The sequence below is a fragment of the Boleophthalmus pectinirostris genome, unplaced genomic scaffold (assembly GCF_026225935.1).
Source record: "Boleophthalmus pectinirostris isolate CB_2022bp ecotype Guang Dong unplaced genomic scaffold, ASM2622593v1 HiC_scaffold_4, whole genome shotgun sequence".
NCBI lineage: Eukaryota > Metazoa > Chordata > Actinopteri > Gobiiformes > Gobiidae > Boleophthalmus > Boleophthalmus pectinirostris.
This window is the reverse complement of record NW_026571353.1, coordinates 35,202,493-35,274,581: the sequence shown is the minus strand read 5'-3', so window position 1 is coordinate 35,274,581 and position 72,089 is coordinate 35,202,493. Positions and strand designations below refer to the sequence as shown.

At 41.6% G+C, this 72,089-nt stretch overlaps 2 protein-coding genes across 2 annotated transcripts in view; both read right to left on the bottom strand.

Annotated features, from left to right (window-relative positions):
- pdlim5a (PDZ and LIM domain 5a) overlaps positions 1-6,279 on the bottom strand; it is a 209,212-nt gene extending 202,933 nt beyond the window's left edge. The window contains 2 exon segments of the mRNA XM_055161738.1: positions 1,797-1,983; positions 6,187-6,279. Coding sequence (XP_055017713.1) covers positions 1,797-1,892 — 96 coding nt within the window. The 5' untranslated portion in view covers positions 1,893-1,983; positions 6,187-6,279.
- A 32,562-nt stretch (positions 6,280-38,841) lies between these two features.
- On the bottom strand, positions 38,842-65,666 carry opn4xb (opsin 4xb). Its single transcript, XM_055161615.1, is given in 11 exon segments — positions 38,842-38,874; positions 38,876-39,061; positions 42,069-42,281; positions 44,119-44,253; positions 44,255-44,291; positions 46,933-47,040; positions 47,302-47,463; positions 48,886-49,057; positions 49,400-49,603; positions 50,432-50,565; positions 65,500-65,666. Coding segments are annotated over 11 exon segments (1,551 nt in total).
- Positions 65,667-72,089: the final 6,423 nt, after the last annotated feature.

Sequence of the window (72,089 nt, the reverse complement as noted above, 5' to 3'; positions counted from 1 at the left end):
CAGCTTTATATTTGACAGTGATTATATCTGTTTTAAGGCTGTAAAACCCCTCACCACACACTTTATACACTTTTCTCAGACAGGATGCAAGCGCAGGAGCCTTTGTGGGTGCAGAACGTTTCGTCGACATTGTGGGTTTTGTCGGGGAGAAAATTTGTAAACACACAGCACTTCAGAATCACACTGTTAGAGGTCGAACATTTATGTAAATTTGGCAACTGAACACATTCTGTACTGTACAGGAAACACGGCACAGAGGAGATTGATTGACAATGGTCTACAGTCCCAGGACGCAGAGAGAGGAACACAATGCATGTTCATACACTGTAAAAAAAAAAAAAAAAAAGGCATGCAAAATTGAACTAAAAAACATCCGCAAAACAGTGAGACAGCGAAAGGTGAACTGCGACATATTGACTGTATATAAAGCCCCGTCCACACTAGTTCATATTCGAGTCGTTTTCGTTGTGGATGCAGTGTTCGTCCACACTAATCCGATGGAAAACAGCTCCAGAGACGGAACGATCTGGTGCCTCCAGGTCCCACGAAGTTCAACTGAGTCGGCACTGTGTGGACGCCTGAAAACGCTGATACACTGACGTACGTCTATGCGCCGCGAAGTAAGGCTAGAATATATGTCCATTCATATATACGATCTGTGTGTTCGACCTGCAGACGTGTAATCTCTGAAAAGTTTAACATGAACCATCTCCAACGCCACAGGTGTCAAACATAAGGCCCGGGGTCCAGATCCGGCCCTCCAAAACCTTTAATGTGGCCCTTGGGTGATTTTCTACTAAAATATTTTTATTATTTTTTCTATTAAAATATTGGTAATTTTCTGTGGTGCTTAGCATAGCAGCATCTCCAGCACCTCTGTACGTGGCCCCTCCCACCAGAGCAGCACAAATGAAGACTTGTCTCTTTCCAAACGCTCTTAAAGGACGATCGTTTTGACTGTTGACCGTGACACCCTCATCAACAAAATGTCCAAAATGAGAAAAGTGGAGCCGAGTGCAGGATTTTCCAAGAAAAATTGACTTATTCCTGTTTGCATTCAAGTTATTGTTAAAACATTGTGTTGAAATTGAATTTTTCTTAAAGTTTCAGGTTGTTCATAATATTATAATATTATAATAAGAAAGAGTTCATCAATTAAAAAAGATTTCTGTAATAGATTTGCGTTTCTCTGCACAAATATTTGAACTTATTGTTATTTTTGGGGTTTATATGACATGAGTTTTCTGATCCGGCCCCTTTGGGATCAAAGTAGGTTGGATACGGCCCCCGGACCAAAATGAGTTTGACACCCCTGTCCAACGCGATAGAAGCAAAGAACAGACTCACCATCAGCAGAACACCCCTCTGTCACAGAAAGAACACTCATATTCCACTGAATCATGTCCTTTAGTCCGACAGAAGCTGAACCACATCAGCGCACAAGGAGCGAGCTGTTTTTTGAGGGCTCAGTTTATGCAAGTAAACAAATATGCTCAAAGCTGTGTGGATAGAGAAGGCTAACGGACACAGAAACGACATATCTGGATGCAAATAGTTTCTGATACGGTGATTCGTTTCAGTGTAGTCTAAGTCTGATGAATTATTATTATTATTATTTCAAATCCATGAGAATCCCCAGTGCAAACAGCGCACCCGTGTGTGTGTGTGTGTGTGTGTGTGTGTGTGTGTGTGTGTGTGTGTGTGTGTGTGTGTGTGTGTGTGTGTGTGTGTGTGCATGTGTGTGTGTGTGTGTGTGTGCATGTGTGTGTGTGTGTGTGTGTGTGTCTGCGTCTTACCCTGGAGATGGAGAGGGGCAGGTTGAAGTCCTTTCCCCCCGCCAGTCTAAAGCCCCAGGGGGCAGGGCCGTTCAGGGTCACGCTGTACTGGCTCATGGTGCTTCTCGCTGGGGCACGATGGAGCTTCTGGAGGAGGTGGAGAAGCGAGGAGATTCAGAGAAGGTCAAGAGTCACAAAACACTGCGGTCTGAGGAGAGAAAGCAGAGAATAAAGGCTTTAAAGGTGCACTGTGTAACTTTTCGATTCGACATTAAACAGCTCTGACCATATATTTATCTTAGCATTTTTGGCTGTAATTGAATGAATGTGAGAAAAAAGTGCGTTCTGACTGTGGGTGGAATTCGTGTATCATTCGTTCATTCGTTTTTCATATTAAAACCAAAAATAAGAAAATGAAAAAACATCAATTTTCTTCATTATTTGTCTCCAAACCCAAAATGAAAAAATGGATAATGATTCGTTTTTTTTCAGTTTTCGATTTTGTGTTTAAATGAAGAATGGAAAAAATGACGAAAAACCGGGACTAAACCAGAACTAAACCGGTCTCATTCCTAGTCTTAGTCCCGGTCCCTTTCTCAGTCCCTGTCTCAGTCCTGGTCTGGTCCTGGTCTCAGTCCTGATCACCCGACAGTCTATGTGGGCGCAACTCCGGGCCGTCCCGACAGTCCTGGTTCAGTCCTGGTTTAGTCTTGTTTTAGTCCTGGTTTAGTCCTGGTTTAGTCCTGGTTTAGTCCTGGTTTAGTCCTGGTTTAGTCCTGGTTTAGTCCTGGTTTAGTCCTGTTTAGTTTTAGTCCTGGTTCAGTCCTGTTTTAGTCCTGGTTTTCAGTCCTGGTTTTCAGTCCTGTTTAGTCCTGGTTCAGTCCTGTTTTAGTCTAGTCCTGGTTCAGTCCTTTAGTCCTAGTCCTGTTTTAGTCCTGGTTCAGTCCTGTTTTAGTCCTGGTTTCAGTCCTAGTTTTATGGTTCAGTCCTGTTTTAGTCCTGGTTTAGTCCTGTTTTAGTCCCTGTTTTAGTCCTGTTTCAGTCCTGTTTCAGTCCTGTTTTAGTCCTGGTTCAGTCCTGTTTTAGTTCTGGTTTAGTTCTGGTTTAGTTCTGGTTTAGTCCTGGTTCAGTCCTGTTTTAGTCCTGGTTCAGTCCGGCATCGCAGTTTAAGTCACGAAAACAGGAAATGGCCATTATCAGTTTTTTCCATTGAGTGGGGTCGCCTCTCCACAGATCCGTCCAGTAACTTGGTCTCGTTTTGGTCTCCATGAAGATAAAAAGGTTTAATGTCATACTGTGAAACATTCCAGACAAAACAATAACATCTCCATGGAGAAAAGTTACACAATGCGCCTTTAAACCTGATTTCCCATGTATTTTGTTTATGTATTTGATAATCAGGAAGTGCACGTTAGCATGTTAGTTAGTAAAACAGTAGAAATCAAGTATAGTGCATGTAAGAAGTCAGCTCTAAAAGAATTGGACTGCTCAAAAATCAGTTTGTTTTTGTTTTGTTTGTTTCATCATGGCTTAATTTAGTTTTTTATCATTTTATTTTATTTTATTTTTATTTTTTTATTTTGTTATTTTTGTTGTCTAAATAAATTTTGTAAATCCACTGACAGAACACGACAACACTTCAAGCTGAATTGTTGTGTGGGATCAGTGTCGACCAGGACTAAACCAGGACTAAACCAGGACTAAACCAGGACAAAACCAGGACTAAACCAGGACAAACCAGGACTAACCAGGACTAAACAGGTCTGAAACAGGACTGAACTAGGACTAAACCAGGATTAAACCAGGAGTAACCAGGACTAAACCAGGACTAAACCAGGACAAAACCAGGACAAAACCAGGACTAAACCAGGACTAAACCAGGAGGACTAAACCAGGACTAAACAAGGTCTGAAACAGGACTGAACAGGACTAAACCAGGATAAACCAGGAAACCAGGACTAAACCAGGACTAAACCAGGACAAAACCAGGACAAAACCAGGACTAAACCAGGACAAAACCAGGAGGACTAAACCAGGACTAAACAAGGTCTGAAACAGGACTGAACCAGGACTAAACCAGGACTGAACCAGGACTAAACCAGGATTAAACCAGGAGTAACCAGGACCAAACCAGGACAAAACCAGGAGGACTAAACCAGGACTAAACAAGGTCTGAACCAGGACTGAACTAGGACTAAACCAGGATTAAACTAAGAGTAACCAGGACTAAACCAGGACTAAACCAGGAGTAACCAGGACTAAACCAGGACAAAATCAGGAGGACTAAACCAGGACTAAACCAGGCCTAAACAAGGCCTGAACCAGGACTGAACCAGGACTAAACCAGAACTAAACCAGGAGTAAACCAGGACTAAACCAGGAGGATTAAACCAGGACTGAACTAGGACTAAATCAGGACTAAAACAGGACTGAACCAGGACTGAGTGTCAGGATCGGCCCAGAGGTGAGATTAGTCCTGATTAGTCCTGGTTCAGTTCTGGTTTAGTCATGGTTTAGACCTCGTTCACTTTGGTTCCAATATTCTTTCTTTTTTTAATGTTTTTTTTTTTTTTTTTTTTTTATTAATTTATTATTTTTTTCATCAGGTCCAGTCTTAAACCGTTTCAGCGGTGAACTGATCCCACGACAATTCAAGCTGAATTTATCACCATGTGCTCAGGTGGGAATTGAACTGGCAACTCTCCTTTCTGTCCCTCGACAAATGATCTCACTTAATTAACGCGACTTTTTTTGTGTTCGTTAATTAAAAGGGCCCTGCGTGTTTAGGCTGAGTTCTTTTCTCAAACTGAAAAAACACTCGCATGAAATCCACCTTGTGATGTCACGCGGTGATACGGGAAGTGCTCCAGTGTGTTTTTAAACTCCACACACCTTCACTAGAATCATTTGGACGCTTTTAGCCCTTAAATTGCCGATCTCTACTGAACTAAAGGTAAATGTCAATGTGAAAACTACCACTTCATGACATCACAAGGTGGAGCAGAGCATTTTGAGCCTTGGAGATGTAGACAAACTAATAATAAAATAAACAAAACACAACTCCAGGTCTGTTTTTGAGGAGGTAACAAAATTAAACACGTCTTAAAGCTCAAAAGGGACAATTTTGTGTGATATAAGGCCTTTAAATAAATATAATTTTTTCAACATACCACAGGAAAAAGGTTCTAACACAATAATTACACAATAAATATTACAATTCCAGTCTACAGAGTCATGATCTGTCTGTGGGAAGACTTCTTATCTAACTTAAGTTAATCAAGAAAACAACTGTTTTGAGAATCAGATAAAATTACAAATAAAGTGAAATTCAAACTCGCAAAGTATTTCAAATTGATGGAGTAAGATTACAGCTCTAACGTCACATTACACACAAGAAGGTCTCACAGACGCAGCGTGCAAATTGTAATTAAAAAAAACAAACAAATGGAAATGTATTTTTATTTTTTATTATTATTATTATTTTCTTTTCTGCTTTTGGTTATACCTCATTTCTGAAGATTCTGAAAATAAATAGCTTAAAAAAAGATTAAAAAATAAATAAATAAATAAGTTTCTAAATGCAGAAATATAACAGGACCTTTACATATCGCACTTTCAATTTCAACGTTGCAACAGCAAAGTAGGAACAGCAAACAGAAAAAAAAAAAAAAAAGCAAGATAAAATTGAAATATATATATATATATATATTTTTCTTTTCTTCTTTCGGTTATACCTTGTTTTTGAAAATTATGAAAATCAAGAGTTTAAAAAAGTTAATAAAAAAAAAAAAAAAAAAAACTCTTTAAATGTAAAAATATAACACATATTGCACTTTCAATTTCAGTGTTGCAACAGCAAAGTATGAACCGCATCCAGATGAAAAAATAATGCCAAAAAAAAGAAAAAAAAAAAAAAGATATCAAAATTGAAATTGTTATTTTCATTTTATTTTTATTTATTTATTTATTTATTTTATTTTCTTCTTTCAGATATACCTTGTTTCTGAAGATTCTGAAAATTAAAAAACAAAAAAAAAAAACATTTCTAAATGGAAAAATATAACTTGACCTTTACATATCACACTTCCAATTTCAATTTTAATGTTGCAACAGCAAAGTGTGAATGAACAGCATCCAAATGAAAAAATAATGCAACAAAAGCGAGAGATTAAACACAAAGATAAAAAAAAAAAAAAAAAAAAGAGGATATTTAAAGTGAAAATACAAGATAATGTGAAATAATAAGTTTTAACTAAAAGCTGAGTACAGTATGACAGTACATGAACAATAATAAACAGCAGATTTAACCAAAAAAGTCAAATATTTTAACACTTTATACTTATTCTAGATGAAAGAGTGTCTAAAAGTCTCTATCTACTGCACAGGCCAAGTATTTCAGAATGAACCGTACCTCTGCGAGGCCAAATCCAGATTATTTACACTGATTCTTAGACAATGTAATCCCCCGATTCCCCAGTCCGGTCCGGCTCCTGTCCCGAAAGCACAACGCGTGTGAGCGAGGTGCGGAACGAGGGAGGGCTCTTATACAGCGACGGAGGAGAGAGGAGAGAGAGGTGGAGGAGGGGAAACCGAAGAGAGAGGAGGAAGAGGAGGAGGAGAGAGAGGCCAGCGAAATGATATGTGCTGGGAGGGGAGGGGCGACGGAGGCAGGGGGCAGCAGAGGAGGAGGAGGAGGAGGAGGAGGAGGGTCAGGGGGGTAATAAAGGCAGTGTGGGAGCAGGCTAAGGGCTAGGCTAATCTTTCATCGAGATTATTTTTGGAACATGGGCTCAGAAGTATTTCAGGGGAGACCAACTCAGATTATAACTAACTCTATCTTATTTTAACCGGCTTAAAAACAAACCCAGACCTTGTTCGTTTTGAAAGGTTTGCAATGGTTCTTCCTCACGTACTTGTGTTTTCAGAGCATCCTAAGTGTTTTCAGAACTTTCAGGGGTCATTGTGGGGTTTTGGCATCACTGTAAATCAACAACAACCAACATGCTTATACAATACATCCATCTATCCATTTTCTTATCCATAGCCGGGTCGCAGGGGAAGCAGTCTAAGCAGGGACTCCCAGACTTCCTTCACCCCGAACACTTCCTCCAGCTCCTGAAGCATTTTCAGGTCAGCCGAGAGACATAGGGCCTGTTTACATGAGAATGCTTGCAGGTGAAAATGATAAAATATTAATATAATAATTAAATATAAATATAAATATACGGCTGTAGTGTAAACACTGTAGTGTTTCCATCTACACTGCCCAAGACACAAAACTCTGGTCAGATCTGCTCACACTGCATACGTGTTTACGTCACATATGTCACCACCGAGCGTCACCACCGAGCCGCCTGCCTGCATCCCCAATCAAATTCCACACACTTTTGCGTCACCGTGTGCACGCAGATTTCCTCCTGAAAACGCTCGTCTAAACGCAAAATAAAAAATGAAGACGCGACGCCACTTTTGCGTCTTCTGTTGAGACCCTCATCATATAAACATAATCATCATCCCTCCAGTGTGTCCTGGGTCTACATCCGTGAGACATCCGAGCCCCCTCAGCTGGCTCCTCTAGACGTGGAGGAGCAGCAGCTCTACTCTGAGCTCCTCCTGTTTGACTGAGCTCCATTTATTTTATTTGTACAATAGCTACAGTACTGTCCTATACTGACCTGTGGGGACCAGGACTGAACCAGCACTGAACCAGGACTAAAACAGGACTAAACCAGAAATGAACCTGGACTGAGTGTCGGGACAGGCCCAGAGGTGAGATTAGTCCTGATTAGTCCTGGTTTAGTACTGGTTCAGTCCTGGTTAAGATAATTTTAGTCCTGGTTCAGTCCTGGTTCAATCCTGGTTTAGTCCTGGTTTAGTCCTGGTTTAGACCTGGTTCAGTCCTGCTTCAGTCCTGCTTCAGTCCTGGTTTAGTCCTGGTTTAGTACTTCATTCTCCAATTTTCTTTCTTTTTTTAATTTTACATTTTTATTTTTGTTTTACTATTATTATTTTTAATCAGGTCCAGTTATTAAGTCCAAGCAATGTACAGAAAAAGGAAGAAAAAAATAAATAAAAATACAAAAGCACCGCATGAAAATCCACCAAGGTAAACGTATTAAAGTCCTGTTTAAGAAAGTACCTTCACCCATGTACAGTACTTCACTACTACCACTTTGTCACCCATCCCCCCACTCCCCGATTAAAGTACCCATTAAAATCCCCTGTATATAAAACACAGAAACAGTTCCTGGTCATTAAACAGATGGACCTGAGCTGTAGTTATGGCCATATTTCTCATGTTTCTCCAATATTCCCAGACGGATCAATCCCACGATGCATTGCTGTGTGTAATCTAATCTCCAGGAGCGAGAGTGCCCCTTGTGGTCGACTGTTTGTTTATGAGGGCTCCATATTTCATGTAGTGACAGCGCTGCATTGGTTTTAACCCAGCGCCGCGGCTCTGGCTTCTCTCCTCTCACACATCAAAACTGACAGAGATCTGGAAGGGCATCAGGGGCAAAGTTAAAGGTCCTATATGAAGCAAAATTGACTCTTGTGAGCTTTAAGTCACGTTAGAATGTTGTCACCGCCTCAAAAACAGACCTGGAGTTGTGTTTTGTTTCATTCACAAGTGTTTGAGTAATTACCGTAATTTCTGGACTATTGAGCGCACCTTAACTTAAATTTTAAAAGTGTACATAAAGATATTCTGCACCTCAATATAAGCCGCAGGTGTCCGCATCTTCAAGAACGTTTTCGAGTTCGGGCCACCCGCTTTTATCATCTCCAAAGCTCAAAATGCTCTGCTCCACCTTGTGATGTCATGAAGCATAAACCTTTTCCCTTTAGTTCAGTAGAGATCGGCGATTCCAGGACTAAAATCATTCAAATGATTCTTCGAGCTGGGTATCATTTAGAAGTTGCTGATATGATACATACCTCGATGCACAGGCCACGATGCGATACATATCTCTATACAGTGCACTTTTGATTCGATACGATATATTTCAAAACAATTCGATACGGTTCAATAAAAAAATAAAGGCTAAATCATGGCTGTGCTACTAAAAGTCTTTGTTAAACCACTTCTTGTGCAAAGTTCATATGAAACACAAACAGTTTAATCATCAAAACAGTGAAAATGTCAAACGTGTCTCTTAAATTAGTTTTCTTCCTCTGAACAAGCGACAAAACTGTAGAGCTGTAACAAAATAATTAAGTAAAACACACCAAAAAATACTCTTTTACAGCAGCCCTCGATATCGATACTGTATCATCACATTAAGCGATATGACATGTAGATATTTCATTATTTTTGCACACTGCTAATGATTTTAGTGAAATTGTGTGGAATTCCCGTATTGCCACATGACATCACAAGGTGGAACAGAGTGTTATCTGTTTGAGAGGAGAATACAGCCTAAACATGCAGGGTTTGTGTGTTAAACATGTGTGAATGAAACAAAACACAACTCCAGTTCCATTTCTTTGGCGATCATTTCAGAAGCCACCTTCAATTTGTCCTGAATACAGAAATCTTATACTTTTACCTGTTTCTGTTGTATTCATTTTATTATATTTATTTATTTTAGGCATATTTTTTAGGATTTCCAGTGTTTCCTCTGTAGGAGCCTCTGCGTCAGGAGCGGAGGTCGGCTGTGGCTGCTGGGTCTGTCCTGCTCCTGGTGGAGGGTTGGTGCTTTGGGCTTCGTCTCTCCCCTGGCTCCTGTGGTGGTTCCTGGTGGAGGTGGACGTCTCTCTGCTCCTGGTGCAGACGGCTCCTCTGATGGTGTTTCTCAACTGGTTTGACTGTATTCAGCCTCACATTTTACTATGTGCGGTTTTATGTATTTTAGCATGTTAGTGTGTGTGTGTGTGTGTGTGTCTGGGTTGTTTGGTTGTGTGGAGTCGGGCAGCTGTGGGGGTTGGGTAAGTGGGTGGATGGATGGAAATGTGGGACTGTTTTTAATCACTGTGAAGCACTTTGTGTTACATTTTTGTATGAAAAGCGCTTTACTAATAAAGTTTGATTGATTGATTGAATCCCCCCAAATATTAATAAACATCACCTCACTTTCGCTCCATTGACGAGACTCTGAGCCTGACGTGTAGGTGGGATGAATGTGACCTGACCGTTCAGACTACACTGTAAACCCGAATAAGTTACCAGAACTCCAAAAAAAAAAACAAAAAAAAACTGGGGCAAGGGACTGCCTCAAATATTTTAAGTTGATGAACTTAAAAGTCACAGTCTTCCAGAACTTAAAAGGTTGGATGGTTTGCTACTTGTACTTTTTGATAACAGCTGAATTCAAAGTGCTCATTCAGATCAACTCAAATATTTGTAGTTACAGTTTTCAAACCACTGGAATAATTTAATAAAATTTCAGTTTTATATGTAATCCATGATTTTTGTACACACATTGTACATACAATCAAGTATATCTACACACATTATAGTCAGAGTCGGCGTCTGAGCACATCTACTGGAGGGGCATGGGTCACCAGCGGGGGGCACTGCCATTTGAGAAATATTTTAACGCGGTGGAGTCATACAAAGCAGACATGCTTCAAACATGTTTTTCTTCAACAGTATTAGGCTAATTATGTGTTGTTGTTATTATTATCATTATTATTATGAATATTATTATTATTATTAGCTGCAATAGTTGTTGTGTGGTAGACGATACAACACAAGACAATATTAATAAAAGGTTGAGGTTTATTAAAAAACAATAAGGCCTGACACTGGTTGTAAACATTAAACAACAGCCTCTCGTCAAAAACACCTCTGAACTAGAAATAACCACGCGTCGGACAGCACCAGGGCTGCAGTGAGTCCTGTCCTATAGAGACCTGAGACTTGAGGGACCACGACTAAACCAGGACTAAACCAGGACTAAACCAGGACTAAACCAGGACTAAACCAGGACTAAACCAGGACTAAACCAGGACCAGTGGCGGCTGATGGTGTAATTTTTGGGAGGGGCACCAAGGGCAAAATTATAAATATATATTTATGAATAATATATGTATTATATATATAGGCTGTAGTATTATAACAAATACCAGAAACAGACATTTTGGTTACTATTGGCTGAACAGTATGGGTCAGAGCACAATGAACAGCCAAGCGCAAACTTTACGCAACAACACAACGTAACACGCCGCTCACACCCAGACCAACAACGTCAGTAAAACTACAATAAGAGACATGAACACAGATGCCGCTCCTACAGCACACGACAGAACAACCAGAGCAGCTCCAACATATACACCAGCTCATTTACACACTTAACTATTAACATATATAACACTAACTTAACACTATAACACACTAACACACTATTTATAACACTATACTATAAACACTATAACACTATTTAACTATAACACTATAACACTATTTAACTACTTAACACACTTATAACACTATTAACTATTTTAACTATTAACACTATAACACTATTTAACTATTAACATTATAACACTCTTTACCTGTGAGGCTCCAAGTTCAGATTTGCCGTAAACTAATGAAAACCAGCCTCTTACCTTCTCCAGAGACTGAAGCAGAGTGTTTCCTCTGTCCACTGTCCCACTGGTTCTGTCTCCAAAAGTCTATTGTCCAATATGAAGAGATGAAACTGGTCCAAATCCTGGTCCAGTCTGGTCCGTGACGCGAGGTCCGGGAGCCGAGTGCACGAGCGGTTGTAAAATTAGTTTTAATCCCACTTCCATCTGAAAGTTACGGTCCATATCAGCACCAGGTAGAATTATGCCTCTGCGCGCTACGCTCAGGTCAAACTTTTACACCCAGAAACGAGCGGGCAAAGGCGGATAGACTCTCCTCTGCCTGGCCCCGGCGGCGGCAGCGAGAGCCCCGACCCGGTGGCGACTGCCCCAGTCCCGGCAGCGACAGTCCCGGGTCCCGGCGGCGGGTCTGTCCGTGTGTCTTTGACTCTGTTCTCGCCATTTCCTGTGTGGAGCTTTAGGCTGAAGTAGCAGCTGCCGCTAATCGTGGAGCTGCTACGAGTTGACGCAGCAGGTTGACGTGACGTGACGTGAGTGACAGGACAGTTGTCCAATCACACGACACTAAATAAACAGAGACTGTGATGTCATTGATGTCACAGTAAAGTTTGTGCCTTCAGCCCGAAGTGAAATGCGCCAATCAAAATAATTTTAAAATAGTAATAATAACGGCCTGTGCTGGGGGGTGGGGCACCAGTGGCCGCTAGGGGGGGCACGGCCCTCAAATGCCCCCCCTTGCCGCCGACACCGTATACATATAGACTAGAGATGCGCGGATGGGCCACTTTTTCATCAACCGCATCGCAAAACTCATCATTCCGCCCGCTGTCCATTTGCAGCCACAGTTTTTAACCAGTTTTCAAAACTGCACCCGCCCGCCGTCCGCTCGGTCTCCTCCCATTTGCTCTGAGTTCAGAGTTTTTTATTTGAGTAGTGAAACTGCCACCCGCCCGAATTTAATTAAAATATTATTTTTCGTCACGTCATCCGCCCGACCTGCGGTTTAGCCGCACATCTCTAATATAGACACATCATATTAAACACACATTATACACACCATAAGAGGGGGATTTGAACCCAGAGTCCTCACGTGAAAGTCAAAGGATTTACTGGTCTAATCAATATTATATAATAGATTAATTATACATACATACTTACATACATGACACATTGTAGTATACACCTAGTACATTATACACACATTAGATATTATTTTTAACTACTTAATTCTACTAAGTTGTACCTCATCTGTGTTTTTATGTTGCTCTCACTTATACCCACAATAGTTCCCTTTAATAAAAAATAAATAAATAAATTTGAGTGTACACGACTTAATCTATTTAATTATTTTGAATGTTCAGGTTTACAGTGTAAAGTCGCATGTCAAAAGATCAGATATGTATCGGTTTTAGGAGCACATATGCAAGTGTCCTGGGTCGCATTTGAAAAAAATCTGATCTGTGTTGTCATTAAAAGATTAGACACAGGTTGCACAGGGGCGAAAACAATCAGATTTGGGTCACTTCAGGCTGCAGTCTGAACGCAGCCTTAAACGTGGCGCTGTAGTCGGGGGCTGATGTTGATTTCGACGGGGGACAAAAAGAGGGAAAAGTGACATTGTTGTTGTATACGCGTCCTTAAAAGCTTTTGTAAGTGTTGATCTGTGGAGAAATGAGGCCCGGGTGTTTTTGACCGTGTGTGTTCAAACTGAAGGAGATGGATGGCTGTGGTTTGGACTCTCCACAGCGCCAGCGTCTGTTTCATGTTTAACTCTGTCAGTGTAAAAAATATGTCAGTTTCAATACTTCCAACCATCTGATGCCCCGCTTAAAGAAACATGTTAAAGGTGCATTGTGTAACTTTTGTGGCGGAGGGTCCGTCAAATGCTTTTCTCCGTGGAGACGTTATTGCTCTGTCTGGAATGTTTCAAAGTACTTTCTATCTTCATGGAGACCAAACTAGACCAAGTTACAGGTCGGGTCTGTGAAGTGCCTGTTTTTCGTGGTATTTTTGAGCTGTAAAACCACATGTAATTCAATAAATGTAAAGTAGAGCTGTTTAATGTCACACTGTGGAACATTCCAGGCTGAGCAATGACGTATTCATACAAACAAGCAGGTGATGGACCCAAAAACCAAAAAAAATATGCACTTATACAACTAAGTTCATAAGTTTAGTTTTTTAAGCTTCATTTTTCTCACATAAACTTTTAAATACATAATACACAAGATATTAGGATTTTATTTATCCAGGAGGAGACCCAGGACACTCTGGAGGGACTAAGGCTACGTTCAGACTGCAGGGCTTAACGCTCAATTCAGATTTTTTTTGTGAAATCTGATGTTTTTACGAGGTCGTTCACATTTCCAATTAAATGTGACTTGTATGTGACTCCAGTGTGAACATTAAACGGCCCAAAAGTGTCCCGCATGTGCACTGGAGACATGATGACGTCAACCGCAGCGAGCGTCTCTGTGTTTACTGGAAGTTGTCCAAACATGGACGCGAGCATCGAGCACCTGGAGATTTTAAAGTTCCTCTCGTACCGGAGCCAGAACATGAACAACTTACTTGTTTTAAGGAGGAGATTGAGAAGGAGAAGGACGAGGTTTTTGGCCGTGGAGTTTTGTGGGGCAGCGGCAGCGACGTCCGTTGAAATGAACGTGTGGATGTGGAGACGGAGCCAAGAGTGGTGAGTGGTGATGTGCTTCGCTTCAGTGACACGGAGTTCATTAACAATTTCCGCCTACTTCAGCGCAGAATAGTGACGTTTGTGGCTTGTTGATAACGTGTAGGTGGATGAATGCGCTTTGGCCGTTCAGACTGAAGTCGCATGTCAAAAGATCAGATGTATCGGTTTCATTAGCACATATCCAAGTGTCCTGGGTCACATTTGAAAAAATTGGATCTGTGTCGTTCAGACTGTCATTAAAAGATCAGATACAGGTCACATAGGGGCCAAAAAATCGGATTTGGGTCACTTCAGGCTGCAGTAGTCTATGTCTCTGGGCTGGCCTGGGAACGCCTCAGGGTCCCCCCGGACAAGATGGAGGACGTATCTGGGGTGAAGGAAGTCTGGGAGTCCCTGCTTAGACTGCTGCCCCTGCAATCCAGCCCCGGATAAGTGGAAGAAAGTGGATGGATTTTTATTTATTTATTTTAAAAGTCCATGTTTCGCTATTTTCTGATCTCTGTTATAATGTTGTTTCCTCATCACAAACAGACCTGGAGTTTTGTTTTGTTTCATTCACACATGTTTAACACACAAACCCTGCATATTTTGAGAGTTCTTCTCTAAAACAGAAAATCCACATTGTGATGTCATGTGGTAACAGGGAGTGTTCCACTGTGTTTTTAAACTCCATACATCTTCACTAGAATCATTTGGATGATTTCAGCCCTGGAATTACCGATCTCTACTAAACTGAAGGTAAAATAAAAAAGAAAATCACTGTTAAATTGTAAACTTGTAAATGCTTCATGACATCACAAGGTGGATCAGAGCATTTTGAGCTTTGGAGCTTTAGACAGACTAATAATAAAGTGTTACTCAAACATGTGTGAATGAAACAAAACACAACTCCAGGTCTGTTTTTGATGAGGTTACGGCATTCGAGCGCGGTTTAAAGCTCACAAGAGTCAATTTTGTGCAATATAAGACTTTTAAATTGTAATCACCATGGTGTCATAAACATTCAAAATTTGACCTTCACCCAATGGATTTTCTTTTTTCTGTAATAACGCTCAATGAAAGAAATAATCTGACATTTTTACTGTAACATGTATTTTTAGTTGTTGACTCAGACGTCCCAGTATCAAACACAGAGAGTGGGGGCTGACTGCAGACCCCCCCCACCCCCCGGCCTTTGTTAGGACAAATCGTCTCTGTCCCTGGCCCCATATGTCCACCTCTCCCCGGGCTTAATGATCCCAGCTTAACCACCCCCCCAACCAGAGACCCTCCTGCCCCCGACAACCAGCCCTCCCGCCCCCACGTGTACGCACCAGCTCCAGGCACGGCCGTAATGAGTTTAACGCCTCGTGGGAGTCAAATAGGACGTCTTTATAGAGCAGCTGCTCACCTCACGCTCTGCCTCCGTCTGTGGCATCGACTGTGAAGAAGTGGACACATCAGCGTGGACTTGCAGTTTCAGATGTAAACAGGAAACTTCCCCAATTTATGAGCTTCAAATTAAGCCCCAAATGAGCTGTGTGTCTCCAACAGATCCTCTGCTCTAACAGAAATAATGTCACACAAATCAAACAAACACAGAATTGTTAATCATTTGGCCATTCCGAGAGAAACTGGCAAATTTCAGGGTAAAAATTCAACGCAACTTTCATGGATTTGAATGAATTTTGGCACAACTGACATCAAACTAATAGTAGCGATCATGGGGTTGACAAATTAATAATTACACTATACTAACTAACTAATTACTAACTGAGGGATTCTTCACAAATTACACTTTAGTTACATTTTTCGCCACCTGTCTATGATGACAGAAAAAATAGAAAAGGCAGATACAGGTCCATAGGGCAGATATGACAGACATTAAGTAAATTTAGTCATTCATATATTTAAATAGCATCTTTTCACATTTTCTAGAATAAAAATAGTAGGTAACAGCCAAATGAGGCATTTGACCGGTCATCACCCATGGTTCTCATACACAAAGCTCATCAAAATAAAATATGGTGCGTAATTTGTACCAGAGTTCATATGTTCACAGCTGCGGCCAGTTACATTGTCAACCAACAGCAATCAGTTGGACTTTGCGCATGAACGTGGCTCATGTGAAAGGGGAGGTTTGCACATCACAGGTCCTTTAAGTTGCAGCAATAGGAGGGTTTCAGTCACGTGATCACAATGATGCGCGAATTTCAGGTGGAGGGCAGGAAGTGAAGACAAACACGACAAACGCGGCTCTGGAGAACACAGATATGGAGAAGAGTTCTTATTGTAAGGATTTAGAGCCAGTAACGAGGCAAAAGTACGAGCAGTTAGTCGACAAATATATTGGGCGTGACCCTGATCTTATTGAAAATGAGGGAATTTTCAACCGAAGTAAAAGATTTGCTGACAATCGAGACAGAGGAGATCACGAACTATTTAGCTCTTCAGACATCGTTCTACACCAGACAACAGATGAAGGCAAAGTACAAAAGTTTGGAGGCATGTACCTTTTTTTGGTGAGTGGATGGGTCCTCAACCTTGGTGCAAAACGCCTAAATGATGATTATCGTTTGGTCTTTGAGTGTTTCTCTTATTTTATGTGTATTGACTGTTATGGGAAAAACTGCAGTGTATCGGCAGTAACCTCTATCTGAACTATTTAATGTCAACAAACGTCGTTCACCGTTAGTCATTAATGATTCGTTTATGTTTAGGTAAACCACAAAAAACTATTTAGCTTTGTAACAAACCTTTGTTGAAGTGTTCACTGCAGACACGAGCATTAGCGAATTCTGCTCCTCCCGACCGCAAACAGGTTTGTAATCCACTTTTTACGGCGTTGTTCTGTCAGCTTTTCCCATTTCTGACCTTTGTGGACGACTATATTCGGTTCTCTAAAAAAAATAGTTTTTCCTTCTCTTGGTTAGAACGATTGGCACAGCCGTAAACTACACAACACATCAGCATTTTCCTCCAGTCAGTTCACTTCCTGCCTCCATCTGATTTTGCGTGCTGACAAACGTAGCCCTGTGACGTCACGTGAAACCCACCTATTAAAATACAGTCTCCATTTGCGAAGGTACTATCATAAAATCACAAAGCTGAGTCACCAGGAGTCACGCTGACCATCGCACATACGCCACTGTTCAGCTGCTTTCCGGCCACGCGCCCACAAGGGAGGAGTCCCACATCACTGCCACCAGTTCACTACAAGCACCCACCACCCATTAAAGTCAAATAACACAGTTAAACGGTCCCTAATCGATCATTGAACTCACTCACGCTACCCGCAACACCGCGCTTGACGCTTTGCCACCGCGTTTGACACTTATGGTCTCGCTGAGCCTCAACACGGCGAGTTCCCGGTGATCCGATATCTCGTGGACATGGCCTGGTGCCTTGATGGCGCGTGATGCAAGGGGCGGGGCAGACAGGTAAATAGGGCTCCTGATATAGGTGTGCCCTCGAGAAATAGTGGCAACTACCCCAACCTGCCACATAATGTATTATTAGACCTGCTGCAATCTTGATGAGACCATGACACACACACACACACACACACACACACAAACCCTTTGTGCTGGATTATGATATTTGGTGCAAATTATGCCAGCAGGATGGATTAAATCATTAAACAGCACTCGAGTATAGAGATTTTAAATTTTCAAACATTCCACATTTTATGGGCAAAAAAGATCCAAAACGACAATTCTGGGGACCTTTTCCCATCACATATTGTTCCATCTCTCCTTGATGATTTACATAACTTTGTCCTTTGAGACAAAAACAAAACAAAAACGTCTTTCTATATTTATCTTCAGATTAAGATCAAAATGACAACTATATTTTATAGACAACACCTAATAATTAACAAAAATATTTACAAAGCTCAAATCAATAGTGCAGAATTTCCATAGAGTTCTGTGGGATTTCATATGAATTCTTCAACTCTGATAATAGGAGAGGTTTTCTGATCACGTGTGACATAGATTACTATCAGAATTTCGATATCTGCCCAGAATTAAACATTTAGACTTCTTTTTAAGTGGAAGAGAATGGTAGAAAATGTAATATCTTCTATACAGTTGCTCCAGTGGTCCACCCCTTTAAAAGATACACAAAAGTTCAGAATATTTAGTTCTAATTTCTTGATTTTATAAACATGCCTGTGCCTCTGAGCTCACACTGGCTATTAATTCATATTTTAAACATATTCTGTAAGGATTTTGAGATAGTTTTTGGGTTTAAACATGATTTTCTAAGTGTAATCGTCGACTAAACTGTAAAATTTCAGGATTTGAAGGTTTATAAATTATGCGTTAAGTCTAGTGTTAAGTAGAAGTAGTTGTAGTACTAGTGTGGTTTTTACATTTTAGATTATGTCATACTCCCAGATGTGGAGCAAATTTGGAGTATTTGACTAGACGTTTTATTACTGTGCTGTATTACTGCATTACTCAACCACTCTCTCTTTTATTATTAATATTTATGGAGAAGGCAGAGGAGGAGAGGAGCTGTATTATGCTCTGTTATTCTATTATTACTCTCTCTATTATTAATCATATTTATTTGAGTTGTCTCCCCGTCTGTACCAAATATAAAACAGGCCTGAAGTATGTTGTGATGTCCTCTGACCAAACTCACTGTACGACAGAAACAGAGCGCCCACTGTGAGGTCACACGCTCTTTATAACCCTCCCTCACCGTGGAAAGTATTCACGAGCGGGACGCAGGCACAGATAGAGGAAGAAGAGGCGGAAGAGGAGGAAGACGAGGGGGAGGAGAGGAGGAGGACTCAGTGTAATACATGTTGGCTATGGGTATTATTATTACTATTTTTTTTTTATTAATTATAATACATATATACAAAATAATACACTATAAACACATAGATCAGACATTCAAAATCATACCATAGATGGAAAAGACAATAGATACCGTGTTTTTCAGGACTATAAGTTGCACTTTTTGGGGGAAATTTATTTTATAAAATCAAAGACCAGGCACCAACATTTCATCTTAAAACTCAAGTTCTTGTAAAAACAATAGAAGAGAGAACAACAGACTGTTAACGTCACATATGAACAGTTCTTCAGATAAACTATAACATAAACAACAGAACAGAACAAGTTTAACAAACTCTCCATCTCACTCCAAATCACTAAATCCATTCAATTCTTCATCCTCGGTGTCACTTCTGAACAACTCCTCGACCTCCGGAGGTAAACAGAGCGACGCAAACTCTTCTGTGTCGCTGTCGTCAGACTCAGCATCAGTTCCAGTTAGAATTATTCTGGTCTTTCTGAATCCCGACAGGATGGTTTTAGTGTCAGTGAAGTCCAGGCTTTGTCCATCCATCCAGTGACTTCCAGGAAAGTTGAGTGGTGCATCCTCCCAGTTGCCGTGAAGCTGTTTTCTCCTTTCTCCAGTCCCTCACAAGTTTCTCGCTCAATCCAAACTTTCTTTCTGCTGCTCGATTACCGTTTTCAGCTGAATATTTCACTACTTGTAGCAGGACAGAGGCTCTTTCTGCAGGAGACATGCGCAGTAGAGCCAAGTGACAGTGGTACAGGAGGAACAGGAGCAGCAGATACTGACACACAAGACTAGAGCCTCTCGTAGCTATCAGTATGAACATTTTAATATACAAGTCGCACTAGAGTATAAGTCACAGGACACACCCAAACTATGATAAAAAAGTGTGACTTATAGTCTGAAAAATACGGTACATAAAATAAAATCAAGTAATAGAGAGAACTGAATGATAGCTACATAATCAACATAGTCTTGGGAAGCATCAGTGATTGTATTTATTGGTTATTGATAAGTTTGTTTGTTTTTTTTGTTGCAGGATAGTCGGTGAATAGATTGAAAGTAAAGATTTATTTCGATTAACAGTAACTGATTGAGAATTAAAAAAAAATTGCACTGTGTATATAGTATTTGCCAAGAAGAAGAATATGAATAGATTAATGAGTTTTTCCATTTTTTTCAATTTTGATGTGTATCGTGATGAATGATATTTTCTTCTTTGAGTCTTGTTGGAACTCGTAAATACTGGGAAAGATAAATTACTAAGTGTTTCCAGTAGATGGAGCTAACAGGGCATGAAAAAAATAGATGAGTAACATTTTCGGGGTGTGCCAGACAGAAGCGTTTTCTACAGGTAACAGTTGTGGGCCACCCCAAGGCGATGTCATCATTTCCAACCCGAAAGTAAAATTTTTCACGTTCAGGGTCCTGCTCTGTGAGGTCAGAATCGGCTGCGGCCAAACTCTGTCTAATTTTAGCTCCTCACATCAGCCGGGAGGAGACCTGGACTATAACACGTGTTTTATCAATGCTTCAACAGTGGACGTGCTGCTCCGGTTCTGTGGCTCCCGGTACATTACAAAATATTACACCGTGCTCAGTGAGACTTCTAATCATAGACTGTATAAAGAAGGAGCAGGAGCAGCGCCAGGAGGGGGGCTTCAGGGGACACCAGCCTCCAAAGCTCCTCCAAAGATTTTTGCCCCACATTCACAGCACATTCAATCACACTACGGTGTAATGGTACATGTATTCTTGCCAAAACGTTTTGTACAGGACGTTCAGTTCGGTCCGCAGTTGTGCACGAGTGAGTTCGCACAATTTGTTTGTGTTTACATTCCACCACTACATGTGGAGCTACACGGAGGCTCGGCTCTTTAATATTCATGAGTGAACTTGTCCGTGATTGGGGCAGTGTTTCCCACAGTGCTTTATAGTTAGGGTGGCCGCCTTGAAAACAATTGTCCCCCGACTTGACTACGTTCCTCCAAATCATGTGAATCCTCGTAAAACTGTCATTGGCATGGAATCCCCCCCTGCAGACAATGTGGACAAGTTGTTTTTTCTGACCAGACATATGAAGATTGAGTAAAACTTCATGCTGGAACTGTTAGTGCTGCGCTTTACCATACTACATTTGTTTTCTGTTTAGGAATTTATTTATTTATATATTTTTTATGTTATTTTAATTTAATTTAATTTTTATTTATTTTAATTTTGTATTTATTTATTTAATTTTATTATTTATTTTATTTTTTTTTTTTATATTTCATACATTTGTTGCTTATTTGAGAAAATTTTATTTAACTTATTAGTATTACCAAGCAGCGCTTTCCACTTATTTTATTTCCCTGTTTGTATAATGTTAAAACAAATTGTTGGTTTAATAAAAACAGAAATAAACAACAAGCAAATTATTTAGTTTTTATGTTATGTCATTTTGTTCCCAGACTGTACTGAAAATGAACCAAACCGTGACCTCAGAACTGAGGTTTTTGTGTACTAGCAAACATGTTCAAAATCAGAAAAAAAATATACTGTATTTTCCGGGTTATTGGGCTCTTAAGCCTCTAACCCCATCAAAAAACGATCACACGCCCTGCGAGCCAGAGCGTCCTATACACTCAGGTGTCCCAGCACGACTTCAGTAAACTACAAAGCCGCACCACCCGCAGAACACACAAACACACACGGAGCAGACAGCGACCACACAGCCAAACACACCCACAGACACACTCATCACTCCACACCGACGAGGAACAGAACGGAGGAACGAACTGAAAAAGCGAGTGCAATGTGCCACTCTGAGCCACAACTGAGTCACTGCGAACACGCAGACAATCCGTTGGTCCCAGACAGCACCTCCCTACACGCCACAACTGAACAAAGCCCAGAGTCACCGTGAACGCACCAAACAAACAAAACCACTCACCCATCCAACTGCTGTGTTTCCTTTAAAGTCCAGTGTGGTTTATTTGTGAAGAAAGTTTAAAAATAGACCATTTAATGACTTATAATCCAGAGAGCCTAATAATGCAGAAAATACGGTAGTATTACCAAGCAGCACTTTCCATTTATTTTACTTCCCTGTTTGTATAATGTTAAAATAAATTGTTGGTTTAATAAAAACATGAATAAACAACAAGAAAATGGTTTTGTTCCCAGACTGTACTGAAAATGAACTGAACCTTGACCTCAGAACCGAGGTTTTTGTGTACTATTAGACCCCAACAAACATGTTCAAAATCAGAAAAAAAATATATAAATAAATAAACACACATTTATAGATGCACTGTAATTTTTTTTCTTGGAGGTCCATCGCCTGTCATTGCTCTGCCTGGAACAGTCTAGTCCCCATGCCCTTTGTTGCACAAAATAGAAACACCAGGACCATGTAGAGCAGGTTAATATGATTATTTTAAGGCCGAAATGACGAGGCTCACAGCAGCGGTCGGAAAGAGGTGTTACAATATTCCATTCTAAAGTCGATTGGAGCCAGGGTCAGTGCGACCGGAAGATCCCCAAGTGGTTTTATTGCTCAGAAAAACAGGCGTATTGGCTGTGAGCGGTGTCGCCTCTCCACAGATCTGACCTGTAACTTGGCCTGGTTTCGTCATACTGTGAAACATGTCAGAGAAAGATGGAGAAAAGTTCTATAATCCATCTTAAACATCTTTAATATTGAAACGTATCAATCAGTGATTTATTTGACCCCGGAGCTCCTCACACGTTGGAACAGCCCCATTCCCCTGAACACAGAGTCTGGGTTGACTTGTGTTTCTGGCCTTAGATCCGCACACCACAGAGGGACGGTCCAAGGCTGCCTGCTGAGCTGTGGTGCATATTTCTACAAAAACACACAACTTCTGCATCTGGAAAATGGAAAACAAAGTGCCCAGTGAGAGGACAGCTCCAGAAACCTGCTGAGAAACGCGAAACAAATGGGCCGCGCCGGTCCAAACTGAAGCCGTCACTCTTAAATCTGCCTCCAAGTGAGCAGCCAAACCGGAGAAGAAGACTAGCGCATTTTATTAGCGTTGTGGTTAGAAAATTCAAACACAATGCATTTCTGTGGAGACGAGACACTGCGGCATTTGTCATGTGGACAGGAATGTCAGGATGAATACATTTAATCGTGACCCATGGCAATAACGTGTTTGTCTGCTCTTGTGACGGCCTTTCCTTTTTGAGCTGTTTTTAACGTTTAAAGTTATCGTAATCTTAACTAAGAAGTGCACACGCAGTTCAAAAGACACAAGTAATGGACTGTTTTATTGTGTGAAATGAACTGATTACCGTATTTTTCAAACGACAAGTCACACTTTTTTCATGATTTGGGTGTTTACTGCGACTTGGGCAACTTACATATTAAAATTTTCACACTGAAGCGTCGAGAGGCTTTAGTCTTGTGTGTGAGTATCTGCTGCTCCTGTTCCTCCTGTACCACTGTCACTTGGCTCTACTGCGCATGTCTCCTGCAGAAAGAGCCTCTGTCCTGTCTGTATCATGTCAGTCGATCGCACCGTTACTTCTGCACCAATGAACATTTAAACAAACTTATAAAGGCGACTGAGAAGACTGAACACAAATGCCCCCAAAAAGAAAATCAGATTTTGCAGATTACAAGCTACAAGTCATGAAATATTCAGACAAAAACTGTAATCGAGCAGCAGAAAGAAAGTTTGGAGTGAGCCAGAAACTTGTGACACCGGGAGGATGCACCATGACTCTTTCCTGGAGTCACTGGATGGATGGACAAAGCCTGGACTTCAGTGACACTGAAACCATCCTGTCGTGATTCAGAAAGGCTGGAATAATTCTAACTGGAACTGATGCTGAGTCTGACGACAGCGACACAGCAGAGGAAGCGGCGCTCTGTTTACCTCCGGAGGTCGAGGAGTTGTTAAACTTGTTCTGTTCTGTTGTTTATGTTATAGTTTATCTGAACTGTTCATATGTGATGGTCTGTTGGTCTCTGTTCTATTGTTATTACTAGAACTTCCCGTTCAAGATAAAATGTTGGTTCCTAGTCTCTGATTTTATAAAATACTTTTCTAAATTCAAGTTTTTTCTTTTTCATGACACATTTTTTGGGTGGTGCGACTTATAGTCCAAAAAATATGGTAAATTGAGTTGTTAAAGGCCTTGTTTCTCAAAGACTGTGTAAAAAAAACTCAAGGCACTCACTGGTTAAATTTTTTTTTTTTAAATCTTTATTTTAAATTTTAACCAGTGGGTGTTTTTTTTCTTTTGCATCTTTTAACTGGTTTAAGGATAACTGAGGGATACTGAGGAGCAAGCTATGGACATTTGAGATGCTGGGCTTTTCACATCGTATATGGTAGAAAATCTTCTAGAACAGGGTTGTCCAATACGTCAATCCTCGACGCCAAGGTCGTGTGGGTAGATCGCCGTGTCCAAACGCGAGTCTGAGACACTCGTCTCAGACTCGCGTTTGGACTCGGTCTTGTCTCTCACTCGAGGTTCTGACACTCAACAAGTGTGATCATATTTCATTACGGCCGCTGCTGTTGGTAATAAACTTGTAGCGGGTGCAGGAGCGTGTGGGGCGTCTCAGTGCAGCCTGTGCGCTCATTTGAAACCCGCGGAGACTCTACGGCGCATCACAAACACACACGCTCCCTATGCACGGCTCGTCTGCGACAGCGTGTGCCCTCGTGTACCAGCGTGCATCACAGGGCAGGTTCAACTTCCTAAACATCCTACCTGCCCACCTGCCTCACGTCAGCACGCCGCCCCTCGCCTTTTCACGCTCTCGCTCCTTCCTGCGCACAGCGAACACAAGCCCCTCCCACAGTGCGGCTGATTAGAAGAGCAAGACCAAACGTGAAGCAAAAACCAGTCTAAATTTGTGTTCCAGTGTTGGCACAAAGCAGGTCTACAGCATAGAGCGGATCTACAGAACAGACCTACTGCCACATTTGGCTGAAGTTTGTCTAACAAAAGTGCACAAATGCATCTGTGTTTGTCACGATGTGCGTTTGGTTTGGTAAACGTGCAGAGGCTGGTAAATATCACTGCAAAACCAGAAAAGAATGTAACTCCAGTTTGGAACTTTAAAAAACAGGTTTAAAAATCTTACCTACTTCCTTCACTTTTTTCACAGTTTTGTGTAAAGTGCCTGAGGAAGTTCTCTTAATGAAGAGGTTCTCAAACTGTGGGTGAGGGTCCAAAAAAGGGGCACAGATTGTTTCAGTGCAGTTTGTTTGGCTTTGTATGAGGTAGATCTTTATGACTTGGTCATTTTATAAGTAGCTCACATGCTGAAAAAGTGTGAGCACCTCTGCACTAGAGGAAACACTTCTGACCTTCTTTGGTTTACCAGCTCAACTTGTTATGTAAGGAATACTGATTACTACTGAATAAAAACAATTATCCTTGAATGAAAGTGAACACAGAGTTTCACGTTTTTGTGTCTCCCATAATCTATACTTTTCCAGTCCAAGCCCATAAATCCATTCTGTGATTATAATAAGTACATTTAATCCCTTGTACAAACCTTTCTGCAGGCCGGTCTAAACTTGTCTTCTGTGGCATCTCTGGCTCTTCCTCCAGACGGCAGCTGCTCTCACTGCAATAAAGACTTACACCGAAGCAGGACGGTGAGTCTAATCAGCTCCATTCACCAGAAATCAATACACGAGTGGATACAGATTTGTGTTCATGGGCCCGTCACAGTGATTACTACGTCGACTTATCACTCAATAAATGAAAACTGGAACAATGTGCTGTATTTTCGGGCTCAGTATTTATCGTGTGTACAGTTTCTTTATAAAAATGGGAAGATTTGTGGTATTTTTGGTGTAATTATCGGTACATTCTGTTATTTATTTGTTGCAGCTCAGGACTTTTGAATGATACGGTCTATTTCAAAATGGTTTACTGGGATTTTCTTGCATTACTGTTATTGTGTCAGTGGCATAAAGTAGTTTCAGTGTTATTGTTTATCGATAGGGATGTAATGATTGTAATTTCTCGGTACGATATTATCACAATATGCATCTCATGGTACGATATTTTGAAGAGGCTAATATAATTGTAATGCTTTGACAAAATTTTGGTGTGAATTATTTCCATCATAATCCCAAGAATTCCAGTAAAAAACATATTTCTTCATGTTGTTTGCGCTGAAATGAATCATGGGATATGTAGTTCCCGATGTTTATTAGCTATTGGTACTAGAAAACAATGCATTTAAACAAAGGATTTTGTAATTTGATATATGTGACAGATCACGATATTATTGTGCGGCTTCTGATGATACAATAACCAAACCAATAACTAAAATATCATGATATTTTGGTTATTGTTACATCCCTATTTATCGTGATATGTATCCCAGGGTGGTCCAATTTATTTATTTATTTATTTATTTATTATTATTATATTCTCTAGCTTAGAACCCTGCATTTGGTTCCATATCTGGCCAAAATATTTGGGTGCAAATTAATTAATATTTAGAGGTTGCTCAAGACACTTGAAAACATTTGAAAATTGCCCTACATCAGGGGTGTCAAACTAATTTTGGTCCAGGGGCCGTATCCAACCTACTTTGATCCCAAAAGGGCCGGATCAGAAAACTCATGGCATATAAACCCCAAAAATAACAATAAATTCAAATATTTTTGCAGACAAATGCAAATCTATTACAAAAATCTTTTTTAATTGATGAACTTTATCTTTTACAAAATATTAGAATGTTATGAACAACCTGAAACTTCAAGAAAAATGCAATTTCAACACAATGTTTTAACATGAACTTGTATGTAAATAGGAGTACATTTTTCTTGGTAAATCCTGCACTCAGCGTCCACTTTTCTCATTTTGGACATTTTTCTGATGAGGGTGTCACGGTCAACAGTCAAAACGATCGTCCTTTAAGAGCGTTTGGAAAGAGACAAGTCTTCATTTGTGCTGCTCTGGTGGGAGGGGCCATGCACAGAGGCTCTGGAGACACTGCTCTGTGATAAAGCGCCACAGAAAATTACCAATATTTTAACAGAAAATATAATTAAAATATTTTAGTAGAAAATCAGCCGAGGGCCAGATTAAAGGTCTTGGAGGGCCGGATCTGGCCCCCGGGCCGCATGTTTGACACCTGTGCCCTATAGGGTTTATACTATAACATAGAGAACCAAATAAATAAGGTGTATTCAAATAATTTGTCATTTTATTCTGCAAACACAATCTGAAACTTGCATAAAAAATACATATAAAGTCCATAAAAGTTACTTGGAAAATCCAGCTCCACTGTGACTTTGCTGGCGTCACAAAAGATGTGTCTGTGTCTTTAACAACCTGCAGTAGATCCTGTTTCTGCTACCGATAAAATAAGTTAGAATAAGCTTCACCCCGTTTCAACAGCATCATTGACACTTTCCTAGAATGCACAGATTGATCATAATCTGAAAGTATCTGCATCATCAGCCCAGTCAAGATCAAGAGCTCTGAAGAAATGCATGGTGCTCCCTTCATAATCAGTTCGTCGCTTTGGTGGAACCTCTGAACCTTCCTTTTCCATGATATTCTGAACCATCAGCTTCTTCTGTTCTTCTGTCACACTGGAGTCAAAGAACGTCAGGCCAAACATTTCTTCACTCAAGCACCGAAGATGTCTCCCAAAGCTGTTAAGACTGATTTCTTCACAACTGAATGTTCATATGTTCATACTGTGACAGCTTCTTTAGGAAAACCAAATCATTTTACAAAAGCCTCATGCAGCTTGAGCAACCTCTAAAACATCTCCTTTTACTTCCAAATTTCCTCCTAAATCATCTTTTGATCGCTAAAACCTAATGCAGGGTTCTAATCGAGGTTATCTGAAACTTTTTTTTTTTTTTACCGTGCTTTGATGGACCATGCAAATGTGTCTGCAGCAATGTATCATGCTTCAAAATGCGTTATCGTGACTCATGTGGGCATCTCCGGGGCTGTAGTCCACTGAAGAAATTCTTGGTGGACTAAAAACGTGTCCTGCTGATTGATTAGTCGACTAAAAAGGGGATGTGGAAAACGCTCTCAAAACTAGGTACTGGTATTGAATCAGCACTGATACTGAACATTTTTGCTGGATCGGGTATTGGTTTCACGACATTAGACTTTAACTTGAGCTTTGTTTTCGCACAGTCTGACCAGAAAGATGTGACTTAGATGGAACTACAACAGATGAGCTGATGTGTGCTTTTAAACAAGTCTCTCACAGATAAATCTACAGTCACAAGCTTTCTAATTTCTCAGTTTTTCAGACACTCTCACCTTTTTGCCGAAAATCAAACTCGAAAACAGGACCATGAACGCTCGTGTGGATCACAGGCTCCTGAAAATGCATTGTTAAAATCCATTTTTCTTGAATTTTCAGACAATCTAAACACTTTTTGCTAATGACTGCATTGTGTCACCCGGGTAATTGAACAGAAATACATCCCCAGCACGATGGAACTGCAAAGATGTGATACAAAGCATGAGACGGACAGACGCAGAGACAGTGGGTGAACTGGAGCAAACCAATTGGACACACGGGGGGGCTGAGGTCTAAGAGTGTCTACAGCTCCGGGCCAAACTCCTGCAGAGGCCAGCGAGGTCAAAACATCTGCTCCCCTCACCACAAACCAACACAAAAGGGTGACGGCCGCCAAAAGAATCGAAAATCAGAACTAGATAGTCTTTAGAGCAGGTATCAATACTCAAAAAGTCACATTGACAGGACAAAAATGAGCCTTTCCTGAAGATTTAGAATGATCTTGAGCTGAATCAGAACAAGTATAAGAGCAAATAGACTAGTATACGCCCATGGACCACTGAGGGATTACACAGACCATGATACGATCTCCATACACTGAGCTTTTGGTTCAACACTGTTCAATACGATATGTATTTCAAATCGATGCAATACGGTTCAATAAAAAATAATGGCTAAATCATGGCTGTGATACTAAAAGTCTTCGTTGAACCACTTTTTTTGCAAAGTTCATATGAAAAACGCCCGATTTACTCATCAAAACAGTGACAAATGTGTCGTATAAATGAGTTAAATATATAAAACTGTAGCACTGTAACAAAATCATTTAGTAAAATATACCAAAAAATACTCTTGGCGATATATCGATCAATAGAAAAACCTAAACTGCCCTCTTCAGTTTGTAAAAAATATATATATTAATTTTACTATTTTAACAATTTACCAAGATGCGTTAGAGTTAGAAAACAAACACACAGACCAAACAAAACAAAGGCGACGTTTATATGATGACGGCGGCAAGTAGTGACGCTCGCTGTGATGTATGTGATGTAAACACATACACAGTGTTGGGGAGTAACAGATTACATGTACCAGAGTTACGTAATCAGAGTACAAATTATGAGTAACTGTAATCAGTTACAGTTACTGTTTCAGTGAGTGGTAATTGGATTACAGTTACTTTGTTGAAATAAATGGATTACACAGAGGTATTTTCCTGTTTTTACATTTTGGACTGTATTTTTCCGTAATTCCACTCATTTCCGGACACTAAACCAGGACTAAAACCAGGACTAAAACCAGGTCTAAACCAGGTCTAAACTAGGTCTAAAACCAGGTCGAAACCAGAACTAAACCAGGACTAAACCAGGTCTAAACCAGGCCTAAACCAGGCCTAAACCAGGTCTAAACTAGGTCTAAACCAGGACTAAACCAGGTCTAAACCAGGTCTAAACTAGGTCTAAACCAGGACTAAACCAGGTCTAAAACCAGGTCTAAACCAGGACTAAACCAGGTCTAAACTAGGTCTAAACCAGGACTAAACCAGGATTAAAACAGGACTAAAACCAGGACTAAACCTGGTCTAAACTAGGTCTAAACCAGGTCTAAACCAGGTCTAAACTAGGTCTAAACCAGGTCTAAACCAGGATTTAACTAGGACTAAAACAGGACTAAAACCAGGACTAAACCAGGTCTAAACTAGGTCTAAAACCAGGTCTAAACCAGGTCTAAACTAGGTCTAAACCAGGTCTAAACTAGGTCTAAAACAGGTCTAAACCAGGTCTAAACTAGGTCTAAAACCAGGTCTAAACCAGGTCTAAACCAGGTCTAAACTAGGTCTAAACCAGGACTAAACTAGGTCTAAACCAGGTCTAAACCAGGATTTAACCAGGACTAAAACAGGACTAAAACCAGGACTAAACCAGGTCTAAACCAGGTCTAAACCAGGATTTAACAGGACTAAATCCTGCTGTGTGGATTGTGTCTCCTTCTCTTCTATCAATAATATTTTTAATACGGTTTAGTAAAGACTGGACTTGTCATTATCTTTTATCAGACAAAACATCTTATGTGAAGATTTCCTCGTCTTTGCTTCTCTACAGCAAATCAAGTAATCCAAAGTATTCAGATTACATTACTCACTTTAAGTCATTTAATGGATTACGTTACAAACTACATTTGGGGGAATGTAATCTGTAATCTGTAGGGGAATACATTATAAAAGTAAACTTCCCAACACTGCACATATGCGACGTGAGCAGAGGGGGGGGGGGGGATGGTGGTTTCAGATTGTTGTCTTTTTAAGCCTCAAAAACACTGGCATCGTCTAAACAAATGACACTTCTGATCAAATATTTTCTATTTTCATTTTTACCCGCAAGCGTTATTATTATTTTTAACATGTGGTCATATTTGATTTGTGCAATTGTCAGACTAATAACTACAATGAGACAAATTAACTTTTTTTTCTTTTACACTTGTCTATTTAGTGCAAATAGGTCCAGCATTTCTATATGAAGCAATGGTGACAGATTTACTGTGTTGACTTAGCTCCCCCTGGTGGACATTTGTACACACTGCACTTAAGAATCGGTAATAACAAAATCAGATGCATTATAAAATCTCTTTAATTACCAATTCCATTTATCAGATGTCATATAGCTTTAACATATTTAATGCATTTGATCCATTTTAATAATACATAATGTTACACCTGAAATGTTAAATTCATTTGATCTTTTATTTAAGTTGGCTTTAAAAAGTAGGTTGCACAAAATCTAAAGCTTGATTAAAAAAAAAAAAATTAAAGATTAAAATGGATAAATAATGGATAAATGGAACTTGTCAAACTCAAATTCACAGAGGCCAAAATTTAAAACTGGGACTAAGTCGTGGGTCAAACTAAATATTTATTGCAACATTTCAACAATATCTGGATGTTTTCTCTTCTTTCGAGATATGTAATGTTAATCTTAATAAAATAAATGTTTAATAATAATTTTGCTTAAACATTGCATCCAGAACAAGCATAATATAAAATAATAACACAATTTTAAATAAATAATGTCTCTATAGTCTGTCTGTAGCAGCGGATCAGATATTAGAGTAAAACATCCAGACCCTTTTCTGTTTCCTTTGAAGAATGTGTCGATATAAAAGCAGATGAATGAAACTGTCAGTCAGACGTGGATGTGTTTGACAGCACCGCATTTCCCATCATGCCTTTGGGCTTTGCAGTCCATGAAAGTGTGTGAAGGCAGCTGCAGTTTCCTTTGTTCGCCTTCACCCTCTGTGTGCGTTACCAGAGCCTGTGCAGTGGTGTCGCAGGGTAGTTTGTCTTCAGACGCCTCAAGTAAAATTTGCTCAAATCATGATAAAACTTTCTTAATTCAAGTCATTTTAACTTGGTTAGATTATAGTTTTTGCACTGCAGGTTTTGTCTGTAGTGTCTTGTCTTCAAAACTTACAGAGCCACAAATAAAGAGGAAAGAACTTACCGGACAAAGAGGGACAAAACCAGAAGCAGCTCTCCAGGGACCAGATCTGGACCAGGTCTTGAACCAGGACTAAATCAGGTCTGAAGGTGTTTTTTGTTTGTTTGTTTTGTTTTGTTTTGTTTCGTATTCATTCTCAGCCCCTCCTCATTTGCATCTTTTGTTGTTAAAGGTGCATTGTGTAACTTTTTTCATGTCGCCTACAGTGGTGGAAGAAGTACCCAGTTTGGTTGTTTAGGCAAAAGTACAGATACTGGAACAAAAAAAAAAGTAGTAAAATACTCAAGTAAGTGTTTTTTTTTTCACAGACGCATTTCTTAAAAAATAATAAAAAATACACAAACAAAACAATAACTTGTTCCCTCAAAATAATATTATGAGGGGACGTGATATTATCTCGTGGCCGTTAATAATAGATTTATCAAATGTCCTTTGCCGGGATCCTAAAAAAATGTAACCAATTCTAAAGCAAATAAAATATGAAATGAAAGTAAAAATAACAAATGATATAAAAATATGTACATCTTAAATTTAATTTCATATCATAATAATAACATAAAAAGTATTAACAACATTACAGTGTGATGTCAAAATTAGAAATAGATGCATATGAATTTGTTTGGGACTTAATACAATTCCTCTCTTTTCCTGTAGAGGGCATAACTTAACTTAAACTTTATTACACCATAGTGGAAATTTGTCTTTATGAGATTTATATTTGTTAAAAAAAAGTACACCAACTTCCTTTGGTTACTTTAGTGTCATGTGATCATAGTTAATAATTAAAAGTCCTATATTACCGTATTTTTTGGACTATAAGGCGCACTTAAAATCCTTTAATTTTCTCAAAAATCCACAGCCTTATAATGTGCCTTATGTATTAATTCTAGTTGTGATTACTGACCTCGAACTGATTTTATGTGGTACATGGCACCTCTTGTTGGTTTTTGTTTCATTCACACATGTTTGAGTAATCCTTTATTCTTATTATTAATCTGTCTGTATTTCCAAAACTCAGAATGCTCTGTTCCAGCTTATGGTGCCATGAAGAGTTATCGTATTTTTCGGACCATAAGTTGCACTTTTTTTCATGGTTTGGGTGTTTCCTGCGACTTACACTCTGGTGCGACTTATATATTAAAATTTTCAGACTGACAGCTGCAAGAGGGCGCTCTAGGCTTGTGTGTCAGTTTTCTGCATGTGTCTCCTGCAGAAAAAGCTGCTGCAAGTAGTGAAATATTCAGCTGAAAACATATTTGAGCAGCAGAAAGAAAATTTGGAGTGAGCAAGAAACTTGTGAGGGACTGGAGGAAAGCGGGGATGAAGAACACAGCTTCACAGCAAACAGGAGGATGCACCATGAAACTTTCCTGAAGTCACTGGATGGATGGACAAAGCCTGAACTTCAGTGACACTGAAACCATCCTGTCAGGATTCAGAAAGGCCGGAATAATTCTAACTGGAACTGATGTTGAGTCTGACGACAGCGACACAGAAGAGGAAGCGGCGCTCTGTTTACCTCCGGAGGTCGTGGAGTTGCTCAGAAGTGACACCGAGGATGAAGAATTGAATGGATTTAGTGATCTGGAGTGAGATGGAGAGTTTGTTAAACTTGTTCTGTTCTGTTGTTTATGTTATAGTTTATCTGAAGAACTGTTCATATGTGACGTTAACAGTCTGTTTTTCTCTGTTCAATTGTTTTTACTAGAACTTGACTCTCAAGGTGAAATAGACTGGTGCGACTTATATATGTTTTTTTCTTCGTCATGACACATTTTTTGGCTGGTGCGACTTATACTCCGGAGTGACTTAGGCTGCGTTCAGACTGCAGCCTGAAGTGACCCAAATCCGATTTTTTGGCTTCTATGTGACCTGTATCTGATCTTTTAATGACAGTCTGAACGGCACAGATCCGAATTTTTCAAATGCGACCCAGGACACCAGGATATGTGCTCCTGAATCCTGATACATATCCTGATCTTTTGACATGCGACTTCAGTCTGAACGGCCAAAGCGCATCCATCCGACCTACACGTCATTAACAAGCGACAAACGTCACTATTCTGCGCTGAAGCAGGCGGAAACCGGAACTGTAAAATCTCCAGGTGCTCAATGCTCTCGTCCGTGTTTGGACAACTTCCGTAAACACAGAGACGCTCGCTGCGGTTGACGCATGGGGTTGACGTCATCGTGTCTCCAGTGCACATGCGGGACACTTTTGGGCCGTTTACCGTTCACACTGAAGTCACAGACAAGTCGCATTTAATTGGAAATGTGAACGACCTCGCAAAAACATCGTATTTCACAAAAAAATCGGAATTGAGCGTTAAGCCCTGCAGTCTGAACGTAGCCTTATACAGTAGTTTGCAAGTTAACAACTCCTTTTGCCTTTAGTTCAGTGGAGATTGACAATATCCATACGAGTCTAGTGAAAGTGTCTGGAGTTTAAAACACATGACACCACAAGGAGAGTTTTACTTTTGAGAGAAGAACTCAGCCTAAACATGCAGGGTTTGTGTGTTAAACATGTGTGAATGAAACAAAACACAACTCCAGGTCTGTGTGTGATGAAGAGACAACTAGATCAAAAAATAGTGTAGTTTAATGTCCAGTTTAATTTCCATAAAAGGAATTGTTTAGCTGTCTGACTGCGTTCACGAGTTTAGACCGATGCAATCATTTCCAAACACATTTAGAGCAAAAACCAACTTAAAACATGACGTAAAAACATGAGCACAGCTTGGCCAGCTTTCGTACATTCTCCGTAGGTTGCGCTGGTGCCTCAGTCCATAGTTTCATATACAGTATCCCCCCCCCCTGCAAACACATAATGTTCCAGCTTGAATACCACTGAGCAGAATGCCATTGTTTGCCCTCTACTGTACTGTCCTTGGGCGGGTTTACACTGCACTGCTCATTACCGGACTCTCCCCTCTGGACTCCACATGTACAGTCGAGCTCAGGACGGGACGTCAAGAAATGTCAGTTACCGGGAAAATACATCATGTTTGTGACAGCCAATCCGTGTATCATTCAATCACTCGTTTTTCAATATAAAACCAAAAATAAGAAAACGAAAAAATTGCAGTTTTCTTCATTATTTGTCTCCAAAACCAAAATGAAAGAAAACAGACAACGATTGTTTTTTTCAGTTTTTGATTTTGGGTTTAAATGACTAATGAAAAAAACAGATCTCGGCCATTTCCCGTTTTCTTGGCTTAAACTGCGATGCTGGACTGAACCAGGACTGAACCAGGACTGAACCAGGACTGAACCAGGACTAAACCAGGACTGAACCAGGACTGAACCAGGACTAAACCGTTTTCAGTCCTGGTCTGGTCCCGGCCTCAATCCTGGTCCTGGTCTTGGGCTCAGATTTGGTTTGGTCCCGGTCTAAGTCCAGGTCTCAGTCCTGGTCTGGTTCTGGTCTGGTCATACCTGGTTCAGTCTTGGTTCAGTCCGTATGCGGCGCAAAAGTCATAGATTTTCCAAAAAAATAGCCTAATATGGGACCTACATTGGTGCATTGCACAACTTTTCTTGAGGAGGGTCCGTCACCTGCTTGTAACCATGGAGATATTATTGCTTTGCCTGACATGTTCCACAGTATGACACTAAACAGACAGCAACTAAACAGGTAGCAATTATTCATTACAGATGTTTCTATTGCTCAAAAATTCAATAACTCTGTGAATAGGGTTGCCTCTCCACAGATCTGACTAGTGTAGTCAAGACCGCACTAAAGCTTGGTCTACACTGTGCGATTTTTGGCCATTTTTGAGCTGATTTTTCACTCGTGCCACTGTCGGCTTCAGGGAATCGGGACAAGTTTTGGCTTAATCGTGTGTCGTGCTTTGTGTAATAAACATGGGGTAACGAGAACCGATTAATACCTCATGACCAGCTCCAGATCTGCAATCGTAGGTCACAAGAATATAAAAACTGTTTGAAATCCAGTCGCCTCTCGTGAGGGTTTCACTCTGTTGAAGTCGCTCGTTTCGTGTGAGAACATGAATTATGAGCTCTGAACTTTTAAAACCTGGGATTTGGTCGTACAGTTTGAGCTGAGGCTGAGTGAAATGATCGAAAACATCGCACAGTGTACGTCCGACATTAATAGAGACAATGACCTGTCTGAGACCACAGGATCCTGAGACCAGGACAAGACCAAGGCCTCTGAGGGTCAAGACCGAGACAAGACTGAGACGTTTAAAGGCTGAGACTGAGACAAGACCGAGACCACAGCCCATCAAGACCAAATCTAAACCATCTTTGTCATTTTTCGACATTTATTTGTATTTTACAGTTATTTTGTCACAATGTTTTTATAAATTTATCTTCATTTTATCACTTGTTGAGAGTCAGACCTCAAGACCGAGACAAGACCAAGTCCAAGCAACTTCAAGACTGAGACAAGTCCGAGTCCAAGCGCGGTTGAGTCCGAGACGAGACCAAGACTGCAAAAAAACGATCTTGAGGCCGGTTTTGAGTACGACAACACTAGATCTGACCTGTAATGCAGCCTACAGTTGTCTCCGTTCAGATAGAAAGGCTTGATTTCTACCATTGAACATTCTAAACAAAGATTTAGACAGATTAGATTAAACTTGAAAAGAATTGTGAAAAAATTTACATCTCATTACAAAAACAAAACATGCCTGAAGAAGTTTTAAATGTCATCCGTGCATGTTTGAGTCATTTAGCAATCTCTCCTGGGCCCTTTCGCTGTAAGATTCTGTGCAAAGCTCCAGCCATGAGCCTACGTCACCCATGCATCCATAAATATACAAAAAAAAAAAAAAAGAAGATACAAAACTGTGCTTTACAAACCTGATGTCAGTGTTGGGAAGGTGACTTTTAAAATGTATTCCCCTACAGATTACAGATTACATACCCCAAAATGTAGTTTGTAACATAATCCATTCAATTACTTAAAGTGAGTAATGTAATCCGAATACTTTGGATTACTTGATTTGCTGTAGAGAAGCAAAGACGAGGAAATCGTAACATAAGATGTTTTGTCTGCTAAAAGAAAATAAAAAGCCCAAACTTTACTTAAACGTATAAAAAATATTATTGATAGAAAAGGAGGAAAATGTTCTTATTAACCTGCTCTACGTGATCCAGAATTTTTCTTTTCGCTATTTTGTTCCTAAATCAAGATATGAACATAAATATCGAACCAATCAGACGCCTTCATTCCTTCATTCTAGTGCATTTCATTGTTAAGTAATCCCCCTCATGGATCTATAATAAAAACTGGATAAATCATTCCCCCTCTGTCCTGGCTCGAGATTGACTAGTGGTCAGTTCCGGTACTGCAGCTCCAGGAGGCGCTTGGGCTCAGAATGAATTCTCTCATAGAAGCACAGTGTATTTTTTGGGAATTCAAACTGCCCGTGTTCGGCTGACAGGGCATCCGGAGCTTTCATAAAGGTCGGATTTTGTAGAGATTGTTTTCTATTTCCACGACATAAACTTTTTAAAATGTTTAAATCCTCAAAGCACCTAAAATTTAGTTCTGTGAAACGTAGCCTAGCCCCACTCTGAGCCCACACTCGCTCTTCTCTAGCAGCTCTGCTCTGATTGGTCCAAACGCTCCACGCCGTGGGCACGTACAAATGTCATGTGGGTGACAGGAGTTCGCCCGGATTGAGGAAGTAAATGCAGAGGTGAACATTTTTTGGCCCATGCGCCAATGAGCACAGGCCTCTGAAAACAACACAACACCATACTGGATTCATTTTCCAGATTATATTATAGATCTATGATCCCTCTTCCTGCTCTCCAGTGAGGAGGGCGGGAACATTTAACAATCTCAATCATGATTGGCTCTTGTGGTTGCTATGATACTCAGAGTTGGATTTCCAAATAATGAGCTTGACTCCAAATTCGCTCCTGTAAACTTTAGCATCAGGAGCTTGATTTGAGTGGAGCTGAACACTGTGCGTGATGTCACATTTGCTTATCCACTTTTTTATACAGTCTATGGGTCTTAGCTTCAGAGATCAGATGAGTTTGGACACTGACAGGTTTTGAAGAAAACCAGACCTACATGGGTGTCTTTGGATGAATTTTTGTGCATAAATATTTAAACTTTTATCTGTTAAAATGCTGAAACATGTGAAATGAGTTGATGCTACGTTCAAGTGTCATGTTATAAAGTCAGCTTTTATTGATACTTTGCAGCGGATGTCATCAACATTCCCTGGGGGATGGCGCTAACTAGAGGCACTGCTCTGTCTGAAGCTTTGTCACTCAAGTTAGACTTAAAGGTTGTATAGAAGATTTGCCAAAGAAAGAGAAATGCAGCGACTGTTCTTTTTCAAATGTTATGCTTCGCTCCTTTCCCCTTCTCTTCTTCTTTCCACGACGTCAAAAACAGACTTTCTTTTGCGATGAACTGGTTGTGAATTCTTGTCGGCCGTTACAACAAACTTTGTGCAAACTGAGAGGAAGCTACAGTTCGAAAAAGATGGCAAGAACCGCTGTGCTGGTTGAGTAAATGGCATCAGTTCGTGAGAGGCAAACATAAACCATGTAATCCCAGCTCGCCGGCAAGTCAGTGACGCTAGAAACGTAAAAAGTTTGATTGACAACCCAACAGCCAATAGAAAATGAGGTGGCCTTGTTTTCTATTGGCTCATGTTTATCTGGCCCCACCACGTCCACAGTTGATGGATTTTCATTCTTTAGTTTTTTGTTTTTTTTGGTCATCATAATTACAAGGCTATTTTGAACTTTCATTGACAATTTGAAACAAACAAAAAAATCCTCCATACAACCTTTAAATCTGATCCTTATTTAAGCACAGTCTCATTTTTTGTTGAAAATCAAACTCCTGAACAGCACCATGAATGCTCGTATTGACCACAAGCTCCTGAAAATGTGTTGTTTAGATCAATTTTTCAGATTTTCTTAAACTTTTTTGGACAATGTTTGCAAACGTGAGTATTGCGTCACCACGGTAACTGCTGAAAAGTCCTCCATGGACATACATACAGATGTGTGATGTCGCTGCAAAGTATCAACATTTGAAGGGGATGTACATTCTGAGCAGGTGCTGTCAGTCATTTCAACTCGTCTGAATATTTTTTTTTGTTCGAAACGCCGTAGGTCAGGATAGTAGCTCCACCGCTTCGAACACTTCCGACGAGAAGTTGAGAGGGACAAAAACCTCGTCCTCCTCCGTCTCCTCCGTCTCCTCCGTCCCGTCCTGTCCCTCCTCGTGGTCCCGGTGCACGAGGCTGCTCTCCGAAGTCGGACTGATGACGATGATGCGCGGGATCGGCTTTACGGCGGCGAGCTGATTCGGCGCGTTTCCCCCCCTGCAGTCCATGGAGTAGCTGCTGAACGGCCTGTGACTCTTGTGAACTCTGACCCCGGTGGTGCCTAGGAGGTCGGTGAGGCTGTGACTCCGCCTCTGCGTGAGCACCAGGGGGAGAGTGGCGATGGAGAGGGAGCTGGAGATCAGGTCACAGCCGCTGGAGGAGCCACTGAGCGCGACGGGGTGCTGCGGACACATGCACAAATATAAAAATAATATCAGAGCGGAGTGTCAGACAGAATTACACTGTGTCTGTCAGAACTGTCAGAAGTATTTTACTGCAAAAACAAAACAAAAACAATCTAAAGGCTTTATAAACTATCATGAAAAATGTTCTGTTTGGATCTTTTAATCACGTTATAGTTGTTTCTCTTCTCATTTAACATCTCAAAGTTGTATTTAGTGTGATTTAAGCACTTTCTCATCTCAGCACAACTTTCTCGTTTATTTTCTTAATCAGTGATACACGTAGGAAGCCAGGCTGGTGCCACCTAGTGCAAGGCAAGGCAAGGCAAGTTTATTTGTATAGCACAATTCGTACAAAAAGTAGTTCAAAGTGCCTTACAGAATAAGAAATACATTAAAATCATAATAAAAACAAATCAAAACATAAATAATCATAAAGATTAAAATAAAAAAAGAGAGACATAAATTAGAGAGAAATGTTTTGAGCCTGGATTTAAACAGCGTCACAGAAGAGTCTGTCTCACATGTTCAGACTGTTCCAGGTTTTAGCTGCATGAACCTGAAACTCTGACTCCCCTTGTTTAGTCGTGACTCTGGGCACCAGCAGGAGGCCGGTCCCTGAGCTCCTCAGAGTGTGAGATGGTTCATATGACACTAACATGTCACAGATGGACTTTGGTGCTCGGCCATGGAGAGACTTGTACAAGCAGAGCTGCTTTAAAGTCTCTGAGGCACAGGAGCCAGTGCAGAGACCTGAGCACAGGACTTATGTGCTCGTACTTCCTAGTTCGAGTCAGGACCCGAGCTGCAGTGTTCTGGATGTTCTGGATGTTCTGGATGTTCTGCAGCGTCTCACAGCTCGTTTTGAGAGACCAGTGAGCAGAACATTACAGTATCTAACCTACTGGAGACAAACGCATGGATAAGTTTCTCCAAGTCTGATTTAGACAGTAAACCTTTGATTTTTGCTATGTTTTTTAGATGGTAAAAGGCTGCAGATGTTATTGATTTGATGTGGCTGTTAAAGTTCAAGTCTGAGTCCATTATTACCCCTAGATTTCTTGCCTGATTTGAAGGTTTTAGAGAGAGAGACTGGAGGTGACTGCTGACACTGTCCCTTTGTTTCTGTGGACCAAACACTATGACTTCAGTCTTGTCAGAGTTTAGCTGGAGAAAGTTGTTTTGCCTCCACTCAATTTAATTTCTCTCCAACTAGGTCAGGAATCAAATTACAATAGACAAAAAGCAAATAGCTTTGCAATAGCAAAAACCCCGGAAGTGCAAGTTCGGGCACCAGCCGATCAGCAAAGAGTGATATATTCTGTGTTGGCAACAATTCCAAAATCGAGAATTTAAAGCCAGAATGAAGAGAATGTTTGGTGAATTTTATCAAGGGGAAAGATGTTATTGCCCTTCTTCCTACGGGATTTGGGAAAAGCTTAATATACCAGTTAGCGGCGCATTACATACGTCAAGACCAAATAGCAGCGATTGGTTAAATGATAAAAAGTACCCGCCTACTGTCGAGCGAACGAATCCTAATGCTGCGAGGTCAGACGGTTTCTACGAAGTGAAATGAAGTGAAACCGGCTGATGAATCAGGCGAACACATAGGTAGAGTTCAACTGATTTTTGGCCAATGTCGAAACCGTCGTTTAGAATCCAGAGAAAACAATGGCTGATAAACTCGATATTTTAGGGACGATATGTGGGGCTGATTTAGATTTTCCACAAAGTATGTACTTTAAATTTACAACAAACTCACCCATAGCTGCTTTGTTTTTGCCACAGACCTTTAAAAGAACTGTGTAGTCATGTTTTGTGCATTTATCTAAACAAACCTATGCATATTCATTAGGCAGAAGGTCAACCAGAACAAAATATCGGCCTATGCTGGAGATTTAAGGTCAATAGCGGATTTGCTAAAAGTCCAAGTATCAGCCTGGTTAAATAGCCAATTGGTATAGCTCTCTAAGTAGGATTTGTCATGTCAGTTGATGTGCAGCTTTTCATAAGAGGGAACAGCCTCACAGCTCTTTGTTGTGATGACATGAGTCTGAACAAACGCCAGGTGAGAGGGGGTGCAGGTTTCACATCTACCATCTACTCCATCTACAGACGACGCTTTAGATTTATCGCATCATATCATATTATGCATTTCTTATCGAAAATGTGCTGTTTAAATCCATTTTGTATTTTTTTCTGAGTTTTCAATGCATCTTAAAAACTTACCAGGCTGTTTTTTTTGCTAACGTGTACATTAGTGCTGTAACAAGAACCGAAATATCGTGATATCGTATCGTCAAAGTTCTCACAATAATATCGTGGACCATTACAATATATTGAATTACAAGTCTCTTTGCTTAAATGAAGAGTTATGGTGCAGCAATAGCTAAAAAAAACCAGAGAGAACTACACAGACCATGATCCTTTGCTTCATTTCAGTGCAGACTACATGAAGAAATAACAGTTCTAACACTTTTAAGTCTTAGTTCTTTGGATTAAGTCTTGTCAAGGCTTTTTAAGAGGAAAAAGTCACATATTAACAGTTTAAGCTGTTTAGCCTCCACAAAATATCACAATAAATATCGTACCGTGAGATGTATATCGTGAAAATATTGCACAGAGAGATTTGGATATTGTTACATCTCTAATCCTGAGCCTCCCCACCATGTCGTGAGCTTTCCCACGATATCTCAATAAATATCGTACTGTGAGGTTCGTACTGTGACGATATCGTATCCTGAGACTTGGATATCGTTACACCAGTTCAGTTCCTTTATTGTCATTGTCATATAAAATAACAACAAAATTACGTTAGAGAATCACACCGACTGCACAGTATTTTAAAAGTGCACCCCCCTGTGACACACACCACGTAAACAGTACACCCACTATGTAAACATTAGAATGCAGTACTCGTGATAATATCAGTGCAGCAACAGACGGGCAATCAACAAATTGCACTGTGCATCGTGTCACCGTGGTAACCGCTGATCATTCCTACCTTCTCTGTGCTGTGAGTGTAGTTCTTGGAGCTCTTTGGCAGCAGAGGTTTCTTGGAGGACCTGTGGTTGGATCTATGATTGGACTTGTGACTGGACTTGTGACTGGACTTGTGACTGGACTTATGGCTGGACTTTTGGTTGTAGAGAGACGCTTTTCTCGTAGCGGGGGCGGTCTGTCTGCTCACAGGGTCCATCTCCACGTCACGCAACACCTGCACACAGACACACAACAAACGGATTCAACGTCCTAATCAGGCCTGTCCAGAGTCAAATCATTTTAATATTTTCTAAAACAAATATAAAATAAATGAATTTGTAAAGTAAAGATTTCTAATACCCTTTTCTGGCCTATTTCTATAGTCTGTTTTTCAGATCTTAAATAAACGCACTAACACCATTACTGGACACAGAATGGCCTCTTCTAAAAAAAAAAAAAAAAAATGGAGAAAGAAGCAGTGAGTTTGTTTAAAGTCTGAGTGTGCCAGAGTTACCACATAGTTGCAGTGGTCAGACATAGACACAATGAGGTTATTAGTTATTATTGTTTAAAGTGTGAACCGGTCATTAAACTGAAGGAGCTCCACCATTTCTTTACAGTGGTTGGACCGTACGCTGTTCTTTTTGACAGTTTTTGACATAAGAAATGGATTAAGAGCCCTAAAATGTAAATACACACATGCAAACACTGTAGTGATAAACTCTGTGCCCTTTTTTTTTTTTCCTGGCTCTTCTTTTTGTTTGCTTGTTGTTCTTTTCTTGTTGTTGTGTTTTTGGTTTTTGTTTTCTCTTTCTATGTGTGTTGGTCTTGTATTTTATCGTGTCTGTTTTCTTGTTGAGGTGCTGGGTATCCATTCCCTCAAAAATGACAAATTATGAATTAAAGAAAAAAAAAAAAAGTGGATTAAGAGAGTATGACGTCACCCACAGCGTTCAACTTCAGTCAAGTGAAGCTAATCGAGGCTGGAGTTTATAGCCGCTGAACAACCTTGGAGAAAGAAGGCACCTGATTGGTCTGTTATTAATGTTGATGCATTTATTTATGGACTCATCATCAATCATATAGAGTGTGTTCGTACAAATGTTTTAGAGCTACTGACAGCAGCAGTTACAGAGAAAGGGGCGACGTTTTTGTCAATATAACGTCAACTGCAACCAGAGCTCAAAGGAACCAACCACATCGTTGCAGTAGTTTAAAGTATGAGAGTACAGGAGCGCGTACCACATCGTTGCAGTAGTTTAAAGTATGTGAGAGTACATGAGTGTGTACCACATTGTTGCAGTAGTTTAAAGTGTGAGAGTACAGGAGTGCGTACCACATCGTTGCAGTAGTTTAAAGTATGAGAGTACAGGAGTGCGTACCACATCGTTGCAGTAGTTTAAAGTATGAGAGTACATGAGTGCGTACCAGATCGTCGCAGTAGTTTAAAGTATGAGAGTACATGAGTGCGTACCACATCGTTGCAGTAGTTTAGAGTGTGAGAGTACAGAAGTGCGTACCACATCATTGCAGTAGTTTAAAGTGTGAGAGTACAGGAGTGCGTACCACATCGTCGCAGTAGTTTAAAGTATGAGAGTACATGAGTGCGTACCACATCGTCGCAGTAGTTTAGAGTGTGAGAGTACAGAAGTGCGTACCACATCGTTGCAGTAGTTTAAAGTATGAGAGTACAGGAGTGCGTACCACATCGTTGCAGTAGTTTAAAGTATGAGAGTACATGAGTGCGTACCACATCGTTGCAGTAGTTTAAAGTATGAGAGTACAGGAGTGCGTACCACATCGTTGCAGTAGTTTAAAGTGTGAGAGTACAGGAGTGCGTACCACATCGTTGCAGTAGTTTAAAGTATGAGAGTACAGGAGTGCGTACCACATCGTTGCAGTAGTTTAAAGTATGAGAGTACATGAGTGCGTACCACATCGTCGCAGTAGTTTAAAGTATGAGAGTACAGGAGTGCGTACCACATCGTTGCAGTAGTTTAAAGTGTGAGAGTACAGGAGTGCGTACCACATCGTTGCAGTAGTTTAAAGTATGAGAGTACAGGAGTGCGTACCACATCGTTGCAGTAGTTGGACACAGAGCTGCAGTGGGAGCGTGAGGCTGTGGACTGGCGGCTGATGATGGAGTCTCGCACAGACGACTCGCTGATGGAGGAGGAGGTGCAGTCTTTACGGGCGCCGGGAGCCAGGACAGCGCAGGCACGGCACTTTCTCCGCCAGCGTCAACCTGCACGGACAAGGACAACGCTGTATGGCATCAGTCTGAATTGTACTTTTGAGCCTGGTATTTACTGCTATGCAACCATGTGTTTTTTCAGGTGAGTTAGAGTTCAGTACAGTAACTTTCTGGAGGTGGCACGGCAAACAAGGGCGTAGGTTTTCATAGGGACGGTGGGGACATGTCACAACCAATTTTTGGGGAAGACAAAGTAGCCCCTACCAATATTTACCATTTTATTTTAATAAACTAAAATATAAAGTTATTCCGATATTATTCCAAACTCAGTAGTATTCATTTAACATGTTTTAGTTCACATTTTGTTTATTAGACTTTCCGAGATGTATTCAGTGATATGACGACAGGGTTACTCCTCATTGGCTGTAACAGAGTGATGTCATTAGTGGAGCCAGGAGCCTAAACTGGGGAAGCGGCAGGACAGGGCCGCACCTGAAGATGTCGGCTTGAGCAGCGTGAGTGAAGACGCTGCACCAAACTTTGAAAAACTTTTCAAAAGGAACTTACTTGGTTTCATCTTCAATTAAACATGTCTTATAATGAGTCGCCGCGGAAAAAGAGCGACTATCAGCACAAGTGCACCTCCCAAGCGGAGCCCTACTCATGCTCTGTGAGACCCCGACTCCACTGACAATATTCCATGGAAAAATGTTTGGACATGACCTCACAAATATCTCATCACCAACAAGCAAAGGGAAATCTGCTACAAACTTCTACATCGCTGTTATCCACTAAAGAATCATCTGAGAAGGACAATGGACACAAACTGAAAAATGAAACCACCTCTCACTTATTTTGGACCTGCCCAGACTCTGTGTGGTTTTGGAAAGAATTCATAAAACATATGGTTGGGATGGGGGCACGTCACTCTGAGTATATACACACACATTTGTTTACATTTTACAGAAACAAAACTTAAAACTGCTTATCTAATTTGCATAAAGTAGCGCTAAAAAAAACACAAAAAAACAGCTCTGTTCTTGTGGTGCCAGAGCCAAAACGTGGGACTGTGAGGCCACAACTCCAGTGTTTGCGCTGTTTACGCTATGCAAAACAACCTACATTTGGTTTGTTGATTAAAAATTAACATAATCGATGAAATACTTAATGATCATTTACCGATTAGTAGTGATGGGCAAATGAGACGGAGCTCCGGAGCACATCTTGTTCTTTCTGAAACAAGTTGCTCTGAAGCACTGCCTTGTGCTTGAGCTCATCTTGCAGCAGCCGCTCACGTGACCAAAGTGTGGAAGTGTCGGTCCCTCCCCCTACTGCTTCACTCTGCGTGTCAGTCGCTTCAGTGTATCGAAGCGTTTCATTGGCTCAGCAAATGTTCCGCTCTGCGATTGGTTCAGAGTGTTTCAGAGTGTTCCGCGCACTTCCTTGGTTTGACAAACGCTAAACTGCTACAGTATAAAAGATGCACCAATATTTCTTAAAAATGTTTGGTAGTGAGGAGTATTGTGTGACGTTAGTGGTGATTTTGGCGACTTTTGGCGACTTTTGGCATTTGTTTCATTTTCGGTGGCATCTACAAGTGGAAAAAAGTGATTCATGGTTTGGGATCATTTTGATCTAATTCCACTTAACAAGGAAACACCTATTTTCTTATTTACAGCTATTTATGTTGCTCTTTACATATTATTTTAAATCATCATTATTGTTGTTGTTGTTTGGTACGGTGTATGTTCTGCACTCAAGTATTGTCTTACACCACAGGTGTCAAACATAAGGCCCGGGGGCCAGATCTGGCCCTCCAAGACCTTTAATCTGGCCCTCGACTGATTTTCAACTAAAATATTTTAATTAAATTTTCTATTAAAATATTGGTAATTTTCTGTGCCGCTTAGCATAGCAGCGTCTCTGTACGTGGCCCCTCCCACCAGAGCAGCACAAATGAAGACTTGTCTCTTTCCAAACGCTCTTAAAGGACGATCGTTTTGACTGTTGACCGTGACACCCTCATCAGAAAAATGTCCAAAATGAGAAAAGTGGAGCCGAGTGCAGGATTTTCCAAGAAAAATTGACTCGTTCCAATTTGCATACAAGTTAATGTTAAAACATTGTGTTGAAATTGCATGCAAAGAGTTCATCAATTAAAAAAAGTTTTGTGTAATAGATTTGTGTTTCTCTGCACAAATATTTGAACTTATTGCTATTTTTGGGGGTATATATGCTGTGAGTTTTCTGATCTGGCCCCTTTGGGAAGTAGGTTGGATATGGCCCCCCACCAAAATGAGTTTGACACAACTGTCTTACACTAACAATACTTCATCGACGCTGAGACGCCTGCGTGCCAATGGTTAAATTTGTCCACTAGAGGTCAGTGTTTCTCCGAGGTCTCAGACACGTCGAACCCTTTGAGACAATATTGCGACTGAGGTGTCAATGCTTCACGAGGCTCCATTCGCCCGTCACTACCGAATAGTCGACTAGTCATGCCCATCCCTACAACAGGACTCAGCAACATTATGCTCTAGAGCCACTGCTGTTCCACTGTGAGCAAGGCCCCTTCCCCCTCACTTCCTCTCGCCTGAAAACATGAAGTGTGATCATATTTATCCGAGTGTTCCTCAGTCAAAACAGATTAGTCCTGCCTGGATTCATGCTTGAGTGTGCCTCTGTGTTTTACCTGTACTTGTTGTGAATGATGGCGTAGATGAAGGGGTTGTAGATTGTGGAGGCCTTGGCGATGATCGCAGGCACGGCTTTGGAGTACGGCGTTAGGATGTTTGCGTGTCTGAAAAAATAAAAATAAATACAGGAAGTGCTCCACTGTGTTTTTAATCTTCATACATCTTCACCGGACTCATGTGGATGATTTCAGACCTGGAATTGACAATTTCGACTGAATTTAAGGTGAAAGTGCGCACTCCATAACATCACAAGGTGGAACAGAGCATTTTGAGCTTTGGGGATAGACCATTAAAGTTACCTAGTGCACCTTTAAATATGCATGAATGAATGTTTCCCTTTACGTTTTAAGTGCAGCTCGACTGACCCGGCCCAGGAGATCATGGTGACGCAGGCGTACGGAGACCAGGAGAGGACATAAACCACGATGACCACAAACGCGATCTTTGCCAACTTCCACTCGCTGCGGATGGACTTCTGCTTGATCAGGGCGGACTTCCTCATCTGGGTCCCCAACCGCTCCACCTCCCTGAGAATGAACAAATCATTCTACTTTATTTATTTATATATATGTTCCAGAGTATGGCATTAAACAAAAAGATCTTGTATTTATTCAGTCTCACATGTTTTATTTCTGTGGGCTGCTTGTCTCCATGGAAATAGTTAAAATTAAATGCCTATATTGTGGAACATTTAAGGAAAAAGCAACATGGTGTCAAGCAAGTGGTGGACCTTCTACCAGAAAAGTTACACAATGCACAGTTAAATTTGTTTTATTTTCAAGTTTTAGGAAAGAAAGAAGAAAAAAAAAGAGGTAAACAATAGAAAACGCAGCAGTAAAAAAGCTGCAGTAGCAACAGAGCAAAATGCAAGAAAAACAATATAAGATTTTTCAACGTTTTTTTGAGTATTTGCAACTACGAGATGTGGGTGGGGGTAGGGGGTAGGTTAAAACTGATTTTTATTTATTTTTTTGTCAGCTAGCCACAAATGCGTTGTGTAACTTTTCCATCTGAGAGCTCGTCAAACGCTTTTCTCCATGGAGATGTTATTGCTTTGTCTGGAACGTTTCACAGTGAGATATTAAACCTTTCTGTCTTCATGGAGACCAAACCAGACCAAGTTACAGGCCCTGCTCACAATCAGAATGTCTGTTTTTCTAGGTATTTTTGAGCAGCAAAACCACCTGTAATTGAATAAATGTGAAGTAGAGCTGATTACTGTCATGTTCCTTTCCAAGTAGCTCGTCAAAGGATTTCTGAATGCTATGTAGTGTGGATAATAAGTAAAATTAGACAAATTAAAATTGTAAATGTGTCTAACTTGGTGCATCAATAAATGGATAATGGTTTATGTTTTATAAGCATCTAACTGTTCCCTATCGAAGGCCCGCTGTGGCTCTTACATTTACTCAGTTTCTTTGCAACTGCTGAAATTTGTAGCTCTCTGGCATTTTTGTTTTGTGAAGGTAGCTCACTGGAGAAAAAGTTTGGAGACTCCTGCACTAGACGGTTTGCAAGAACCCCGGAAGTTGTAGACAGCACACCGGCCAATCAGCGAAGAGCTGTGAAGCCATGACGTCAAACTCAAGCGCCTGTCTGGGTCCCTTTTGTGGAACAGCACAACAGTAAACAAAGCGTCAAGATGGATGTAGACGAAGACAGACATTCTGTGTTGGCAACGATTCCCGAGATCAAGGATTTAAAGTCGGAACAAAGAGAAAGTTTGGTGAATTTAATCAAGGGGAGAGACATTATTGCCCTTCTTCCTACGGGATTTGGCGCATTACAAATGTCACGACCAAATAGCAGCGATTGGTTAAATAAAAAAAAAGCACCCACCTACCATCGAGCGAACGAATCCTAATGCTGCAAGGAATCAGGCTAGATGACAGACTCCCAACCAAAAAGTTACCCAGTGCACCTTTAAATAGAGTTGCATAAAGTTGTACCTGCCGGTCTTGCGTATGGCCCAGAACATGTGGAGGTAGCAGTAGAAGATGATGGCGAGGGGGATGAAGAAGACGAAGCAGCAGAGCATCATGGTGTAGCTGCGGTTGGACACGCTGTAGGTCACGTAGTCCCAGGTGCAGGAGGTCATGAGGCCTTCAGGGATGTACGAGCCTGGAGGAACACAGCATCAGCCGCATTAGAAACAAGAAGGTGAAAGTTACGTAGTGCACCTTTAAGATCATTATATTTGTGATTTAGCTAAAAATGTTGGCCTTTTTTTTCCCAGTTTGGTAATATTTTTAGGTTTCAGATTTCGCTTCCTGGTTGTAAATCGTGAATCACACTAGGGAAACTAGAAAACTGTTCTAAGATACATAGAAATAATTATTAAAGTAAAAATCTAATAAAACACCTTTATTTTGTTGAAATAATGCTTAAAGTATCAGAAAAATGTGTTTGTTGTGTGTAAATTGTGCTAAATGTTTTGATAAAGTGAAAAGAGAGTATACTGACTCCAGCCCAGCAGGGGCGCTAGACTCCAGGCGAGCGAGTAGAGCCACACCAGAGCGATGGCCACAGCAGTGCGCCTCCTGGAGGACCAGCGGGCCGAGCCCAGGGGTCGAGTGATCACCAGGTACCGGTCGATGGAGATGGCCAGAAGGTTCACCATGGACGTGATGCCAAAGAGAGCTCCACAGAATGCGTACAGCTTACAACCTACGGACAGGACAACGTTATATCAAAGTTAAACCCACACCCGCTCGAACCCATTAACATTCCACCCGTAACCCGCCCACGCGCGTGACAAATCACACACACATTTAAAGCATTCTAACTGAAGCATCCATCAGAATACGAACTGAAAAGTTACGACTTCAAGAATTACAATCACAAAATGAAATGAAATTATCACACTTTCTTCATTACGAATATGAATTCACAGGCATTTACAGTGCAGAAGAAAACTTTTTCGAGATGCCTGGCTTTTGCACCGCACATGCCACTGACTGAATCAGGACTAAACCAGGACTAAACCAGAACTGAACCAGGACTAAACCAGAACTGAACCAGGGCTCACTGTCGGGATGGGCCCAGAGGTGCGCCCCTGTAGATTGTTGGGTGACCGCAGGTGAAAGGACTGGCAGAGAGCTCCACGCCCCACAGAAAAAAGCATAGCCGTTGCCTGATCGCGCTTTGCGGACACCATGCTCCGCGGACTCGGGGTTCTCTCTCTCTTACGTCCAAGATTAGTCTTGGTTTAGTCCTGGGTTAGACCTAGTAAAGTCGCTGGTGTAGTCGTGGTGTGGTCTTGGTTTAGTCCTGATTTAGTTCTGACCTGCCCATTTGTAATTACTACCCGCCCGTACAATTCCAGAACATTAAAATCCGCCCGCTTCAGCAACTATTTGCCCACGGGTACCTGACCCGGTGCAGGACTCAGCTTTCTAATGAAATCAGATCGTACTTAGTGTAATGTTCTGGGAAATGATGCCCAAAAAAATACATGAATACAAATAAATACTGTTCTGAATGAGAATGTGGTACCTGTCTCTCCAAAGACCCACTCCTTGAAGAGGCTGTTGATGAAGAAGATGGGCGACTGAGTGAAGGCCATGAGGAAGTCACTGACCGCCAGGTTCATGATGAAGTAGTTTGGAAGGTTGCGCAGCTTCTTGTTACTGCAACAGACGAGCAGTTTACGTTAGGGAGGAGATGGAGAATTTCTGCGTTTATGCAAGATAAACATGTAACATTTGATTTATTCTTATTTACAAAAACACTGGACATGATCACCAAGATGTTTATGTTATAATTTGGTGTTTTGGTTCAAGACGATTATCCAATCAGAAAACAGGATGAGCCTCACACGAGTCTCTCGTCTGAGTTGCCAGATTCAATGATTCTTGATGATTGTTACTCAAAGAGGAATGTTGCAAAAAGTAAATGACCAAAACTAAGAGCTTACACGTATTTAGCTCATCATGTAAAGGTCAACTTAGCTCTTATGTATTTAACATTCAGTCTATGGCAGTGTTTCCCAAATGTTTTTCTGGGGACCCATATTTTAAAAGTCACAATTCTTTGCCACACAAGTCAATAAACATTATTTGTAAATCATAAAATAAATTTGCAACCATTATTGAACATTAATGAGGATATTTTATTGTTGACTGAGTGATTGTGTCTCTCTGAACAGTTAGTATTACCATATTTTTTGGACTATAACGTGCACTAGATTATAAGGCACATTAAGCAAAGCAAACGGACGACACTTGAAGACTTGAGACTTTTTTATTTCCTACAAGGATGACTCAAACGCACATTGAGTAATAATGTGTTTAATACAGCTTTGTGCACTTTTGTTGATGTTTGACAGAAACTAAACTTAAAACCACATGGCTCATTTGCATAAACTATAAGCCATAAAAAAACAGCTCGCTCCTTGTGTGTTGATGCAGTTCAGCTTCTGTCGGACTAAAGAACACAACTCAGTGGAATATAAGAAAATCGGTTCGAGGTCAGTGAGCACAACCAGAATTAATACATAAGGCGCACTGTTGATTTTTCAGAAAATTAAGGGATTTTAAGTGCGCCTTATAGTCCGAAAAATACAGTACTGAGACACATTAGTTACATGCTTACCTATGTTCAGTGTTCAGTTTTCAGGATTGTGCTTTATATACAGTATAGTCGAGGCCCCTTTAAGACTCGTTGACGTTTGAGGCACGCTGTTCCTTTTACCGTTATTAGTCGTTTTGTTGTTGTTGTGAGTTCAGTTCAGTTAATAAAGCGACAGACGACTTTCTGTGTCTGAAATGTGAGAAGTTGTCGGCTCCTTTTTATTACGCCCAGCTTCCACAGTTCCCAAGTTTTAAACAAGGAAAAACATTAATCAGTGTTTCCCAGAGATTCCGTGCAGGGAGAAGAAGTGAGGAGTGGGGGGGTGCGTGGGATATATGTATATGTATATGTATATGTATAAGTATATATATAAGTATATGTATATGAATAAGTATATGTGTAAGTATATGTATATGTATAAGTATATGTGTAAGTATATAGTATATGTATAAGTATAAGTATATGTATAAGTATATGTATAAGTATATGTATATGTATAAGTATATGTATAAGTATATGTAATGAATAAGTATATGTATAAGTATATGTATATGAATAAGTATATGTATAAGTATATGTATATGAATAAGTATATGTATAAGTATATGTATATGTATATGTATATTAAAAAGTATAGATATAAGTATATGTATAAGTATAAGGATATGTATAAGTATATGTATATGAATAAGTATATGTATAAGTATATGTGTAAGTATATGTATAAGTATATGTATAAGTATAAGGATATGTATAAGTATATGTATAATATGTATAAGTATAGTATATGTATAAGTATAAGTATATGTATATGTATAAGTATATGTATATGAATAAGTATATGTATAAGTATATGTATATGTGTAAGTATATGTATATGTATAAGTATATGTATAAGTATATGTGTAAGTATATGTATAAGTATAAGTATATGTATAAGTATAAGTATATGTATAAGTATATGTATATGTATAAGTATATGTGTAAGTATATAGTATAAGTATATGTATAAGTATATGTATATATATGTGATAAGTATAAGTATATGTATATGTATAAGTATAAGTATTGCAGACCTACATGCGGATCGTGACAAGGAGACCCAAAAAAAATCTCTTTCGACCCACCTGAGGATCGCGACCCACTCTTTGGGAAACAATGGCCTATGGTATTTAATAGTAATCTTACAGGCTTTTATTTTGGTGACTTCCTGTGTGAGCGTAAGTAACGACTAAACAGAAATTAGTTTGATATGCTGAAAAGATGCAAAGTGAAGTCATCTACAGTTAATGGTGAAAAACAGAAAAACTATTGTGAAAAGTTATACAAAAATCCCAAAGATAGGAACAGTCAACAGGGGAATTTTATTTGTAAATGTATCTTTGAGCAACTTGAAAATGTCACTTCTAAATGAACGTTAAAATATGGATAACAGTTTAATTTTGTTTTTGTTAACCTCTTACAGCTCTTAACTCTTTTATGACACGGCACAGAAAGATTAAAAGTCACTTAACCGTCAGTTCTGGACTTCTCATTTCGACTGGGTGCCACACAACATGTCAAAAATGCTATATTCGCCGACAACAACATATTAACATGTTTTGTAAGTTTCACTTTTGTTTTGAACGTTCTGACTCTTCCCTCCCTTTGCTCTCCACGTTAAGTCACCCCCCCTTCAGAGCACCATCACAACACAATGAAACTAATAAAACTATTGCACATTGCATCAGGTTGGTGAAGTTTCTGTGTACATTTTTTTTTTTTTTTATCATGTTTTTGTATATTTATTAGGGATGTAACAATTTCCAAATCTCTCTGTTCGATATTTTCACGATATACATCTCTCGGTACGATATTTATTGCGATATTTTGACTAACAAAACTGTCAATATTCTACTTCTTCCTCTTAAAATGCCTTGACAAGACTTAACCCAAAGAACTAAGACTTAAAAGTGCTTAGAACTGTTATTTCTTCGTATTCTGCACTGAAATGGAGCAAAGGATCATGGTCTATGTAGTTCCCTCTGTCTTTTGCTGCACCATAACTTTTAATTTAAGCAAAGAGACTTGTAATTCGATATATTGCGATGGTCCACGATATTATTGCGAGAACTTTGACGATACGATATCACGATATTTCGGTTATTGTTACATTCTTGATTATTTATTGAAAAGGACCCGGGTGAGATCGCTAAATGACTCAAACATGCATGGATGACTCTAAAAGCTCTTCAGGCGTGTTTTTTTGATGCAGGAACAACATTATAACATAAAAAAAAAGGTCAATTTAACGTAATATTCTGTCTTTAAAATGATTCCTGACGTTTGGGTTTGAGAGTTAGTGCTTACCGTAGTCTGTTTGTGTGTCTCTGTTAATCAAATCCGAACTGGGAGTTGAACCGGCAACCTCTGAGTGAACCCGTGGAACAGCAGGCTCATTAGATTGCATATCGAGTTGCGGTCGGATCTCACGTGTTTATCGAGTCGCCCATTCAAACGCACCGGCTGTGACTATTGAAAATGTAATTACGTTTTAGTCAGACTTTGTAAACTACACGCTCAGCTCTGTCGATTCAGATGTAAATGTTCATACCGAATACTCCCTACAACTGTATAATACTCCCTACAACTGTATAATACTCCCTACAACTTTACTACAACTCAGCCTTATGTAACAGATAATACTCCCTACAACTGTACAAAAACTCACCCTTATGTAACAGATAATACTCCCTACAACTGTATAATACTCCCTACAACTGTAAAATAACTGATCCTTTTGTAACAGATAATACTCCCTACAACTGTCCAACAACTCACCCTTAGGTAACAGATAATACTCCCTACAACTGTACTACAACTCACCCTTATGTAACAGATAATACTCCCTACAACTGTATAATACTCCCTACAACTGTAAAATAACTGATCCTTATGTAACAGATAATACTCCCTACAACTGTATAATACTCCCTACAACTGTAAAATAACTGATCCTTATGTAACAGATAATACTCCCTACAACTGTATAATACTCCCTACAACTGTAAAATAACTGTTCCTTATGTAACAGATAATACTCCCTACAACTGTACTACAACTCTTTTTTTAAAAACAAATCATGTTTTTAGGAGGATTAGTTTTCTCCTTTTTTTTTTTTTTAGAAATAAACAAACAAAAGAAAACGATCCAGAGGTGATTTGTTTTTCGTTCTTTTACACAAACGAAGTGTCTGTTTGTGTCTCTTCAGTCTGACGTCTGCGTCTGAAGCTGAAGCGCAGATACGAGGAGACGAGACCCGCCAATCACTTTAATCTGAAGTCCAGATGGAGGAAAATACACTTCATCAGTCCTTCCCTCCCCCATCCTCCCTCTCTCTCTCTCCCTCTTTTCTTATCAGCTCCCTAGCTCTTTCACTCTCTCTCGCTCTCATTTTGTCTCCTCTCTCTCCATTATCCTCTCTCCCACTTTCTCTCTCCTCCTCTTTCATGATCTCTTACTGTCCCTCCCTCTCTCCTGTTCCCTCTGTCTCCATCTGTCCCCATCCCTCTTCTACCCTTTGTTCACTCTCCCTTTCTCTTCTTTTCTCACTCTTCTTCTCTCTCTCTCTCTCTCCTCTCCTTTCTCTTCCTCGCCTCTTTTCTCTCTTCTTTCTCCCTCTCTCTCTCTCTCTCTCTCTCTCTCTCCATCCCTCTTTCTCCCTCTCTTGGTCTCCTCCCTCTTGCTCACTCCTTTTTCTCTCCCATGCCTCCTCCCCCTCTCTTTCCTTTTTTACCTCCCCCATTCCACCCTCCACTTTCTCCCCATGCCTCCTCTCTCTTCTCTCCCACTCTCTCTCTTCTTTCTCCCATGCCTCCTCCCTCTCTCTTTCTTTCTCTCTCTTTTCTTTCTCCCATGCCTCCTCTCTCTTCTCTCTCTCTCTTTCTCTCTCTCTCTCCATCCCTAGTTCTCTCTCACTCTCCCCCCTCTCTATCTCTCTCTCATTCCACTTTCTCCCCATGCCTCCTCCATCTTTCTCTCTCTCTCTCTGATCCTCTCTTTCTCTCTCTCTCTCTCTCTCTTGCTCTCTTCTTTCTCCCTCATCATGCCTTCTCCCTCTCTCTCTCTCTTCTCTTCTCTTTCTCCCCCATGCCTCCTCCCTCTATCTCTCTTTGTCTTTCTCTCTTCTCTCTCCCCCATGCCTCCTCCCTCTCTCTGTCCCTTCTCCTCCTTCCCTCAATCACTCTTCTTTCTCATCCTCCCTCCTTCCCTCTCTCTCCTTCTCCCTCTCTCCCTCAATCCCTTGTCTCTCTCTCTCTCTCTCTCCTCTTTCTCCCCATGCCTCCTCCCTCCTCTCTCTCTTCTCCATCCCTCTCTCTCTTCTCTCTCCCTCCCTCTCTTTCTCCCTCCTCCCTCTCTCTGTCTCTTCTCCTCCTTCCCTCAATCACTCTTCTTTCTCATCCTCCCTCCTTCCCTCTCTCTCCTTCTCCCTCAATCCCTTGTCTCTCTCACCCTCCCTCCCTCTCTCTCTCTCTCTCTCCTCATTCTCCCCCATGCCTCCTCCCTCCTCTCTCTCTTCTCCATCCCTCCCTCCTTCTCTCCCTCCTCCCTCTCTCTCTTCTCCCTCCTCCCTCTCTCTGTCTCTTCTCCTCCTTCCTCAATCACTCTTCTTTCTCATCCTCCCTCCTTCCCTCTCTCTCCCTTCTCCTCTCTCCCTCAATCCCTTGTCTCTCTCACCGCTCCCTCCCTCTCTCTCTTCTCTCTCTCTCTCTCTCCTCATTCTCCCCCATGCCTCCTCCCTCCTTCTCTCTCTTCTCCGTCCCTCCCTCTCTCTCTTCTCCCTCCATCCCTCTCTCTGACCCACTTGTGTGGCGTTGGCATTAGTTCTCGCTCAAAGGTCGTGACCTCAGTGTTCTGTTTATCTGTTTATTGCACAACAGCTGACACATTTTCTCTGTTCACATCTGCCTTTCCACGAGCCGGAATCTGAGCTCAACAGTCCGACAGCTCCCCCAGAACCGGCCACAAACTGCTGACAACCTTTTTTTGATACTGAAGTTTTAAACTATAATGTTGTTTCCTCTTCACAAACAGACCTGGATTTACTACTAATAATAAAACTAATAATAAAAAGTTACTCAAACATGTGTGAATGAAACAAAACACAACTCCGGGTCTGTTTTTGCAGAGGTAACAACATTATAAAGTCAATTTTGTGTAATATAGGACCTTTAAAGTGAGACCAATCAGGGAGTCACATGCTCCTTTCATGGTTTACACATAAAAAACAACAAAACTTTTCCTCAGAACCAACAATCAAAGCACCAAACTATTATTTATCACAGGTAAACGTAGTGATATATTGTTTTCTGAATGTTCATGTGTAGATGTTTTCTGCATTTGAGAGACATGAGATACAAAAGAGCAGCTGAGACTGGATCGTTTGGACAGAGGTTTGTCATGTCAAAATACTGGATTTTTCTGACTATAAGTACTTTTTTTCATGGTTTGGGTGTTTTTCCTGCGACTTATACTCCGGTGCGACTTAAATATTAAAACTTTCAGACTGAAGCGGCGAGAAGTTCTAGTCTTGTGTGTCAGTATCTGCTGCTCCTGCTCTTCCTGTACAACTGTCACTTGGCTCTACTGCACATGTTTCCTGTAGAAAGAGGTTCTGTCCTGCTGCAAGTTGTGAAATATTCAGCCGAAAACGGTAATCGAGCAGCAGAAAGAAAGTTTGGAATGAGCGAGAAACTTGTGAGGGACTGGCAGAAAGTGGAGATGGAGAACACAACTTCAGGGGAAACGAAAGGATGCACCAAGAAACTTTCCTGAAGTCATTGGATGGATGGACAAAGCCTGGACTTCAGTGACACCGAAACCATCCTGTCGGGATTCAGAAAGACCAGAATAATTCTAACTGGAACTGATGCTGAGTCTGACGACAGTGACACAGAAGAGGAAGCGGCGCTCTGTTTACCTCCGGAGGTCGTGGAGTTGCTCAGAAGTGACACTGAGGATGAAGAATTGAATGGATTTTGTGATTTGGAGTGAGATGGAGAGTTTGTTAAACTTGTTCTGTTCTGTTGTTTATGTTATAGATTATCTGAAGAACTGTTCATATGTGACGTTAACAGTCTGTTGTTCTCTCTTTTTTGGTTGCAACTTAGACTCCGGAGAGACTCAGGCTGTGTTCAGACTGCAGCCTGAAGTGACCCAAATCCAATTTTTTGGCCCCTATGTGACCTGTATCTGATCTTTTAATGACAGTCTGAACGACAGATCCGATTTTTTCAAATGTGACCCAGACCACTTGGATATGTGCTCCTGAAACCGATACATATCTGATCTTTTGAAGTGCGACTTCAGTCTGAACGGTCAGTGCGCATTCATCCGACCTACACGTTATCAACAAGCCACATACGTCACTATTCTGCGCTGAAGTAGGCGAAAATTGTTAATGAACTCCGTGTCACTGAAGTGAAGCACATCACCACTCACCACTCTTGGCTCCGTCTCCACATCCACACGTTCCTTTCAACAGACGTCGCTGCTGCTGCCCCACAAAACACCACGGCCAAAAACCTCGTCCTTCTCCTTCTCAATCTCCTCCTTAAAACAAGTAAGTTGTTCATGTTGTGGCTCTGGTACAAGAGGAATTTTAAAATCTCCAGGTGCTCAATGCTCGCGTCCATGTTTGGACAACTTCCATAAACACAGAACACGCTCACTGTGGTTGACGTCGTCGTGTCTCCAGTGTCACATGCGGGACACTTCTGGGCCGTTTAATGTTCACACTGGAGTCACATACAAGTCACATTTAATTGGAAATGTGAACGACCTCGCAAAAACATCGGATTTCACAAAAAAATCGGAATTGAGCATTAAGCCCTGCAGTCTGAACGTAGCCTTAGAGTCACAAAAATACGGTAAATATTATTGTTTTGACGAGCTGGTCAGACTGGTAAGAGTTTATGTTCTGACTCAGCAATGAAAAAGAGAGGATGCCTTACAAAAAATGCCATTTAAAAAACTGCTCTAAAATAAAAGCAGTGCAACTTTAGTCTTCGCATGAGGTAAAATTATAAAAAATATGTTTATTTTGTATTTCCAGATTATCTTAAATGGGTCGATCAGAGTCAACCAAAGGTCCATATGTGACCCGGGAGCTGTAAAATGCCCAGGTCTGTTCTATGGTCTTCGGGATTTTATCAAAATGAAGAAGGGAGTGTTTGGTCAGCGTGTTCAGAAGCGTGTTGGCTGAAATGTCTTGCCTAAGGACACCACGCCAGAACAGAGCTGGAATCGAACCTCCGAGTGCTCTGACCGCTGAGCTGTCTTATCTGGTGTTGGACTGTTGCCTGGACGCGGCTCTGTGATGGACGCCTTGTTTCCGTGGGCCTGTTTCACATAAAGACCCGGGTCAGTGCTTTCTCCCTCAGGTCACATGTCCATTCTGCGTTAGATCTCCGTGGGGTTTTGGTTCTGTCCTGTGGGTGCGTTCATCGTGTGCCCACGCCTGTCCTCCTCATGCCCACTGATATTTGAATGGGCATTAAAGGAAGCGCGTGTAGGATTTTTATTTAAAATTTCCATAAACAGGACTCATCTGTGTTCCCAGATACGAGGTAAAACAAAAACAGCTTTTACTGAGGACAATTCTAATGCTGCTTTATTCTTTATTTTAATTCTGTGAGGCATTCGTTCATTTGTTTTTCAATATAAAACCAAAAATAAGAAAACGAAACAAACAACAGTTTTCTTCATTATTTGTCTCCAAAACCAAAATGAAAAAAGGGATAACGATTAGGTTTTTCAGTTTTCGATTTTGTGTTTAAATGAAGAATGGAAAAAACAGATAACGGACATTTCCTGTTTACGTGACTTCTGTGACTGCGATGCCGGACTTTTGCGCTGCATACGGACTGAACCAGGACTGATCCAGGTCTGGGAGGAGACCGGGACTACGACCAGGACCAGACCGAGACTGAGACTGAGACCAGACTGAGACCAGACCGGGGCCGGACCGGGACTGAGACCAGGACCAGACAGGGACCAGAGCGGGACTGAGACCGAGACCAGCGGTCCGAGCGGTTCCGTGTCATCATCTGCAGGCTGGTTCCGTGCGGGGAAAGCGAGAATGTGCTGTGGCCTACAGGTTTGGACGGGCTGCTCCGGTCCTCCACGCTCAAGAACCACGACTGGTTCCGAGGTGGTGCAGTACCCGGACAGAAGCGTGAATCCAGTTTGGTTGGTTATATTGTTTTGACCATTCGTCCTCCGCGCATTTGGTTCTTCCCGGGGAAAGTTCTTCTCAGGAGGAGGCTCCTGACATCACTCCCCACTCCAGCTCATCTGAGCCCGGCCTGAACCGTAGCTGCTCCCGCTGGTTGGAATAGTTCGTTTGGACCTGAGTTCGCGTTCACATCAGAGGAACTGCACCAAAATTTGGTATTTGGTGCGGATTCAATTGAACCGAGACCACCTCTTTTTTGATGTCTCGGTCTGCTTGATTTGGTGCGGGTCCGAGTCCGATTGAAACTTTCACACCAACGCAAACAAACCGAACTAAGAGCTCTTGGTTCAAATGGACCGTTTGTCCGTCGTACTGTCTGTTTGAAAGCACCCTAAGACCGGGACCAGACCGAGACTGAGACCGGGACTGACACAGAGACCAGACCAGGACCAGACCGGAGGCTCAGAGCCCACGGCAGGGCCGGAACTCGAAGCTGAAGCTCAGACCCTGTGGAGGCTCGGAGTCAAAGCTCGGAGTCCGCTCTGGTCCCAGTCTGATCCTGGACCTGGGTCAGTCCTGGTTCAGTCCGTATGCAGTGCAAAAGAAGAACACAGAAGTCACGTAAACGGTCGTTATCCGTTTTTTCCATTCTTCATTTCTTCACAAAATCGAAAACTGAAAAAACGAATCATTATCTGTTTTTTTCATTTTGGTTTTAGAGACAAATAATGAATAAAACAGATCTGTGCTTTCATTTTCTTATTTTATTTGGTTTTATATTGAAAAACGAATGAACGAATGATACACAGATGGTGATGACTGTTGTTATAATTTGGTGGTTTAGTTCTCAATGACCCAATCAGAAAGCAGAATGAGTCTCACATGAAGTCAAAAAGGACTAAATCCTCACTTTAAACCCCAGCACCTGCAGCCAGGAAACAGCTCAGAGCCTCTGCAGCTGCACTGTCCAACGTCCATCCACCGAGCAGCCCAGGTTCAGCTGTGATTGTAATAACCTTTTAAAACCATAAAACAGAGAGCTAAGAACCAATCAGAGCAGAGCGTTGCCGTGCGTTAGCCCTCACAGTGAGTACAATTTGCGTACAATGAGTTCCAGGGACTGTGGCTGGAGTCGGGAGGAAAAGAGAAAAACAAAACCAAAATGTTTTAAATGAAATCCAAAAATATGGTCCTACGAACTTACAGTACTGAATTCATGAATGTAAGAGTCAGATTTTGCCCGTGTGCCGTGAGTCTGTGCATGGAGGCGTCACGTGCACTGTGGCGTCACGTGCACTGTGGCGTCACGTGCGCGCTCCTGTTGGACCGCTCTTTGTTGCTATGTTACGGAGGATCTGGGATAAGAAGCTGAGATAATTTTTCATGTTGTGAGGAGCTTTGGAAAGCCTCTGATCCTCTGCACCAAAACATGAGCAGTGAAAGGGTCAGAGCAGGTGAGGCTCGCTCCGGCCTCATGACTCTGACAAACCAATCACGGTAATTAAGAATGAGACAGGACGCAATATAAAAAAGTAAAAAAAACAAAAAAAAACAGTACACTTTATTCTTCACGTGAGAAAGTGAAAAATGTGTCCTCTGCAGTAAACTCGTCCTTCAGTGCTGCTGAGGCAACACATCAAGTCCCACAGACGTAAACTTCTGATCCAGATCTCGAGCTCGTCTTGGTCAGGACCTGAGCTTGGACTATTTCACTTCTAGGTGATGAGGAAACCAGGGGACGCCCACCCAGATACAGGAAGAACATGCAAACTCCACATAGAAACACCATGGCAGCTCGGGAATCAAACCCAAACCCCTCTTGTGAGTGCTTATAATAATTATTTATAATGATTAAGATTATAGTGAACATTATTATTAGATAAGAGAACGTTTACCTGTCCCACATGGGTCAATTTCAGTGTTGCAACAGTCAGGATTAGAAGTTACATTTTAAAAGGTGAAAAATATGCAAGTTAAACAACAAAACATGAACATATTATCAAATATATTAAAGGGCCACTGTGTATGTTTTTAGATGGAGGGTCCACATCTCCAAATTCTTATTATATTTTTCAATAAAAATGTCTGTAATTGGATAAATGCACGTTGCATAAGTTTATACAATATTGTGGAACATTCTAGGCAAAGAAATGACATCTCTATGGACAAGAGGTTGGCTGACCAGAAAGGTTAGTGCACCTTTTAAAACAGACCTATTGTGTGTTTATGTGCACTATATAGTTATAATCTATGGCGCCCAAGGATCATTTTGTTATAATTTACACATTTTAAAAGACAATATGCATTTAAAACAACTTAAAAGAAACAAATCCACTGACTTCCATTTTAGAAAACTGTGGGGCCCAATAGAAGCTGACATCATCATCACAACAAAGAGCTGTGGAGTTGTCCGCTCCTCCCATGGATAACAGCACATCACACTAGCGAGTAACGGATTCTTTTCATTTGTACCAAAATGACAATGTAACGCTGCTGAATTCTAGCCAGACTGATGCCACCTAGTGTCTCCGCTCAATTTAATTTAATTTCTCTCCAGCGACTTGGTCAGGAATCAGAATACACTAGATCAGGCATGTCCAAACTGTAGCCCGTCAGACAATTTTTTCTTGGCCCTCAGGCTTCCAGGTGAATTGGCCCAAACTACCTTGTATCAAGCAACTTTTTTGAAAATCTACCTTGATAAAGCTGATATTTAATATTTAGTGCTTGGTTTTAAGGATCTTAGCGAGAATAAAGACCAGTCTACCAGGCTGAACACCAGTCTCCAGCCCTCGATCAGCCCTCTGCTTCGTCTGGGTTTAGATTTGTGGCCCTTGATGAAAAAAGTTTGGACATTCCTGCACTAGAGGCTTGCAAGAACCACGGAAGTTGAAGAGCGAAGAGCCATGACGTCAAACTCAAGGGTCTGTCTGGGTCCCTTTTGTGGTTCAGCACAACAGTAAACAAAGCGTCGAGATGGATGTAGACCAGGGGTGGGCAAACTTTCTGGCTCGCGGGCCACATAGGGTCCTAAAGTTTGACTGAAGGGCCGGACAGAAAACAGGACATAACGAGTTAAGAGCTCAGATTCATTACATTCTTATTCACATTTATCTAGGACTTCAGACGCGCTACACGTTTCATCGCTGCTGTGAAAGATTCAGAACATGAAACTGTTCAGACCTGTTCCACTGCACAACACGAGTCAATGTATATCATGAGTTCACCGTTTTCAAATATGACTGGTAACAGCTCAAAAACAAAGCTCACGCCAAACAACCACAGATATACACCTATGAGTGTGGTAAAACCTGCCTCCAAAATGCTGTACACATGAATAATTACAACTCAGAGTCCATAGATTCATTCATTCATTGATTTTTACCAACTCAAAATGGAAGCAGTTCAGTCTTATATCTTAAGCACTACTTCACTCATGGTCCGAATAACTCCTATAAGAACACTTTCCCATAAAGCATTGCAGCCAACATAATACGCCGCAACTCAATGTATATATAGTGCGCCATCTAATGTGCCCCCGGGCCGTAGTTTGCCCACCCCTGATGTAGACAAAGATAGACATTCTGTGTTGGCAACGATTCCCGAGATCGAGGATTTAAAGCTGAAACAGAGAGAATGTAAGACAATAATATCTTTCTCGTTAATGAAAGACGTTATTGCCCTTCTTCCTACGGGATTTGGTGCATTACATATGCCACAACCACACGCAGCGATTGGTTAAATAAAAAAGTACCCGCCTACCGTTGAGCGAACAAATCCTAATGCTGCGAGATCAGACAGTTTCTACAAGGTGAAACCGTCTGATGAATTAGGCCAGCCGAATCCTACAAGTATCACCAATTAAGAAAATTAAACTGAAGAACAAAATAAGCACGTCACAGTGGGCGTGTACAGGTGAAAAACTGCAAAAATAAGCGATTAAAGATTGCTCAAACTCTCCAAATACAAGTTCAGAGGGTAAATGATGAGGGGAACATGGTTGAAAGCTCTGAAATGTCCATTCTGCTTCAACTAAAATATCAAGGAATAGGTTGAACACTTTGAATCAAATGAGATATTGGTGAACACTGGTGGTGTAACGATATCCAAGTCTCACGATACAATATCCTCACTATATGAACCTCACGGTACGATATTTATTATGATATCGTGGGAAAGCTCACGATATGGTGGGAGGCTCATGATTAGGGATGTAACAATATCCAAATCTCTCAGTACGATATTTTCACGATATACATCTCACAGTACAATATTTATTGCGATATTACAAAACTGTTAATATGCTACTTTTTCTTCTTAAAATGCCTTGGCAAGACTCCAAATAACTAAGACTTAAAAGTGCTTAGAACTGTTATTTCTTCTTGTAGTCTGCACTGAAATGGAGCAAAGGATCATGGTCTATGTAGTTCTCCGTCTTTTTTTAGCTATACACGCACCAAGAATCTCGGACTTCTGGTCATTGCGCGGGCAAACTGGGAAGGATTTTCCAAAAAAGTGAGCATCAAATCTCCATGTTTGTTTTCCCAGTGGGATGCGTCTATTGACAAAGTCGATCTTTTCAAGTCTTTTGAACCATATCGCTTTTGTTTCTGGTTCTGATATTGTCATATTTTAGTTTTGGGATTCGGACATCGTTAATTCTGTGGTTGTTGGATCCTAACAGCGGGAAATGGCTCGAAAAATTAGTTTGTGAACTTCATAAATGCAAAAGTGAATCAGATCTGTGTGACTCAAACCTCCGTTCAAACTGTTTCCCTTCCCAACGGAATTGAAAAATAGTGAAAGGTGAAGGTGATGGGCAGGATTGATCCACAGGAAGGACGAAAAAGGAAATCTTTGACTGCCTAAATCATCCTGAGTTTGCAGAGAACATTTTGTATGTGAAGCGCCAACAAAGTAAAATCCCGATCCCTCGCTCAACCTTGGTTACATATTTAAAAAGTCAACACCAAAGCAAAAGGCACCAGCTGTTCACCAAGAAACACCTTCCACTGCAAAGAGACCAAGACGTGATGTTGCTGTAAAACCACAAGAACAAGAAAGTGCAGCTCAGTCTGTTTGTCTTCTGTACCTTTCGCTTAACAAACGGGATCCCGCTTTGTTGTCGCTCCACATACAAAATGTTTGCTACAAACTTGGGATGATTTAGACAGTCAAATGTTTCCTTTTTGGTCCTTCCTGTGGATCAATCCTGCCCATCACCTTCACCTTTCACTATTTTTCAATTCCGTTGGGAAGAGAAACAGTTTGAACGGAGGTTTGCAGTCACACACATCTGATTCCCTTTTGCATTTATGACGTTCGCAAACAAATTTCTCAAACCGTTTTCCTCTGTTGGGATCCAACAACCACACAATTACGATGTCTGAATCCCAAAACTAAACTACGACAATATCAGAACCAGAAACAAAAGCGATATGGTTCAAAAGACTTGAAAAGATCGGCTTTGACAATAGACGCATCCCACTGGGAAATCAAACATGGCGATTTGATGCTCACTTTTTCGGAAAATCCTTCCCAGTATGCGATTGTGCAATGACCGGAAGTCCGAGATTCTTGATGCGTGTATTGCTGCATCATAACTCTTAATTTAAACAAAGAGACTTGTAATTCGATATATTGTGATGGTCCACGATATTATTGTGAGAACTTTGACGATACGATATCACGATATTTCGGTTACTGTTACACCTCTAGTGAACACTGTCGAACATTCAGTGAGTACGATCATGCGGTGGCCCCGAGCCGTCCTCACCTGTAGAAGGCGTACATGACCAGCGCGTTCCCGGTGACGCCCAGGGTCCCGATGGCGAGGACGAAGACAGCGATTATGTAATGCGCATGGTCCGGCACGTCCACTTTATTGAAGAATGTCCCTTTGACGTGCGCGCTGTCCGGACCCATGCCTTCACCGGCCCGCATCGCCCACACGCTCCGGGAATTGAACCAGCATCCTCCTCTACAGCCGCGCTCCCATCGTCCGAGAGACTCACCAGCGACCACAAAGCTCCCGTCTCATTCAAACGGGAATAAAACGTTTAAAAAGTGTTCAAAAGTCCAGGTCAACGATGAGTTTGTAGTGCAAAAGAAACAAAATCCACTTTTGTCGATAGATAAACGAAATTAAATCAAAATTTTGAAATGTAAGGAGATAAAACCGTCTGGATACAAACACACAATAGTATAGAACAGGACTGGAGCATTAGTGTGTAGAAAAAATTGACAAAAAAATAAAAAAGTAAACGAATATTATGTTCAGGTTTGCGAAATTGAAAATTCTAAATTCAGCAAACAAAAAAAAAATTATGAACACATTCCATGCGGTAGAATTGTGTTGTTTGAAAAGAACGAAAAACTTTGTCTATGAAAATGTGGGTCAAATTCTTATAAAATTTGGATGAAAAAATAAATAAAACGTACACACAAAAAGTATAATAAATATAATTTCAGGGCTAATCCAAAAGATTGTCCAAATATTTACAGTAAAATATCAAAAATCACTGACAAAAAATATATCAAAACATTGTAATTCCTGATGCACAGAATCCAAAATGTGTGTCGAAAAATTTCACAGAAAAAATGTTAAACTGTATTCCTTGAAATAGCAGAAAGAAACCAGATTTTGAGGCAGAATGTTGAGAAAATTTGCAATAATCCAGGTTTGATGAGCGGAAAGTGTCGCAAAATGAGCAAAGAGGATGAGGAAATTGAAGTATTGTGCGTGTAAAGTCCAGATTATGTCCAGATGCGTCCAGATGTCCAGATGCGTCCAGATGTGTCCAGATGTGTCCAGATGTGTCCCCTGAGAATGTTCCGTCCTCCGTCCTCTCCGTGGATACTGCCGACGGATCACTGAGCTCCACCAGCACATCGTACGGGTGGGCAGGACGGAGAGAGAGAAAGAGAGAGAGAGAGAGAGAGAGGAGGGGGTGTTTGTGAGGGAGGGAGGAGAGAGAGAGAGAGAGAGAGGAGGAGGAGAGAGAGAGAGAGAGAGAGAGGAGGGGGTGTTGTGAGGGAGGGAGGAAGAGAGAGAGAGAGAGAGAGGAGGGGGTGTTTGTGAGGGAGAGAGAGAGGGAGAGGGAGGGAGGAAGGGGGGTTTATGAGGGAGAAAGATAAGGATAGAGGGAGAGAGGAGAGAGAGAAAGAGAGAGAGAGAGAGGGAGGGAGAGGGAGGGAGAGGGAGAGGAGAGAGTGAGAGGGAGGGAGGAAGAGAGAGGGGGTGAAAGAGGGAGGGATGGAAGGGGGGCTTATGAGGGAGAAAGATAAGGATAGAGGGAGAGAGAGGGTGGGGGATGGAGAGGGAGGAAAGAGAGAGAGAGAAAGAGAGGAAGGGAGAGAGAGGGAGGAAGGAGGGAGAGGAGAGAGTGAGTGAGGAATGAGAGAGAGGGAGAGGGAGGGAGGGAGGGAGGAAGGGGGGTGAAAGAAGGAGGGATGGGGGGCTTATGAGGGAGAAAGATAAGGATAGAGGGAGAGAGGAGAGAGAGAGGGTGGGGAAGGGAGAGGGAGGAAAGAGAGAGAGAGAAAGAGAGGAAGGGAGAGAGAGGGAGGAAGGAGGGAGAGGAGAGAGAGAGGGAGGAATGAGAGAGAGGGAGAGGGAGGGAGGGAGGAAGGGGGGTTTATGAGGGAGAAAGATAAGGATAGAGGGAGAGAGGAGAGAGAGAGGGTGGGGGAGGGAAGAGAGGGAGGAAAGAGAGAGAGAGAAAGAGAGTGAGAGGAGAGAGGGAGGGAGAGAGAGAGTGAGTGAGGGGAGAGAGTGAGGAATGAGAGAGAGGGAGGGGGGTGAAAGAGGGAGAGATGGAAGGGTGGCTTTTGAGGGAGAAAGATAAGGATAGAGGGAGAGAGAGAGAGTGGGGGAGGGAGAGGAAGGGAAGAGAGGGAGGAAAGAGAGAGAGAGAAAGAGAGTGAGAGGAGAGAGGGAGGAGAGAGAAAGTGAGAGGAGGAAGGGAGGAGTGAGACAGAGGGAGATGGGGGGGGTGCTTGTGAGGTGGAGAGAAAGAGAGAGGGGGGTGAAAGATGGAGAGAAGGGGAATGGGGCTTTTGGGGAAGAAAGATAAGGACAGAGGAGAGAGAGAGGGAGGGAGGAAAGAGAGAGAGGGAGAGAGAGGGAGGAATGAGAGAGGAGAGAGAGGGAGGGAGAGAGAGAGAGAGAGGACAAGAAGAGAGGATGAGGGGGAGAGGTGAGAGAGAGAGGGAGGAAAGAGGGAGAGGAGAGACAGGGAGAAATGGAGAGAGAGGAGAGCTTTAGAGAGAGAGAGAGAGATAGGGATAGAAGAAAAGAGGAGAGAGAGAGAGACGAAGGGGAAGAAAGAGGATGGAGGAGAGAGGGAGGGGCAGCTTGTGAGGGAGAAAAATAGAGATAGAGGAGAGACGGAGGGGAAGAGAGAGATAGTGGAGAGAGAGAGGGAGAAAAGAGATGGAGAGAGCGAGAGAAAGAGCCCTTTGGCCTGTCCCTGCTCCAGCTGTGTTGTGAAGAGCTCTTTCTTTTCTTCTCTCTCTATACCTCCCTCTCTTTCTCCCTCTCTCCATAGTCACATCTGTCTCTCCTCATCCCTTTATTTCATTCTCTCATTTTCATCTCACTGACCTCTCTCTCTCTCTCTCTCTCTCTCTCTTTCCTACAGCCTTTTGTATCTCACACTTCCTTCCTCTCTCCTCATGTCTTTTCTTTCACTCTGTGCCCTCTCTCCCTCTTCCTCTCATTCCTCTATTCACCCTCTTCTTTCTACATCTCCACTTCCTTTGTCCCTCCCTCTCTCCTCATCCTTCCTCTCTCAACCCCTTCCCCCTTTCTCTCCCTCCTCCTCTATATCTTCTCAACTCTCCATCTCTCCCTCTCTTTTACCACCACTCTCTCTCCTTTCCTCTCTCTCTCCCAACACCTTTTTCGTCCTTGTCATCTTTCCAACTCTCCATCCCCCTTTCTCTCTCCTCGCCACACCCTCCCTCTCCATCTATCCATTCCTCTGCTCTCTCTCTCCCCATCCCTTTCTCTCTACATCCACTCTCTCTCTCTCTCTCTCTCTCTCTCCCCCGCCATGCCCCCTCTCTCTCTTTTCCCTCCCCCACGTACCCCCTCTCTCCCTCTAGCTCTCTCCCTCCCTTCCTCTCCATTTCTTCTCCGTCTCCCTCCCTCTCCTCTCTCTCTACTCATCCCCCTCTCCACTCTCTCTCCTGCGTCTTTCCCTCCCTCTCCGACCCCCTCACTTCATCCTCTCTCTGTACTCATCCCCCTCTTTCTCCCGCCCTCCCCCACCCCCTCTCTCTCTTCTTCATCCTCTTCTCTTCTTTCTTCTCTCTCCCTCTCCATCGCTTCTCCCTCCCTCTCTATCTCCCCCCTCTCTACTCATCCCCCTCTCTTTCTCCTCAACCCTCTCTCTCTCTGTCCCCAGCTCCTCTCTCTCCTCATCCCCCTTCTTTCTTTCTTTCTTTCTTTCTTTCTCCCTCCCTCCCTATCCCCCTCTCTTTCCCCCTCCCTCCTTCCCTCTCTCTCCATTTCCTCTTTCTCCCATCTCCTCTCTCTCTCCCTCTCATCTCCCCCTCTTTCTCCTCAACCCTCTCTCTCTGTCCCCAGCTCCTCTCTCTCCTCCTCCTCCTCTCCCCTTCTTTCTTTCTCCCTCCCTCCCTCCCTTTCTCCCTATCCCCGTCTCTTTCCCTCCCTCCTTCCCTCTCTCTCCATTTCCTCTTTCTCCCATCTCCTCTCTCTCTCCTCATCCCCCCTCTTTCTCCTCAACCCTCTCTCTCTCTGTCCCCAGCCCTCCTCTCCTCCTCCTCCTCCTCCCCCCCTCTTTCTTCTCCCTCCCTCCCTCTCTCCCTATCCCCTCTCTTTCCCTCCTCCTTCTTCTCCATTTCTCTTTCTCCATCTCCTCTCTCTCTCCTCATCCCCCCTCTTTCTCCCTCCCTCCCCCACCCTCTCTCTCCATCCTCTCTCTCCCCATCTCAGTCTCTCTCTCTTCATCCCCTTTCTTCTTTTTCTTCTTTCTTTCTTCTCCCTCCCTCTCTATCTCCCCTCTCTCTACTCATCCCCCTCTCTTTCTCCTCAACCTCTCTCTCTCTCTCCTCTCCTCCTCCTCCATACCCTTCCTTTCTCCCTCCCTCCCTCCCTTTCTCCCTATCCCCCTCTCCTTCCCTCTCTCTCCATTTCCTCTTTCTCCCATCTCCGTCTCTCTCTCCTCATCTCCTCTCTTTCTCCCTCCCCCTCTCTCGCTCTCCTCATCCCCCTCTCTCCCTCAGCCTTATGGCCCCTTCTCTCCCTCCAGTTCTCTCACTCCCTCTCCAGCATCTCCTCTCTCTCTCCCTCCGCCCTCCCCTCTCTCTCTGACCCCCTCTCTCCATCCTCTTTCTCTCCCCATCTCCCTCTCTCTCTCCTCATCCTCCTTCCCTCTCTCTCCATCTCCACTCTCTCTCCCTCCGTCTTTCCCTCCCTCTCCGACCCCCTCCCTTCATCCCTCTCTCCCTCTACTCACCCCCCTCCCTCCATCCCTCTCTCCCCCTCTCCACAGATAATACCCTGAGCTCTAACCCTCTGACCCTCTGCACTTACATAAGAGTTTTGATGTGATTGCTGACACCAAACACACACACACACACACGCACACACACACACACAGTCTCTGACACACACACACACACACACACACACTTTAGATCACTGTCCAGAGTTTTAGAACACAGACAGATTATGGGTCAGATCTCCCAAAATGTCAGGTAATATTGCATAAAGAGACTCCATTTTTTTAACAATGGGCTGAACTTAAAAAAAACTAGACTAGAAAAGCACTCAGAGAGCGCAGACCTCCGCCAAGGACTACCCCCCATTTTTTATATCATCAGCCTTTGGAATATGAAAGAGGATCCCATTGTCCATCCCTGAGTCAAATTTCATGGGGTTTGGTCAATAATTAACCGAGATATTGAGAAACAAAATTTTTGGCCCCATTTACCACAATGTTAACTAAAATTTCAAAGTGATCCAGAATCCAGGATTTCTTCCGGATCACCCCCAAAATGAAATAACTTCTTCCTTTTCACATTTCCAACAAATCCTGAAAAATTTCATCAAAATCGCTCCATAACCTTTTGAGTTATGTTGCTAACAGACAAACAAACAAACAAACAAACAAACAAACGCCGGCAAAAACATAACGTCCTTGGCGGAGGTAAAAATCTGATAAATACTGAAATTGTGATTTTTCTTTTCAAATCAAGATTAAGTCAACAATGCAGATGAGATGCATTCAGGGACATTCACATTTAAGAGTCTGAAATCTGTGTTTTAATAAACTCTATTGACGCAAGACGTTTGTAAAGATTTCCCAAGCCCAGTTTTCTTCATCTCCGTGTTATTGTAGTGTTCCGTTATGTTCGGCTAATCAACGATTCCAATGATACCTCAGTTTTTGTCATTTCCCCACTAACGCACAACTCCGAGTGCACTGGAAATATGTGATTAGAAGAGACAAGGCACCAAATTCAAGATGATTCCAAACAGCACAAACGTCTGCAGTCTTCATTTTACTGATCACGTTTACTTCAGCGGGTTTTATCACAATCAGTCAGCGAGCCCAGTGTCGGGAACAACACCGGAAGTTGTCATCGCATCTTTCCAAACGTCTTCCTGGGTTGTGACGAAAGCGTGAATACGAGAAAACGTTGTGTTCGTTTACACCCGGCTTTTCCGCATGTGCCGGTAGTGCAGAAAGTCAGTGGGGCCGCTCGTTTGTGTTGACAGTTGCGTTGTGTTTGTCTGTCATGAGATAACTTGTCTTATTTTGAAGCAGGGTTTGCATTTAATTGGCATGACTTCATCATCTTACTCTAAATCATGGAATGTTGAGGATCAAAAACGTTACTTTGAAAAGCTAAAACTCACCGATAACTGTTGACGATGTTGACGTTGACTTGTTGATACGTTTTTGCCTACCAATATGGCTGCCTCCCCAAACATGACATCACCGTGCTTTCTCGTATAGAGCCTATTTCTTTTCTTTCCCTACTAATTTCTGCTGTGGGAGCCTTTGCAGCAGATTGGTGGACTGCTCTCTCCTGCCTGGTCTTGGTTTGCTGCTGGAGTCTGGACCCTGATTGGTGGGGCATGTCTTACACCGGACCAGTCTCACCTAACCTGCAGCCACTTCCCTCTATTTAAGTCCATCACCTTAAAGGTTGTATGGAGGATTTTTTTTGTTTCAAGTTGTCAATGATAGATTATAGAGGATGCAGTAGCCTTGTAATTATGATGACCAAAAAAAGAGAATAAAAATTCATCAACTCTGGACGTGGTGGGGCTAAACATTTACCAATAGATAACGACACTGCCTCGTTATCTGTTAGCTGACAGGCTGTCAA